Source organism: Oncorhynchus nerka, unplaced genomic scaffold (assembly GCF_034236695.1).
Source record: "Oncorhynchus nerka isolate Pitt River unplaced genomic scaffold, Oner_Uvic_2.0 unplaced_scaffold_1045, whole genome shotgun sequence".
Taxonomy (NCBI): domain Eukaryota; kingdom Metazoa; phylum Chordata; class Actinopteri; order Salmoniformes; family Salmonidae; genus Oncorhynchus; species Oncorhynchus nerka.
Window position 1 is genome coordinate 1 of NW_027040264.1, and position 62,339 is coordinate 62,339.

At 44.2% G+C, this 62,339-nt stretch overlaps 1 protein-coding gene across 1 annotated transcript; it reads right to left on the reverse strand.

The window, feature by feature from the left end:
- Positions 1 to 1,178: 1,178 nt before the first annotated feature.
- LOC135570194 (telomeric repeat-binding factor 2-like) lies at positions 1,179 to 50,384 on the reverse strand (the record flags this gene model as incomplete). The annotated part of the gene is made up of 6 exons (XM_065016300.1): positions 50,134 to 50,384; positions 47,575 to 47,670; positions 27,425 to 27,555; positions 22,052 to 22,138; positions 19,708 to 19,848; positions 1,179 to 1,312 (listed from the first exon to the last, which is right to left on the reverse strand). Coding segments are annotated over exons 1-6 (752 nt in total), but the record flags the coding sequence as incomplete, so codon positions are not given.
- Positions 50,385 to 62,339: the final 11,955 nt, after the last annotated feature.

Below are 62,339 nucleotides of genomic sequence, written 5' to 3' on the forward strand. Positions count from 1 at the left end.
TCCACACACTGTGGGGCCCCTGTATATCCACACACACACTGTGGGGCCCCCTGTCTATCCACACACTGTGGGGCCCCCTGTCTATCCACACACTGTGGGGCCCCCTGTCTATCCACACACTGTGGGGCCCCCTGTCTATCCACACACTGTGGGGCCCCCTGTCTATCCACACACTGTGGGGCCCCCTGTCTATCCACACACTGTGGGGCCCCCTGTATATCCACACACTGTGGGGCCCCCTGTATATCCACACACTGTGGGGCCCCCTGTATATCCACACACTGTGGGGCCCCCTGTCCATCCACACACTGTGGGGCCCCCTGTATATCCACACACTGTGGGGCCCCCTGTCCATCCACACACTGTGGGGCCCCCTGTCTATCCACACACTGTGGGGCCCCCTGTCTATCCACACACTGTGGGGCCCCTGTAACCACACACTGTGGGGCCCCCTGTCTATCACACTGTGGGGCCCCTGTCTATCCACACACTGTGGGGGGCCCCCTGTCTATCCACACACTGTGGGGCCCCTGTATATCCACACACTGTGGGGCCCCCTGTATATCCACACACTGTGGGGCCCCCTGTCTATCCACACACTGTGGGGCCCCCTGTCTATCCACACACTGTGGGGCCCCCTGTCTATCTACACACTGTGGGGCCCCCTGTCTATCCACACACTGTGGGGCCCCCTGTCTATCCACACACTGTGGGGCCCCCTGTATATCCACACACTGTGGGGCCCCCTGTATATCCACACACTGTGGGGCCCCCTGTATATCCACACACTGTGGGGCCCCCTGTATATCTACACACTGTGGAGGCCCCCTGTATATCCACACACTGTGGGGCCCCCTGTCTATCCACACACTGTGGGGCCCCCTGTCTATCCACACACTGTGGGGCCCCCTGTCTATCCACACACTGTAGGGCCCCCTGTATATCCACACACTGTGGGGCCCCCTGTCTATCCACACACTGTGGGGCCCCCTGTATATCTACACACTGTGGGGCCCCCCTGTCTATCCAAACACTGTGGGGCCCCCCTGTCTATCCAAACACTGTGGGGCCCAATGACCTTTAGGGTCTAGGCTCGGTAACTGGAAATCACATTGTCACAATAACTGAACTAAAAGTGCTTTCTAAAGTGATTGATTGACATCGGATCAATAAGCTACCTGGGTTTGTGTCTGGATGTCTTCTCCTCTGTTGCTGGTAGAAGCTGGTCCTCTGGCTGAGGGGCTGAGGGACAGTCTCCTTCCTCTGCATCCTGTCCTGCCTCCCGTCTCTTCACCACCAGCTGTCTGGCAGCCTGATATTCACACAGACAGATCTCAGTTCAGTTAGGAACAGTGGGTTATGGAGGCAGATCTCAGACCAGGTTAGGAACAGTGGGTTAGAGAGACAGATCTCAGACCAGGTCAGGGAGACAGATCTCAGTTCAGTTAGGAACAGTGGGTTAAAGAGACAGATCTCAGACCAGGTCAGGGAGACAGATCTCAGTTCAGTTAGTTACAGTGGGTTATGGAGGCAGATCTCAGACCAGGTTAGGAACAGTGGGTTAGAGAGACAGATCTCAGACCAGGTCAGGGAGACAGATCTCAGTTCAGTTAGGAACAGTGGGTTATGGAGGCAGATCTCAGACCAGGTTAGGAACAGGGGGTTATGGGAGACAGATCTCAGTTCAGTTAGGAACAGTGGGTTATGGAGACAGATCTCAGTTCAGTTACGAACAGGGGGTTATGGGAGACAGATCTCAGACCAGGTCAGGGAGACAGATCTCAGTTCAGTTAGGAACAGTGGGTTATGGGAGACAGATCTCAGTTCAGGTTAGGAACAGTGGGTTATGGGAGACAGATCTCAGTTCAGTTAGGAACAGTGGGTTAGAGAGACAGATCTCAGTTCAGTTAGGAACAGTGGGTTAGAGAGACAGATCTCAGTTCAGTTAGGAACAGTGGGTTATGGAGACAGATCTCAGTTCAGTTAGGAACAGTGGGTCAGAGAGACAGATCTCAGACCAGGTCAGGGAGACAGATCTCAGACCAGGTCAGGAACAGTGGGTTAGAGAGACAGATCTCAGACCAGGTTATGGAGACAGATCTCAGTTCAGGTTAGGAACAGTGGGTCAGGGAGACAGATCTCAGACCAGGTCAGGAACAGTGGGTTAGAGAGACAGATCTCAGACCAGGTCAGGGAGACAGATCTCAGTTCAGTTAGGAACAGTGGGTTAGAGAGACAGATCTCAGACCAGGTCAGGGAGACAGATCTCAGTTCAGTTAGGAACAGTGGGTTAGAGAGACAGATCTCAGACCAGGTCAGGGAGACAGATCTCAGTTCAGTTAGGAACAGTGGGTTAGAGAGACAGATCTCAGACCAGGTCAGGGAGACAGATCTCAGTTCAGTTAGGAACAGTGGGTTAGAGAGACAGATCTCAGACAAGGTCAGGGAGACAGATCTCAGTTCAGTTAGGAACAGTGGGTCAGGGAGACAGATCTCAGTTCAGTTAGGAACAGTGGGTTAGAGAGACAGATCTCAGACCAGGTCAGGGAGACAGATCTCAGTTCAGTTAGGAACAGTGGGTTAGAGAGACAGATCTCAGTTCAGTTAGGAACAGTGGGTTAGAGAGACAGATCTCAGTTCAGTTAGGAACAGTGGGTTATGGAGGCAGATCTCAGACCAGTTAGGAACAGTGGGTTAGAGAGACAGATCTCAGTTCAGTTAGGAACAGTGGGTTAGAGAGACAGATCTCAGTTCAGTTAGGAACAGTGGGTTAGAGAGACAGATCTCAGACCAGGTCAGGGAGACAGATCTCAGACCAGTTAGGAACAGTGGGTTAGAGAGACAGATCTCAGTTCAGTTAGGAACAGTGGGTTAGAGAGACAGATCTCAGTTCAGTTAGGAAACAGTGGGTTAGGGAGACAGATCTCAGACCAGGTCAGGGAGACAGATCTCAGTTCAGTTAGGAACAGTGGGTTAGAGAGACAGATCTCAGACCAGGTCAGGGAGACAGATCTCAGTTCAGTTAGGAACAGTGGGTTAAAGAGACAGATCTCAGTTCAGTTAGGAACAGTGGGTTAGGGAGACAGATCTCAGTTCAGTTAGGAACAGGGGGTTATGGGAGACAGATCTCAGACCAGGTCAGGGAGACAGATCTCAGTTCAGTTAGGAACAGTGGGTTAGAGAGACAGATCTCAGACCAGGTCAGGGAGACAGATCTCAGTTCAGTTAGGAACAGTGGGTTAGAGAGACAGATCTCAGACCAGGTCAGGGAGACAGATCTCAGTTCAGTTAGGAACAGTGGGTTAGAGAGACAGATCTCAGACCAGGTCAGGGAGACAGATCTCAGTTCAGTTAGGAACAGTGGGTTAGAGAGACAGATCTCAGTTCAGTTAGGAACAGTGGGTTAGAGAGACAGATCTCAGTTCAGTTAGGAACAGTGGGTTAGAGAGACAGATCTCAGTTCAGTTAGGAACAGTGGGTTAGAGAGACAGATCTCAGACCAGGTCAGAGAGACAGATCTCAGTTCAGTTAGGAACAGTGGGTTATGGAGACAGATCTCAGACCAGGTCAGGGAGACAGATCTCAGTTCAGTTAGGAACAGTGGGTTAGAGAGACAGATCTCAGACCAGTTAGGAACAGTGGGTTATGGAGACAGATCTCAGTTCAGTCAGGAACAGTGGGTCAGGCTAGTTAGTTACTAGTTAGTACCTATTCATTTGTACAGTAACTAACACATTAGCCCAAACTGTTAAAACTGAATCTACTTAGAGGTTGTGTCCCTAATGTCCCCTGATCAAAAACACTACACTATATCTGGAGAGGGGACACAGCCAGACTGATGCTGAGGTAATACACTATATCTGGAGAGGGGACACAGCCAGACTGATGCTGAGGTAATACACTATATCTGGAGAGGGGACACTGCCAGACTGATGCTGAGGTAATACACTTTATATGGAGAGGGGACACAGCCAGACTGATGCTGAGGTAATACACTACACTATATATGGAGAGGGGACACTGCCAGACTGATGCTGAGGTAATACACTATATATGGAGAGGGGACACAGCCAGACTGATGCTGAGGTAATACACTTTATATGGAGAGGGGACACAGCCAGACTGATGCTGAGGTAATACACTTTATATGGAGAGGGGACACAGCCAGACTGATGCTGAGGTAATACACTATATATGGAGAGGGGACACAGCCAGACTGATGCTGAGGTAATACACTATATATGGAGAGGGGACACAGCCAGACTGATGCTGAGGTAATACACTGCACTATATCTGGAGAGGGGACACAGCCAGACTGATGCTGAGGTAATACACTGCACTATATCTGGAGAGGACACAGTCAGACTGATGCTGAGGTAATACACTTTATATGGAGAGGGGACACAGCCAGACTGATGCTGAGGTAATACACTTTATATGGAGAGGGGACACAGCCAGACTGATGCTGAGGTAATACACTTTATATGGAGAGGGGACACAGCCAGACTGATGCTGAGGTAATACACTATATATGGAGAGGGGACACAGCCAGACTGATGCTGAGGTAATACACTATATATGGAGAGGGGACACAGCCCGACTGATGCTGAGGTAATACACTACACTATATCTGGAGAGGGGACACAGCCAGACTGATGCTGAGGTAATACACTGCACTATATCTGGAGAGGGGACACAGCCAGACTGATGCTGAGGTAATACACTTTATATGGAGAGGGGACACAGCCAGACTGATGCTGAGGTAATACACTATATATGGAGAGGGGACACAGCCAGACTGATGCTGAGGTAATACAATACACTATATATGGAGAGGGGACACAGCCAGACTGATGCTGAGGTAATACACTACACTATATATGGAGAGGGGACACAGCCAGACTGATGCTGAGGTAATACACTACACTATATATGGAGAGGGGACACAGCCAGACTGATGCTGAGGTAATACACTATATCTGGAGAGGGGACACTGCCAGACTGATGCTGAGGTAATACACTACACTATATATGGAGAGGGGACACAGCCAGACTGATGCTGAGGTAATACACTATATATGGAGAGGGGACACAGCCAGACTGATGCTGAGGTAATACACTATATATGGAGAGGGGACACAGCCAGACTGATGCTGAGGTAATACACTTTATATGGAGAGGGGACACAGCCAGACTGATGCTGAGGTAATACACTGCACTATATCTGGAGAGGGGACACAGCCAGACTGATGCTGAGGTAATACACTATATATGGAGAGGGGACACAGCCAGACTGATGCTGAGGTAATACACTATATCTGGAGAGGGGACACTGCCAGACTGATGCTGAGGTAATACACTTTATATGGAGAGGGGACACAGCCAGACTGATGCTGAGGTAATACACTACACTATATATGGAGAGGGGACACTGCCAGACTGATGCTGAGGTAATACACTATATATGGAGAGGGGACACAGCCAGACTGATGCTGAGGTAATACACTTTATATGGAGAGGGGACACAGCCAGACTGATGCTGAGGTAATACACTTTATATGGAGAGGGGACACAGCCAGACTGATGCTGAGGTAATACACTATATATGGAGAGGGGACACAGCCAGACTGATGCTGAGGTAATACACTATATATGGAGAGGGGACACAGCCAGACTGATGCTGAGGTAATACACTGCACTATATCTGGAGAGGGGACACAGCCAGACTGATGCTGAGGTAATACACTGCACTATATCTGGAGAGGACACAGCCAGACTGATGCTGAGGTAATACACTTTATATGGAGAGGGGACACAGCCAGACTGATGCTGAGGTAATACACTTTATATGGAGAGGGGACACAGCCAGACTGATGCTGAGGTAATACACTACACTATATATGGAGAGGGGACACAGCCAGACTGATGCTGAGGTAATACACTACACTATATATGGAGAGGGGACACAGCCAGACTGATGCTGAGGTAATACACTACACTATATATGGAGAGGGGACACAGCCAGACTGATGCTGAGGTAATACACTACACTATATATGGAGAGGGGACACAGCCAGACTGATGCTGAGGTAATACACTACACTATATATGGAGAGGGGACACAGCCAGACTGATGCTGAGGTAATACACTATATATGGAGAGGGGACACAGCCAGACTGATGCTGAGGTAATACACTATATATGGAGAGGGGACACAGCCAGACTGATGCTGAGGTAATACACTGCACTATATCTGGAGAGGGGACACAGCCAGACTGATGCTGAGGTAATACACTGCACTATATCTGGAGAGGACACAGCCAGACTGATGCTGAGGTAATACACTTTATATGGAGAGGGGACATACAGACTGATGCTGAGGTAATACACTTTATATGGAGAGGGACACAGCCAGACTGATGCTGAGGTAATACACTACACTATATATGGAGAGGGACACAGCCAGACTGATGCTGAGGTAATACACTACACTATATATGGAGAGGGGACACAGCCAGACTGATGCTGAGGTAATACACTACACTATATATGGAGAGGGGACACAGCCAGACTGATGCTGAGGTAATACACTACACTATATATGGAGAGGGACACAGCCAGACTGATGCTGAGGTAATACACTACACTATATATGGAGAGGGGACACAGCCAGACTGATGCTGAGGTAATACACTATATATGGAGAGGGGACACAGCCAGACTGATGCTGAGGTAATACAATACACTATATATGGAGAGGGGACACAGCCAGACTGATGCTGAGGTAATACACTATATATGGAGAGGGGACACAGCCAGACTGATGCTGAGGTAATACACTACACTATATATGGAGAGGGGACACAGCCAGACTGATGCTGAGGTAATACACTATATATGGAGAGGGGACACAGCCAGACTGATGCTGAGGTAATACACTATATATGGAGAGGGGACACAGCCAGACTGATGCTGAGGTAATACACTGCACTATATCTGGAGAGGGGACACAGCCAGACTGATGCTGAGGTAATACACTGCACTATATCTGGAGAGGACACAGCCAGACTGATGCTGAGGTAATACACTTTATATGGAGAGGGGACACAGCCAGACTGATGCTGAGGTAATACACTTTATATGGAGAGGGACACAGCCAGACTGATGCTGAGGTAATACACTACACTATATATGGAGAGGGGACACAGCCAGACTGATGCTGAGGTAATACACTACACTATATATGGAGAGGGGACACAGCCAGACTGATGCTGAGGTAATACACTACACTATATATGGAGAGGGGACACAGCCAGACTGATGCTGAGGTAATACACTACACTATATATGGAGAGGGGACACAGCCAGACTGATGCTGAGGTAATACACTACACTATATATGGAGAGGGGACACAGCCAGACTGATGCTGAGGTAATACACTATATATGGAGAGGGGACACAGCCAGACTGATGCTGAGGTAATACAATACACTATATATGGAGAGGGGACACAGCCAGACTGATGCTGAGGTAATACACTACACTATATATGGAGAGGGGACACAGCCAGACTGATGCTGAGGTAATACACTACACTATATATGGAGAGGGGACACAGCCAGACTGATGCTGAGGTAATACAATACACTATATATGGAGAGGGGACACAGCCAGACTGATGCTGAGGTAATACACTATATCTGGAGAGGGGACACAGCCAGACTGATGCTGAGGTAATACACTACACTATATATGGAGAGGGGACACAGCCAGACTGATGCTGAGGTAATACACTACACTATATATGGAGAGGGGACACAGCCAGACTGATGCTGAGGTAATACACTATATATGGAGAGGGGACACAGCCAGACTGATGCTGAGGTAATACACTATATATGGAGAGGGGACACAGCCAGACTGATGCTGAGGTAATACACTACACTATATATGGAGAGGGGACACAGCCAGACTGATGCTGAGGTAATACACTTTATATGGAGAGGGGACACAGCCAGACTGATGCTGAGGTAATACACTTTATATGGAGAGGGGACACAGCCAGACTGATGCTGAGGTAATACACTATATATGGAGAGGGGACACAGCCAGACTGATGCTGAGGTAATACACTACACTATATATGGAGAGGGGACACAGCCAGACTGATGCTGAGGTAATACACTACACTATATATGGAGAGGGGACACAGCCAGACTGATGCTGAGGTAATACACTACACTATATATGGAGAGGGGACACAGCCAGACTGATGCTGAGGTAATACACTACACTATATATGGAGAGGGGACACAGCCAGACTGATGCTGAGGTAATACACTACACTATATATGGAGAGGGGACACAGCCAGACTGATGCTGAGGTAATACACTATATATGGAGAGGGGACACAGCCAGACTGATGCTGAGGTAATACACTATATATGGAGAGGGGACACAGCCAGACTGATGCTGAGGTAATACACTGCACTATATCTGGAGAGGGGACACAGCCAGACTGATGCTGAGGTAATACACTGCACTATATCTGGAGAGGACACAGCCAGACTGATGCTGAGGTAATACACTTTATATGGAGAGGGGACACAGCCAGACTGATGCTGAGGTAATACACTTTATATGGAGAGGGGACACAGCCAGACTGATGCTGAGGTAATACACTACACTATATATGGAGAGGGGACACAGCCAGACTGATGCTGAGGTAATACACTACACTATATATGGAGAGGGGACACAGCCAGACTGATGCTGAGGTAATACACTACACTATATATGGAGAGGGGACACAGCCAGACTGATGCTGAGGTAATACACTACACTATATATGGAGAGGGACACAGCCAGACTGATGCTGAGGTAATACACTACACTATATATGGAGAGGGGACACAGCCAGACTGATGCTGAGGTAATACACTATATATGGAGAGGGACACAGCCAGACTGATGCTGAGGTAATACAATACACTATATATGGAGAGGGGACACAGCCAGACTGATGCTGAGGTAATACACTATATATGGAGAGGGGACACAGCCAGACTGATGCTGAGGTAATACACTACACTATATATGGAGAGGGGACACAGCCAGACTGATGCTGAGGTAATACACTATATATGGAGAGGGGACACAGCCAGACTGATGCTGAGGTAATACACTATATATGGAGAGGGGACACAGCCAGACTGATGCTGAGGTAATACACTGCACTATATCTGGAGAGGGGACACAGCCAGACTGATGCTGAGGTAATACACTGCACTATATCTGGAGAGGACACAGCCAGACTGATGCTGAGGTAATACACTTTATATGGAGAGGGGACACAGCCAGACTGATGCTGAGGTAATACACTTTATATGGAGAGGGGACACAGCCAGACTGATGCTGAGGTAATACACTACACTATATATGGAGAGGGGACACAGCCAGACTGATGCTGAGGTAATACACTACACTATATATGGAGAGGGGACACAGCCAGACTGATGCTGAGGTAATACACTACACTATATATGGAGAGGGGACACAGCCAGACTGATGCTGAGGTAATACACTACACTATATATGGAGAGGGGACACAGCCAGACTGATGCTGAGGTAATACACTATATATGGAGAGGGGACACAGCCAGACTGATGCTGAGGTAATACAATACACTATATATGGAGAGGGGACACAGCCAGACTGATGCTGAGGTAATACACTATATATGGAGAGGGGACACAGCCAGACTGATGCTGAGGTAATACACTACACTATATATGGAGAGGGGACACAGCCAGACTGATGCTGAGGTAATACAATACACTATATATGGAGAGGGGACACAGCCAGACTGATGCTGAGGTAATACACTATATCTGGAGAGGGGACACAGCCAGACTGATGCTGAGGTAATACACTACACTATATATGGAGAGGGGACACAGCCAGACTGATGCTGAGGTAATACACTACACTATATATGGAGAGGGGACACAGCCAGACTGATGCTGAGGTAATACACTATATATGGAGAGGGGACACAGCCAGACTGATGCTGAGGTAATACACTATATATGGAGAGGGGACACAGCCAGACTGATGCTGAGGTAATACACTACACTATATATGGAGAGGGGACACAGCCAGACTGATGCTGAGGTAATACACTTTATATGGAGAGGGGACACAGCCAGACTGATGCTGAGGTAATACACTTTATATGGAGAGGGGACACAGCCAGACTGATGCTGAGGTAATACACTATATATGGAGAGGGGACACAGCCAGACTGATGCTGAGGTAATACACTACACTATATATGGAGAGGGGACACAGCCAGACTGATGCTGAGGTAATACACTACACTATATATGGAGAGGGACACAGCCAGACTGATGCTGAGGTAATACACTACACTATATATGGAGAGGGGACACAGCCAGACTGATGCTGAGGTAATACACTACACTATATATGGAGAGGGGACACAGCCAGACTGATGCTGAGGTAATACACTATATTTGGAGAGGGGACACAGCCAGACTGATGCTGAGGTAATACAATACACTATATATGGAGAGGGGACACAGCCAGACTGATGCTGAGGTAATACACTATATATGGAGAGGGGACACAGCCAGACTGATGCTGAGGTAATACAATACACTATATATGGAGAGGGGACACAGCCAGACTGATGCTGAGGTAATACACTATATCTGGAGAGGGGACACAGCCAGACTGATGCTGAGGTAATACACTACACTATATATGGAGAGGGGACACAGCCAGACTGATGCTGAGGTAATACACTACACTATATATGGAGAGGGGACACAGCCAGACTGATGCTGAGGTAATACACTATATATGGAGAGGGGACACAGCCAGACTGATGCTGAGGTAATACACTATATATGGAGAGGGGACACAGCCAGACTGATGCTGAGGTAATACACTACACTATATATGGAGAGGGGACACAGCCAGACTGATACTGAGGTAATACACTACACTATATATGGAGAGGGGACACAGCCAGACTGATGCTGAGGTAATACACTTTATATGGAGAGGGGACACAGCCAGACTGATGCTGAGGTAATACACTTTATATGGAGAGGGGACACAGCCAGACTGATGCTGAGGTAATACACTATATCTGGAGAGGGGACACAGCCAGACTGATGCTGAGGTAATACCATACATTTGGAGAGGGGACACTGCCAGACTGATGCTGAGGTAATACCATACGTCTGGAGAGGGGACACTGCCAGACTGATGCTGAGGTAATACACTATATCTGGAGAGGGGACACAGCCAGACTGATGCTGAGGTAATACACTATATATGGAGAGGGGACACAGCCAGACTGATGCTGAGGTAATACACTATATATGGAGAGGGGACACAGCCAGATTGATGCTGAGGTAATACACTTTATATGGAGAGGGGACACAGCCAGACTGATGCTGAGGTAATACACTATATATGGAGAGGGGACACAGCCAGACTGATGCTGAGGTAATACCATACGTCTGGAGAGGGGACACAGCCAGACTAATGTCGAGGTAATACACTATATATGGAGAGGGGACACAGCCAGACTGATGCTGAGGTAATACACTACACTATATATGGAGAGGGGACACAGCCAGACTGATGCTGAGGTAATACACTTTATATGGAGAGGGGACACAGCCAGACTGATGCTGAGGTAATACACTACACTATATATGGAGAGGGGACACAGCCAGACTGATGTATTCACTACACTATATATGGAGAGGGGACACAGCCAGACTGATGCTGAGGTAATACACTACACTATATATGGAGAGGGGACACAGCCAGACTGATGCTGAGGTAATACACTACACTATATATGGAGAGGGGACACAGCCAGACTGATGCTGAGGTAATACACTACACTATATATGGAGAGGGGACACAGCCAGACTGATGCTGAGGTAATACACTACACTATATATGGAGAGGGGACACAGCCAGACTGATGCTGAGGTAATACACTACACTATATATGGAGAGGGGACACAGCCAGACTGATGCTGAGGTAATACACTACACTATATATGGAGAGGGGACACAGCCAGACTGATGCTGAGGTAATACACTATATATGGAGAGGGGACACAGCCAGACTGATGCTGAGGTAATACAATACACTATATATGGAGAGGGGACACAGCCAGACTGATGCTGAGGTAATACACTATATATGGAGAGGGGACACAGCCAGACTGATGCTGAGGTAATACACTACACTATATATGGAGAGGGGACACAGCCAGACTGATGCTGAGGTAATACACTATATATGGAGAGGGGACACAGCCAGACTGATGCTGAGGTAATACACTATATATGGAGAGGGGACACAGCCAGACTGATGCTGAGGTAATACACTACACTATATATGGAGAGGGGACACAGCCAGACTGATGCTGAGGTAATACACTTTATATGGAGAGGGACACAGCCAGACTGATGCTGAGGTAATACACTTTATATGGAGAGGGGACACAGCCAGACTGATGCTGAGGTAATACACTATATATGGAGAGGGGACACAGCCAGACTGATGCTGAGGTAATACACTACACTATATATGGAGAGGGGACACAGCCAGACTGATGCTGAGGTAATACACTACACTATATATGGAGAGGGGACACAGCCAGACTGATGCTGAGGTAATACACTACACTATATATGGAGAGGGGACACAGCCAGACTGATGCTGAGGTAATACACTACACTATATATGGAGAGGGGACACAGCCAGACTGATGCTGAGGTAATACACTACACTATATATGGAGAGGGGACACAGCCAGACTGATGCTGAGGTAATACACTACACTATATATGGAGAGGGGACACAGCCAGACTGATGCTGAGGTAATACACTATATTTGGAGAGGGGACACAGCCAGACTGATGCTGAGGTAATACAATACACTATATATGGAGAGGGGACACAGCCAGACTGATGCTGAGGTAATACACTATATATGGAGAGGGGACACAGCCAGACTGATGCTGAGGTAATACAATACACTATATATGGAGAGGGGACACAGCCAGACTGATGCTGAGGTAATACACTATATCTGGAGAGGGGACACAGCCAGACTGATGCTGAGGTAATACACTACACTATATATGGAGAGGGGACACAGCCAGACTGATGCTGAGGTAATACACTACACTATATATGGAGAGGGGACACAGCCAGACTGATGCTGAGGTAATACACTATATATGGAGAGGGGACACAGCCAGACTGATGCTGAGGTAATACACTATATATGGAGAGGGGACACAGCCAGACTGATGCTGAGGTAATACACTACACTATATATGGAGAGGGGACACAGCCAGACTGATGCTGAGGTAATACACTTTATATGGAGAGGGGACACAGCCAGACTGATGCTGAGGTAATACACTTTATATGGAGAGGGGACACAGCCAGACTGATGCTGAGGTAATACACTATATATGGAGAGGGGACACAGCCAGACTGATGCTGAGGTAATACACTATATATGGAGAGGGGACACAGCCAGACTGATGCTGAGGTAATACACTGCACTATATCTGGAGAGGGGACACAGCCAGACTGATGCTGAGGTAATACACTTTATATGGAGAGGGGACACAGCCAGACTGATGCTGAGGTAATACACTTTATATGGAGAGGGACACAGCCAGACTGATGCTGAGGTAATACACTACACTATATATGGAGAGGGGACACAGCCAGACTGATGCTGAGGTAATACACTACACTATATATGGAGAGGGGACACAGCCAGACTGATGCTGAGGTAATACACTACACTATATATGGAGAGGACACAGCCAGACTGATGCTGAGGTAATACACTATATCTGGAGAGGGGACACAGCCAGACTGATGCTGAGGTAATACACTATATATGGAGAGGGGACACAGCCAGACTGATGCTGAGGTAATACACTACACTATATATGGAGAGGGGACACAGCCAGACTGATGCTGAGGTAATACACTACACTATATATGGAGAGGGGACACAGCCAGACTGATGCTGAGGTAATACACTACACTATATATGGAGAGGGGACACAGCCAGACTGATGCTGAGGTAATACACTATATATGGAGAGGGGACACAGCCAGACTGATGCTGAGGTAATACAATACACTATATATGGAGAGGGGACACAGCCAGACTGATGCTGAGGTAATACACTATATATGGAGAGGGGACACAGCCAGACTGATGCTGAGGTAATACACTACACTATATATGGAGAGGGGACACAGCCAGACTGATGCTGAGGTAATACACTATATATGGAGAGGGGACACAGCCAGACTGATGCTGAGGTAATACACTATATATGGAGAGGGGACACAGCCAGACTGATGCTGAGGTAATACACTACACTATATATGGAGAGGGACACAGCCAGACTGATGCTGAGGTAATACACTTTATATGGAGAGGGGACACAGCCAGACTGATGCTGAGGTAATACACTTTATATGGAGAGGGGACACAGCCAGACTGATGCTGAGGTAATACACTATATATGGAGAGGGGACACAGCCAGACTGATGCTGAGGTAATACACTACACTATATATGGAGAGGGACACAGCCAGACTGATGCTGAGGTAATACACTACACTATATATGGAGAGGGACACAGCCAGACTGAAGCTGAGGTAATACACTACACTATATATGGAGAGGGGACACAGCCAGACTGATGCTGAGGTAATACACTACACTATATATGGAGAGGGGACACAGCCAGACTGATGCTGAGGTAATACACTACACTATATATGGAGAGGGGACACAGCCAGACTGATGCTGAGGTAATACACTACACTATATATGGAGAGGGGACACAGCCAGACTGATGCTGAGGTAATACACTATATTTGGAGAGGGGACACAGCCAGACTGATGCTGAGGTAATACAATACACTATATATGGAGAGGGGACACAGCCAGACTGATGCTGAGGTAATACACTATATATGGAGAGGGGACACAGCCAGACTGATGCTGAGGTAATACAATACACTATATATGGAGAGGGGACACAGCCAGACTGATGCTGAGGTAATACACTATATCTGGAGAGGGGACACAGCCAGACTGATGCTGAGGTAATACACTACACTATATATGGAGAGGGGACACAGCCAGACTGATGCTGAGGTAATACACTACACTATATATGGAGAGGGGACACAGCCAGACTGATGCTGAGGTAATACACTATATATGGAGAGGGGACACAGCCAGACTGATGCTGAGGTAATACACTACACTATATATGGAGAGGGGACACAGCCAGACTGATGCTGAGGTAATACACTACACTATATATGGAGAGGGGACACAGCCAGACTGATGCTGAGGTAATACACTTTATATGGAGAGGGGACACAGCCAGACTGATGCTGAGGTAATACACTTTATATGGAGAGGGGACACAGCCAGACTGATGCTGAGGTAATACACTATATATGGAGAGGGGACACAGCCAGACTGATGCTGAGGTAATACACTATATATGGAGAGGGGACACAGCCAGACTGATGCTGAGGTAATACACTGCACTATATCTGGAGAGGGGACACAGCCAGACTGATGCTGAGGTAATACACTTTATATGGAGAGGGGACACAGCCAGACTGATGCTGAGGTAATACACTTTATATGGAGAGGGACACAGCCAGACTGATGCTGAGGTAATACACTACACTATATATGGAGAGGGGACACAGCCAGACTGATGCTGAGGTAATACACTACACTATATATGGAGAGGGGACACAGCCAGACTGATGCTGAGGTAATACACTACACTATATATGGAGAGGACACAGCCAGACTGATGCTGAGGTAATACACTATATCTGGAGAGGGGACACAGCCAGACTGATGCTGAGGTAATACACTATATATGGAGAGGGGACACAGCCAGACTGATGCTGAGGTAATACAATACACTATATCTGGAGAGGGGACACAGCCAGACTGATGCTGAGGTAATACACTATATCTGGAGAGGGGACACAGCCAGACTGATGCTGAGGTAATACACTACACTATATATGGAGAGGGGACACAGCCAGACTGATGCTGAGGTAATACAACACACTATATATGGAGAGGGGACACAGCCAGACTGATGCTGAGGTAATACACTATATATGGAGAGGGGACACAGCCAGACTGATGCTGAGGTAATACAATACACTATATATGGAGAGGGGACACAGCCAGACTGATGCTGAGGTAATACACTACACTATATATGGAGAGGGGACACAGCCAGACTGATGCTGAGGTAATACAATACACTATATATGGAGAGGGGACACAGCCAGACTGATGCTGAGGTAATACACTATATATGGAGAGGGGACACAGCCAGACTGATGCTGAGGTAATACACTACACTATATATGGAGAGGGGACACAGCCAGACTGATGCTGAGGTAATACACTATATATGGAGAGGGGACACAGCCAGACTGATGCTGAGGTAATACACAATATATGGAGAGGGGACACAGCCAGACTGATGCTGAGGTAATACCATACGTCCGGAGAGGGGACACAGCCAGACTGATGCTGAGGTAATACCATACGTCTGGAGAGGGGACACAGCCAGACTAATGTCGAGGTAATACACTATATATGGAGAGGGGACACAGCCAGACTGATGCTGAGGTAATACACTACACTATATATGGAGAGGGGACACAGCCAGACTGATGCTGAGGTAATACACTTTATATGGAGAGGGGACACAGCCAGACTGATGCTGAGGTAATACACTATATATGGAGAGGGGACACAGCCAGACTGATGCTGAGGTAATACACTATATATGGAGAGGGGACACAGCCAGACTGATGCTGAGGTAATATATATGGAGAGGGGACACAGCCAGACTGATGCTGAGGTACTATATCTGGAGAGGGGACACAGCCAGACTGATGCTGAGGTAATACACTTTATATGGAGAGGGACACAGCCAGACTGATGCTGAGGTAATACACTTTATATGGAGAGGGACACAGCCAGACTGATGCTGAGGTAATACACTACACTATATATGGAGAGGGGACACAGCCAGACTGATGCTGAGGTAATACACTACACTATATATGGAGAGGGGACACAGCCAGACTGATGCTGAGGTAATACACTACACTATATATGGAGAGGACACAGCCAGACTGATGCTGAGGTAATACACTATATCTGGAGAGGGGACACAGCCAGACTGATGCTGAGGTAATACACTATATATGGAGAGGGGACACAGCCAGACTGATGCTGAGGTAATACAATACACTATATCTGGAGAGGGGACACAGCCAGACTGATGCTGAGGTAATACACTATATCTGGAGAGGGGACACAGCCAGACTGATGCTGAGGTAATACACTACACTATATATGGAGAGGGGACACAGCCAGACTGATGCTGAGGTAATACAACACACTATATATGGAGAGGGGACACAGCCAGACTGATGCTGAGGTAATACACTATATATGGAGAGGGGACACAGCCAGACTGATGCTGAGGTAATACAATACACTATATATGGAGAGGGGACACAGCCAGACTGATGCTGAGGTAATACACTACACTATATATGGAGAGGGGACACAGCCAGACTGATGCTGAGGTAATACAATACACTATATATGGAGAGGGGACACAGCCAGACTGATGCTGAGGTAATACACAATATATGGAGAGGGGACACAGCCAGACTGATGCTGAGGTAATACCATACGTCCGGAGAGGGGACACAGCCAGACTGATGCTGAGGTAATACCATACGTCTGGAGAGGGGACACAGCCAGACTAATGTCGAGGTAATACACTATATATGGAGAGGGGACACAGCCAGACTGATGCTGAGGTAATACACTACACTATATATGGAGAGGGGACACAGCCAGACTGATGCTGAGGTAATACACTTTATATGGAGAGGGGACACAGCCAGACTGATGCTGAGGTAATACACTATATATGGAGAGGGGACACAGCCAGACTGATGCTGAGGTAATACACTATATATGGAGAGGGGACACAGCCAGACTGATGCTGAGGTAATACACTGCACTATATCTGGAGAGGGGACACAGCCAGACTGATGCTGAGGTAATACACTTTATATGGAGAGGGGACACAGCCAGACTGATGCTGAGGTAATACACTTTATATGGAGAGGGACACAGCCAGACTGATGCTGAGGTAATACACTACACTATATATGGAGAGGGGACACAGCCAGACTGATGCTGAGGTAATACACTACACTATATATGGAGAGGGGACACAGCCAGACTGATGCTGAGGTAATACACTACACTATATATGGAGAGGACACAGCCAGACTGATGCTGAGGTAATACACTATATCTGGAGAGGGGACACAGCCAGACTGATGCTGAGGTAATACACTATATATGGAGAGGGGACACAGCCAGACTGATGCTGAGGTAATACAATACACTATATCTGGAGAGGGGACACAGCCAGACTGATGCTGAGGTAATACACTATATCTGGAGAGGGGACACAGCCAGACTGATGCTGAGGTAATACACTACACTATATATGGAGAGGGGACACAGCCAGACTGATGCTGAGGTAATACAACACACTATATATGGAGAGGGGACACAGCCAGACTGATGCTGAGGTAATACACTATATATGGAGAGGGGACACAGCCAGACTGATGCTGAGGTAATACAATACACTATATATGGAGAGGGGACACAGCCAGACTGATGCTGAGGTAATACACTACACTATATATGGAGAGGGGACACAGCCAGACTGATGCTGAGGTAATACAATACACTATATATGGAGAGGGGACACAGCCAGACTGATGCTGAGGTAATACACTATATATGGAGAGGGGACACAGCCAGACTGATGCTGAGGTAATACACTACACTATATATGGAGAGGGGACACAGCCAGACTGATGCTGAGGTAATACACTATATATGGAGAGGGGACACAGCCAGACTGATGCTGAGGTAATACACAATATATGGAGAGGGGACACAGCCAGACTGATGCTGAGGTAATACCATACGTCCGGAGAGGGGACACAGCCAGACTGATGCTGAGGTAATACCATACGTCTGGAGAGGGGACACAGCCAGACTAATGTCGAGGTAATACACTATATATGGAGAGGGGACACAGCCAGACTGATGCTGAGGTAATACACTACACTATATATGGAGAGGGGACACAGCCAGACTGATGCTGAGGTAATACCATACATCTGGAGAGGGGACACAGCCAGACTAATGCTGAGGTAATACCATACATCTGGAGAGGGGACACAGCCAGACTGATGCTGAGGTAATACCATACGTCTGGAGAGGGGACACAGCCAGACTGATGCTGAGGTAATACACTATATATGGAGAGGGGACACAGCCAGACTGATGCTGAGGTAATACACTATATCTGGAGAGGGGACACAGAGGTAATACCATACGTCTGGAGAGGGGACACTGCCAGACTGATGCTGAGGTAATACCATACATCTGGAGAGGGGACACTGCCAGACTGATGCTGAGGTAATACCATACGTACCCTGGACAGGAAAGGATGAGCGAAGGGAAACAGGCTCTGACAGAACTGCAGCATCTCCTGTTTAAACTGCTGGTAGGAGACCTGCTGCAGGACTGAATGATCACTGCTCCTCTTGTTGACCAGCCCCAGGAAGATGGCTTTCTGGAAGACACATAACCCCCCCCCCATCAGCCTCTGGAGACACATAACCCCCCCATCAGCCCCAGGAAGACACATAACCCCCCCATCAGCCTCTGGAGACACATAACCCCCATCAGTCCCAGGAAGACACATAACCCCCCCATCAGCCCCAGGAAGACACATAACCCCCATCAGCCTCTGGAGACACATAACCCCCATCAGCCTCTGGAGATGTTACCCCCATCAGCCCCAGGAAGACACATAACCCCCATCAGCCCCAGGAAGACACATAACCCCCCCCATCAGCCCCAGGAAGACACATAACCCCCCATCAGCCCCAGGAAGATCGCTTTCTGGAAGACACATAACCCCCATCAGCCTCTGGAGACACATAACCCCCATCAGCCTCTGGAGACACATAACCCCCCCCATCAGCCCCAGGAAGACACATAACCCCCCATCAGCCCCAGGAAGACACATAACCCCCATCAGCCCCAGGAAGACACATAACCCCCATCAGCCCCAGGAAGACACATAACCCCCATCAGCCTCTGGAGACACATAACCCCCCATCAGCCTCTGGAGACACATAACCCCCCATCAGCCTCTGGAGACACATAACCCCCATCAGCCTCTGGAGACACATAACCCCCCATCAGCCCCAGGAAGACACATAACCCCCATCAGCCCCAGGAAGATTGCTTTCTGGAAGACACATAACCCCCCATCAGCCTCTGGAGACACATAACCCACCCATCAGCCTCTGGAGACACATAACCCCCATCAGCCCCAGGAAGACACATAACCCCCCATCAGCCCCAGGAAGACACATAACCCCCATCAGCCCCAGGAAGATCGCTTTCTGGAAGACACATAACCCCCCATCAGCCCCAGGAAGACACATAACCCCCATCAGCCCCAGGAAGACACATAACCCCCCATCAGCCTCTGGAGACACATAACCCCCCATCAGCCTCTGGAGACACATAACCTCCCCATCAGCCTCTGGAGACACATAACCCCCCATCAGCCTCTGGAGACACATAACCCCCATCAGCCCCAGGAAGACACATAACCCCCCATCAGCCTCTGGAGACACATAACCCCCATCAGCCTCTGGAGACACATAACCCCCATCAGCCCCTGGAGACACATAACCCCCCCATCAGCCTCTGGAGACACATAACCCCCCATCAGCCCCAGGAAGACACATAACCCCCATCAGCCTCTGGAGACACATAACCCCCCATCAGCCTCTGGAGACACATAACCCCCCATCAGCCCCAGGAAGACACATAACCCCCCATCAGCCCCAGGAAGATCGCTTTCTGGAAGACACATAACCCCCCATCAGCCCCAGGAAGATCGCTTTCTGGAAGACACATAACCCCCCATCAGCCTCTGGAGACACATAACCCCCCATCAGCCTCTGGAGACACATAACCCCCCATCAGCCCCAGGAAGACACATAACCCCCCCCATCAGCCTCTGGAGACACATAACCCCCCATCAGCCCCAGGAAGACACATAATCCCCCCATCAGCCCCAGGAAGACACATAACCCCCCATCAGCCCCAGGAAGACACATAACCCCCCATCAGCCTCTGGAGACACATAACCCCCATCAGCCTCTGGAGACATTACACCCCCCCATCAGCCTCTGGAGACATTCCCCCCCCATCAGCCTCTGGAGACATTCCCCCCATCAGCCTCTGGAGACATTCCCCCCCCATCAGCCTCTGGAGACATTACCCCCCCCCATCAGCCTCTGGAGACATTACCCCCCATCAGCCTCTGGAGACATTACCACCCCCCCATCAGCCTCTGGAGACATTACCCCCCACCCCCATCAGCCTCTGGAGACATTACCCCCCCCATCAGCCTCTGGAGACATTACCCCCCCATCAGCATCTGGAGACATTACCCCCCCCATCAGCCTCTGGAGACATTACCACCCCCCATCAGCCTCTGGAGACATTACCACCCCCCCCATCAGCCTCTGGAGACATTACCCCCCCCATCAGCCTCTGGAGACATTACCACCCCCCATCAGCCTTCGGAGACATTACCACCCCCCCCATCAGCCCCTGGAGACATTACCACCCCCCCCATCAGCCCCTGGAGACACCCGTTCCTCAGGTTAACAGACAGACAGGTCTAAATGTCTCTCTGTACTGTTCGTATTGTTGCCATCGTCTCTCTAGGAGTTTAGGAGTTAGCTCACCTTTCCAACCTTGCTTTTGGGGAAGTATTTCATCAAAACCTCCTTGGCTTTGTCAAAGGCCTGGTTCTTAATGCACACAATCACCAGCTACAGAGAAAAACACAACAGGGTTCACCGTTATAATGATGGACAACAGGGTTCACCGTTATAATGATGTACAACAGGGTTCACCGTTATAATGATGCACAACAGGGTTCACCGTTATAATGATGGACAACAGGGTTCACCGTTATAATGATGTACAACAGGGTTCACCGTTATAATGATGTCAGGATGGACAACAGGGTTCACCGTTATAATGATGCACAACAGGGTTCACCGTTATAATGATGTACAACAGGGTTCATTATAATGATGTACAACAGGGTTCACCGTTATAATGATGTACAACAGGGTTCACCGTTATAATGATGTACAACAGGGTTCACAAAGGGTTCAGGGTTCACCGTTATAATGATGGACAACAGGGTTCACCGTTATAATGATGGACAACAGGGTTCACCGTTATAATGATGGACAACAGGGTTCACCGTTATAATGATGGACAACAGGGTTCACCGTTATAATGATGGACAACAGGGTTCACCGTTATAATGATGGACAACAGGGTTCACCGTTATAATGATGGACAACAGGGTTCACCGTTATAATGATGGACAACAGGGTTCACCGTTATAATGATGGACAACAGGGTTCACCGTTATAATGATGTCAGGATGTACAACAGGGTTCACCGTTATAATGATGGACAACAGGGTTCACCGTTATAATGATGGACAACAGGGTTCACCGTTATAATGATGGACAACAGGGTTCACCGTTATAATGATGGACAACAGGGTTCACCGTTATAATGATGGACAACAGGGTTCACCAACAGGGTTCATATAATGATGTACAACAGGGTTCACCGTTATAATGATGGACAACAGGGTTCACCGTTATAATGATGGACAACAGGGTTCACCGTTATAATGATGGACAACAGGGTTCACCGTTATAATGATGGACAACAGGGTTCACCGTTATAATGATGGACAACAGGGTTCACCGTTATAATGATGGACAACAGGGTTCACCGTTATAATGATGTACAACAGGGTTCACCGTTATAATGATGCACAACAGGGTTCACCGTTATAATGATGTACAACAGGGTTCACCGTTATAATGATGTACAACAGGGTTCACCGTTATAATGATGTACAACAGGGTTCACCGTTATAATGATGTACAACAGGGTTCACCGTTATAATGATGGACAACAGGGTTCACCGTTATAATGATGGACAACAGGGTTCACCGTTATAATGATGCACAACAGGGTTCACCGTTATAATGATGTACAACAGGGTTCACCGTTATAATGATGGACAACAGGGTTCACCGTTATAATGATGGACAACAGGGTTCACCGTTATAATGATGTACAACAGGGTTCACCGTTATAATGATGTACAACAGGGTTCACCGTTATAATGATGGACAACAGGGTTCACCGTTATAATGATGGACAACAGGGTTCACCGTTATAATGATGTCAGGATGTACAACAGGGTTCACCGTTATAATGATGGACAACAGGGTTCACCGTTATAATGATGGACAACAGGGTTCACCGTTATAATGATGGACAACAGGGTTCACCGTTATAATGATGTACAACAGGGTTCACCGTTATAATGATGGACAACAGGGTTCACCGTTATAATGATGGACAACAGGGTTCACCGTTATAATGATGTACAACAGGGTTCACCGTTATAATGATGGACATAATGATGGACAACAGGTTCACCGTTATAATGATGGACAACAGGGTTCACCGTTATAATGATGGACAACAGGGTTCACCGTTATAATGATGGACAACAGGGTTCACCGTTATAATGATGGACAACAGGGTTCACCGTTATAATGATGTACAACAGGGTTCACCGTTATAATGATGTACAACAGGGTTCACCGTTATAATGATGTACAACAGGGTTCACCGAATGATGGACAACAGGGTTCAGGGTTCGTTATAATGATGTACAACAGGGTTCACCGTTATAATGATGCACAACAGGGTTCACCGTTATAATGATGCACAACAGGGTTCACCGTTATAATGATCACAACAGGGTTCACCGTTATAATGATGTCAGGATGGACAACAGGGTTCACCGTTATAATGATGTACAACAGGGTTCATGATGTACAACAGGGTTCACCGTTATAATGATGGACAACAGGGTTCACCGTTATAATGATGGACAACAGGGTTCACCGTTATAATGATGGACAACAGGGTTCACCGTTATAATGATGGACAACAGGGTTCACCGTTATAATGATGGACAACAGGGTTCACCGTTATAATGATGGACAACAGGGTTCACCGTTATAATGATGTACAACAGGGTTCACCGTTATAATGATGGACAACAGGGTTCACCGTTATAATGATGCACAACAGGGTTCACCGTTATAATGATGGACAACAGGGTTCACCGTTATAATGATGTCAGGATGTACAACAGGGTTCACCGTTATAATGATGTACAACAGGGTTCACCGTTATAATGATGTCAGGATGGACAACAGGGTTCACCGTTATAATGATGCACAACAGGGTTCACCGTTATAATGATGCACAACAGGGTTCACCGTTATAATGATGTACAACAGGGTTCACCGTTATAATGATGTACAACAGGGTTCACATAATGATGTACAACAGGGTTCACCGTTATAATGATGTACAACAGGGTTCACCGTTATAATGATGTACAACAGGGTTCACCGTTATAATGATGTACAACAGGGTTCACCGTTATAATGATGTACAACAGGGTTCATTATAATGATGCACAACAGGGTTCACCGTTATAATGATGGACAACAGGGTTCACCGTTATAATGATGGACAACAGGGTTCACCGTTATAATGATGGACAACAGGGTTCACCGTTATAATGATGTCAGGATGTACAACAGGGTTCACCGTTATAATGATGCACAACAGGGTTCACATAATGATGCACAACAGGGTTCACCGTTATAATGATGGACAACAGGGTTCACCGTTATAATGATGCACAACAGGGTTCACCGTTATAATGATGTACAACAGGGTTCACCGTTATAATGATGTACAACAGGGTTCACCGTTATAATGATGGAAGGGTTCACCGTTATAATGATGCACAACAGGGTTCACCGTTATAATGATGTACAACAGGGTTCACCGTTATAATGATGTCAGGATGTACAACAGGGTTCACCGTTATAATGATGCACAACAGGGTTCACAACATGGCAGAATACAACTACACCAGAATGAGAAGACATGAACGGACAACTACACCAGAACGAGAAGACATGAACGGACAATTACACCAGAATGAGAAGACATGAAACGGACAATTACACCAGAATGAGAAGACATGAACGGACAATTACACCAGAATGAGAAGACATGAACGGACAATTACACCAGAATGAGAAGACATGAACGGACAATTACACCAGAATGAGAAGACATGAACGGACAATTACACCAGAATGAGAAGACATGAACGGACAATTACACCAGAATGAGAAGACATGAACGGACAATTACACCAGAATGAGAAGACATGAACGGACAATTACACCAGAACGAGAAGACATGAACGGACAATTACACCAGAACGAGAAGACATGAACCGACAATTACACCAGAACGAGAAGACATGAGACAATTACACCAGAATGAGAAGACATGAACGGACAATTACACCAGAATGAGAAGACATGAACGGACAATTACACCAGAATGAGAAGACATGAACGGACAATTACACCAGAACGAGAAGACATGACACCAGAATGAGAAGACATGAACGGACAATTACACCAGAATGAGAAGACATGAACAATTACACCAGAACGAGAAGACATGAGCGGACAATTACACCAGAACGAGAAGACATGAACGGACAATTACACCAGAATGAGAAGACATGAACGGACAATTACACCAGAATGAGAAGACATGAACGGACAATTACACCAGAATGAGAAGACATGAACGGACAATTTACACCAGAATGAGAAGACATGAACGGACAATTCAAACCAGAATGAGAAGATATGAACGGACAATGACACCAGAATGAGAAGACATGAACGGACAATTACACCAGAATGAGAAGAAGACATGACACCAGAATGAGAAGACATGGACAATTACACCAGAATGAGAAGACATGAACGGACAATTTACACCAGAATGAAGACATGAACGGACAATTAAACCAGAATGAGAAGATATGAACGGACAATGACACCAGAATGAGAAGACATGAACGGACAATTACACCAGAATGAGAAGACATGAACGGAAAATTACACCAGAATGAGAAGACATGAACGGACAATTACACCAGAATGAGAAGACATGAACGGACAACTACACCAGAATGAGAAGACATGAACGGACAATTACACCAGAATGAGAAGACATGAACAATTACACCAGACGAAAGACATGAACGGACAATTACACCAGAACGAGAAGACGTGAACGGACAATTACACCAGAATGAGAAGACGTGAACGGACAATTACACCAGAATGAGAAGACGTGAACGGACAATTACACCAGAATGAGAAGACATGAACCGACAATTACACCAGAACGACATGAATGGACAACTACACCAGAATGAGAAGACATGAACGGACAACTACACCAGAATGAGAAGACATGAACGGACAATTACACCAGAATGAGAAGACATGAACGGAATTACACCAGAACGAGAAGACATGAACGGACAATTACACCAGAACGAGAAGACGTGAACGGACAATTACACCAGAATGAGAAGACGTGAGACAATTACACCAGAATGAGAAGACATGAACCGACAATTACACCAGAACGAGAAGACATGAATGGACAACTACACCAGAACGAGAAGACATGAACGGACAACTACACAAGAACGAGAAGACATGAAAGGACAAATAGTTGTGCAATTCACTACAGTGCACAATAGTGTTGACCACAGTACACGGTGTCATCTTATAATGTTGGACAGGGCTGACACGAAAATCAGAACAGTGTATTGGGTTTCAACGGGGGACCAATCAATGACTACACAAAGTGTATCTGGTTTCAACAGGGGGACCAATCAATGACGACACACAGTGTATCTGGTTTCAACAGGGGGACCAATCAATGACTACACACAGTGTATCGGGTTTCAACAGGGGGACCAATCAATGACTACAAACAGTGTATCTGGTTTCAACAGGGGGACCAATCAATGACTACACACAGTGTATCGGGTCTTTCTGGGGAACCAATCATTGACTACACACAGTGTGGCCAGATCTCACCATCTCTCTGACAGACTTCTGTACTCTCTCCAAGTCTTTCTGGGGAACCGGCAACTCGTCGCGGATGCTGTCCAATACGCTCAGAGCCGACTCCAGTGGCGTGAGGTCCTCCTGAGAGTCAAACGAGAAGTCTGTGGACGGCAAAGAGAACAACTGTGTCAGTGATCTCAGACTTGATTTCCAAAAGACACGGCTAGCTAGCTATAAGGAACAGCAGATTCTGGGACTTGGGGTCATTTCAGATGTCTCTGATTTTCAACAGGGAATGAATATTAGTTCGTACTGTTACATAGATAGTGTTGTTATGTAGCTAGCTAGGAACAGCTGTTACATAGATAGTGTTGTTATGTAGCTAGCTAGGAACAGCTGTTACATAGATAGTGTTGTTATGTAGCTAGCTAGGAACAGCTGTTACATAGATAGTGTTGTTATGTAGCTAGCTAGGAACAGCAGATTCTGGGACAACAGGGAATGAGTATTAGTTCGTACTGTTACATAGATAGTGTTGTTATGTAGCTAGCTAGGAACAGCTGTTACATAGATAGTGTTGTTATGTAGCTAGCTAGGAACAGCTGTTACATAGATAGTGTTGTTATGTAGCTATAAGGAACAGCTGTTACATAGATAGTGTTGTTATGTAGCTAGCTAGTGTTGTTATGTAGCTATAAGGAACAGCTGTTACATAGATACTGTTGTTATGTAGCTAGCTAGAACAGCTGTTACATAGATAGTGTTGTTATGTAGCTAGCTAGGAACAGCTGTTACATAGATAGTGTTGTTATGTAGCTATCTAGGAACAGCTGTTACATAGATAGTGTTGTTATGTAGCTATCTAGGAACAGCTGTTACATAGATAGTGTTGTTATGTAGCTAGCTAGGAACAGCTGTTACATAGATAGTGTTGTTATGTAGCTAGCTAGGAACAGCAGATTGTTATTAGTTCGTACTGTTATAGATAGTGTTGTTATGTAGCTAGCTAGGAACAGCAGATTCTGGGACAACAGGGAATGAATATTAGTTCGTAACTGTTACATAGATAGTGTTGTTATGTAGCTAGCTAGGAACAGCTGTTACATAGATAGTGTTGTTATGTAGCTAGCTAGGAACAGCTGTTACATAGATAGTGTTGTTATGTAGCTAGCTAGGAACAGCTGTTACATAGATAGTGTTGTTATGTAGCTAGCTAGGAACAGCTGTTACATAGATAGTGTTGTTATGTAGCTAGCTAGTGTTGTTATGTAGCTAGGAACAGCTGTTACATAGATACTGTTGTTATGTAGCTAGCTAGTGAACAGCAGCTGTTACATAGATACTGTTGTTATGTTAACAGCTGTTACATAGATAGTGTTGTTATGTAGCTAGCTAGGAACAGCTGTTACATAGATAGTGTTGTTATGTAGCTAGCTAGAACAGCTGTTACATAGATAGTGTTGTTATGTAGCTATAGGAACAGCTGTTACATAGATAGTGTTGTTATGTAGCTAGCTAGGAACAGCTGTTACATAGATAGTGTTGTTATGTAGCTAGCTAGAACAGCTGTTACATAGATAGTGTTGTTATGTAGCTAGCTAGGAACAGCTGTTACATAGATAGTGTTGTTATGTAGCTAGCTAGGAACAGCTGTTACATAGATAGTGTTGTTATGTAGCTATAAGGAACAGCTGTTACATAGATAGTGTTGTTATGTAGCTAGCTAGGAACAGATGTTACATAGATAGTGTTGTTATGTAGCTATAAGGAACAGCTGTTACATAGATAGTGTTGTTATGTAGCTATAGGAACAGCTGTTACATAGATAGTGTTGTTGTGTAGCTATAAGGAACAGCTGTTACATAGATAGTGTTGTTATGTAGCTAGCTAGGAACAGCTGTTACATAGATAGTGTTGTTATGTAGCTAGCTAGGAACAGCTGTTACATAGATAGTGTTGTTATGTAGCTAGCTAGGAACAGCTGTTACATAGATAGTGTTGTTATGTAGCTAGCTAGGAACAGCTGTTACATAGATAGTGTTGTTATGTAGCTATAAGGAACAGCTGTTACATAGATAGTGTTGTTATGTAGCTAGCTAGGAACAGCTGTTACATAGATAGTGTTGTTATGTAGCTAGCTAGGAACAGCAGATTCTGGGACAACAGGGAATGAGTATTAGTTCGTACTGTTACATAGATAGTGTTGTTATGTAGCTAGCTAGGAACAGCTGTTACATAGATAGTGTTGTTATGTAGCTAGCTAGGAACAGCTGTTACATAGATAGTGTTGTTATGTAGCTATAAGGAACAGCTGTTACATAGATAGTGTTGTTATGTAGCTAGCTAGGAACAGCAGATTCTGGGACAACAGGGAATGAGTATTAGTTCGTACTGTTACATAGATAGTGTTGTTATGTAGCTAGCTAGGAACAGCTGTTACATAGATAGTGTTGTTATGTAGCTAGCTAGGAACAGCTGTTACATAGATAGTGTTGTTATGTAGCTATAAGGAACAGCTGTTACATAGATAGTGTTGTTATGTAGCTAGCTAGGTTGTTAAGCTATAAGGAACAGCTGTTACATAGATACTGTTGTTATGTAGCTAGGTAGGAACAGCTGTTACATAGATAGTTTTGTTATGTAGCTAGCTAGGAACAGCTGTTACATAGATAGTGTTGTTATGTAGCTAGCTAGGAACAGCTGTTACATAGATAGTGTTGTTATGTAGCTAGCTAGGAACAGCTGTTACATAGATAGTGTTGTTATGTAGCTAGCTAGGAACAGCTGTTACATAGATAGTGTTGTTATGTAGCTAGCTAGGAACAGCTGTTACATAGATAGTGTTGTTATGTAGCTATAAGGAACAGCTGTTACATAGATAGTGTTGTTATGTAGCTAGCTAGTGTTATGTAGCTATAAGGAACAGCTGTTACATAGATAGTGTTGTTATGTAGCTATAAGGAACAGCTGTTACATAGATATTGTTGTTATGTAGCTATAAGGAACAGCTGTTACATAGATAGTGTTGTTATGTAGCTATAAGGAACAGCTGTTACATAGATAGTGTTGTTATGTAGCTATAAGGAACAGCTGTTACATAGATAGTGTTGTTATGTAGCTATAAGGAACAGCTGTTACATAGATAGTGTTGTTATGTAGCTATAAGGAAGAGCTGTTACATAGATAGTGTTGTTATGTAGCTAGCTAGGAACAGCTGTTACATAGATAGTGTTATGTAGCTAGCTAGGAACAGCTGTTACATAGATAGTGTTGTTATGTAGCTAGCTAGGAACAGCTGTTACATAGATAGTATTGTTATGTAGCTAGCTAGGAACAGCTGTTACATAGATAGTGTTGTTATGTAGCTATAAGGAACAGCTGTTACATAGATAGTGTTGTTATGTAGCTAGCTAGGAACAGCTGTTACATAGATAGTGTTGTTATGTAGCTAGCTAGGAACAGCAGATTCTGGGACAACAGGGAATGAGTATTAGTTTGTACTGTTACATAGATAGTGTTGTTATGTAGCTAGCTAGGAACAGCTGTTACATAGATAGTGTTGTTATGTAGCTAGCTAGGAACAGCTGTTACATAGATAGTGTTGTTATGTAGCTATAAGGAACAGCTGTTACATAGATAGTGTTGTTATGTAGCTAGCTAGTGTTGTTATGTAGCTATAAGGAACAGCTGTTACATAGATAGTGTTGTTATGTAGCTAGCTAGGAACAGCTGTTACATAGATAGTGTTTTTATGTAGCTAGCTAGGAACAGCTGTTACATAGATAGTGTTGTTATGTAGCTAGCTAGGAACAGCTGTTACATAGATAGTGTTGTTATGTAGCTAGCTAGGAACAGCAGATTGTGGGACAACAGGGAATGAATATTAGTTCCTACTGTTACATAGATAGTGTTGTTATGTAGCTAGCTAGGAACAGCTGTTACATAGATAGTGTTGTTATGTAGCTAGCTAGGAACAGCTGTTACATAGATAGTGTTGTTATGTAGCTATAAGGAACAGCTGTTACATAGATAGTGTTGTTATGTAGCTAGCTAGTGTTGTTATGTAGCTATAAGGAACAGCTGTTACATAGATACTGTTGTTATGTAGCTAGCTAGGAACAGCTGTTACATAGATAGTTTTGTTATGTAGCTAGCTAGGAACAGCTGTTACATAGATAGTTTTGTTATGTAGCTAGCTAGGAACAGCTGTTACATAGATAGTTTTGTTATGTAGCTAGCTAGGAACAGCTGTTACATAGATAGTGTTGTTATGTAGCTAGCTAGGAACAGCTGTTACATAGATAGTGTTGTTATGTAGCTAGCTAGGAACAGCTGTTACATAGATAGTGTTGTTATGTAGCTAGCTAGGAACAGCTGTTACATAGATAGTGTTGTTATGAAGCTATAAGGAACAGCTGTTACATAGATAGTGTTGTTATGTAGCTAGCTAGTGTTGTTATGTAGCTATAAGGAACAGCTGTTACATAGATAGTGTTGTTATGTAGCTATAAGGAACAGCTGTTACATAGATAGTGTTGTTATGTAGCTATAGGAACAGCTGTTACATAGATAGTGTTGTTATGTAGCTATAAGGAACAGCTGTTACATAGATAGTGTTGTTATGTAGCTATAAGGAACAGCTGTTACATAGATAGTGTTGTTATGTAGCTAGCTAGGAACAGCTGTTACATAGATAGTGTTGTTATGTAGCTATAAGGAACAGCTGTTACATAGATAGTGTTGTTATGTAGCTATAAGGAACAGCTGTTACATAGATAGTGTTGTTATGTAGCTATAGGAACAGCTGTTACATAGATAGTGTTGTTATGTAGCTAGCTAGGAACAGCTGTTACATAGATAGTGTTGTTATGTAGCTAGCTAGGAACAGCTGTTACATAGATAGTATTGTTATGTAGCTAGCTAGGAACAGCTGTTACATAGATAGTGTTGTTATGTAGCTATAAGGAACAGCTGTTACATAGATAGTGTTGTTATGTAGCTAGTGTTGTTATGTAGCTAGGAACAGCTGTTACATAGATAGTGTTGTTATGTAGCTATAAGGAACAGCTGTTACATAGATAGTGTTGTTATGTAGCTAGCTAGTGTTGTTATGTAGCTATAAGGAACAGCTGTTACATAGATACTGTTGTTATGTAGCTAGCTAGGAACAGCTGTTACATAGATAGTGTTGTTATGTAGCTAGCTAGGAACAGCTGTTACATAGATAGTTTTGTTATGTAGCTAGCTAGGAACAGCTGTTACATAGATAGTTTTGTTATGTAGCTAGCTAGGAACAGCTGTTACATAGATAGTGTTGTTATGTAGCTAGCTAGGAACAGCTGTTACATAGATAGTGTTGTTATGTAGCTAGCTAGGAACAGCTGTTACATAGATAGTGTTGTTATGTAGCTATAAGGAACAGCTGTTACATAGATAGTGTTGTTATGTAGCTAGCTAGGAACAGCTGTTACATAGATAGTGTTGTTATGTAGCTAGCTAGGAACAGCAGATTCTGGGACAACAGGGAATGAGTGTTGTTACTGTTACATAGATAGTGTTGTTATGTAGCTAGCTAGGAACAGCTGTTACATAGATAGTGTTGTTATGTAGCTAGCTAGGAACAGCTGTTACATAGATAGTGTTGTTATGTAGCTATAAGGAACAGCTGTTACATAGATAGTGTTGTTATGTAGCTAGCTAGTGTTGTTATGTAGCTATAAGGAACAGCTGTTACATAGATAGTGTTGTTATGTAGCTAGCTAGGAACAGCTGTTACATAGATAGTGTTGTTATGTAGCTAGCTAGGAACAGCTGTTGTTATGTAGCTATAAGGAACAGCTGTTACATAGATAGTGTTGTTATGTAGCTAGCTGGGACAACAGGAACAGCTGTTACATAGATAGTGTTGTTATGTAGCTAGCTAGGAACAGCTGTTACATAGATAGTGTTGTTATGTAGCTAGCTAGGAACAGCTGTTACATAGATAGTGTTGTTATGTAGCTATAAGGAACAGCTGTTACATAGATAGTGTTGTTATGTAGCTAGCTAGTGTTGTTATGTAGCTATTCAGCTGTTACATAGATAGTGTTGTTATGTAGCTATAGGAACAGCTGTTACATAGATAGTGTTGTTATGTAGCTATAGGAACAGCTGTTACATAGATAGTGTTGTTATGTAGCTATAGGAACAGCTGTTACATAGATAGTGTTGTTATGTAGCTAGCTAGGAACAGCTGTTACATAGATAGTGTTGTTATGTAGCTATAAGGAACAGCTGTTACATAGATAGTGTTGTTATGTAGCTAGCTAGTGTTGTTATGTAGCTATAAGGAACAGCTGTTACATAGATAGTGTTGTTATGTAGCTAGCTAGGAACAGCTGTTACATAGATAGTGTTGTTATGTAGCTAGCTAGTGTTGTTATGTAGCTATAAGGAACAGCTGTTACATAGATAGTGTTTTTATGTAGCTAGCTAGGAACAGCTGTTACATAGATAGTGTTGTTATGTAGCTAGCTAGGAACAGCTGTTACATAGATAGTGTTGTTATGTAGCTAGCTAGGAACAGCTGTTACATAGATAGTGTTGTTATGTAGCTATAAGGAACAGCTGTTACATAGATAGTGTTGTTATGTAGCTAGCTAGGAACAGCTGTTACATAGATAGTGTTGTTATGTAGCTAGCTAGGAACAGCAGATTCTGGGAACAGCTGTTACATAGATAGTGTTGTTATGTAGCTAGCTAGGAACAGCTGTTACATAGATAGTGTTGTTATGTAGCTATAGGAACAGCTGTTACATAGATAGCTATAAGGAACAGCTGTTACATAGATAGTGTTGTTATGTAGCTAGCTAGTGTTGTTATGTAGCTATAAGGAACAGCTGTTACATAGATAGTGTTTTTATGTAGCTAGCTAGGAACAGCTGTTACATAGTGTTGTTATGTAGCTAGCTAGGAACAGCTGTTACATAGTGTTGTTATGTAGCTAGCTAGGAACAGCTGTTACATAGATAGTGTTGTTATGTAGCTAGCTAGGAACAGCAGATTCTGGGACAACAGGGAATGAATATTAGTTCTGTTACATAGATAGTGTTGTTATGTAGCTAGCTAGGAACAGCTGTTACATAGATAGTGTTGTGGGGTAGCTAGCTAGGAACAGCTGTTACATAGATAGTGTTGTTATGTAGCTATAAGGAACAGCTGTTACATAGATAGTGTTGTTGTGTAGCTATAAGGAACAGCTGTTACATAGATAGTGTTGTTATGTAGCTAGCTAGGAACAGCTGTTACATAGATAGTGTTGTTATGTAGCTATAGGAACAGCTGTTACATAGATAGTGTTGTTATGTAGCTAGCAGCTGTTACATAGATAGTGTTGTTATGTAGCTAGCTAGGAACAGCTGTTACATAGATAGTGTTGTTATGTAGCTATAGAGGTAGCTAGCTAGGAACAGCTGTTACATAGATAGTGTTGTTATGTAGCTAGCTAGGAACAGCTGTTACATAGATAGTGTTGTTATGTAGCTATAAGGAACAGCTGTTACATAGATAGTGTTGTTATGTAGCTATAGGAACAGCTGTTACATAGATAGTGTTGTTATGTAGCTATAAGGAACAGCTGTTACATAGATAGTGTTGTTATGTAGCTAGCTAGGAACAGCTGTTACATAGATAGTGTTGTTATGTAGCTAGCTAGGAACAGCTGTTACATAGATAGTGTTGTTATGTAGCTAGCTAGGAACAGCTGTTACATAGATAGTGTTGTTATGTAGCTAGCTAGGAACAGCTGTTACATAGATAGTGTTGTTATAGCTATAAGGAACAGCTGTTACATAGATAGTGTTGTTATGTAGCTATAAGGAACAGCTGTTACATAGATGTGTTGTTATGTAGCTAGCTAGGAACAGCTGTTACATAGATAGTGTTGTTATGTAGCTAGCTAGGAACAGCTGTTACATAGATAGTGTTGTTATGTAGCTAGCTAGGAACAGCTGTTACATAGATAGTGTTGTTATGTAGCTATAAGGAACAGCTGTTACATAGATAGTGTTGTTATGTAGCTAGCTAGGAACAGCTGTTACATAGATAGTGTTGTTATGTAGCTATAAGGAACAGCTGTTACATAGATAGTGTTGTTATGTAGCTAGCTAGGAACAGCTGTTACATAGATAGTGTTGTTATGTAGCTATAAGGAACAGCTGTTACATAGATAGTGTTGTTATGTAGCTATAAGGAACAGCTGTTAGATAGTGTTGTTATGTAGCTAGCTAGGAACAGCTGTTACATAGATAGTGTTGTTATGTAGCTATAGGAACAGCTGTTACATAGATAGTGTTGTTATGTAGCTAGCTAGGAACAGAACAGCTGTTACATAGATAGTGTTGTTATGTAGCTATAAGGAACAGCTGTTACATAGATAGTGTTGTTATGTAGCTATAAGGAACAGCTGTTACATAGATAGTGTTATGTAGCTATAAGGAACAGCTGTTACATAGATAGTGTTGTTATGTAGCTATAGGAACAGCTGTTACATAGTTATGTAGCTAGCTAGGAACAGCTGTTATAGATAGTGTTGTTATGTAGCTATAAGGAACAGCTGTTACATAGATAGTGTTGTTATGTAGCTATAAGGAACAGCTGTTACATAGATAGTGTTGTTATGTAGCTATAAGGAACAGCTGTTACATAGATAGTGTTGTTATGTAGCTAGCTAGGAACAGCTGTTACATAGATAGTGTTGTTATGTAGCTAGCTAGGAACAGCTGTTACATAGATAGTGTTGTTATGTAGCTAGCTAGCTGTTACATAGATGTGTTGTTATGTAGCTATAGGAACAGCTGTTACATAGATAGTGTTGTTATGTAGCTATAAGGAACAGCTGTTACATAGATAGTGTTGTTATGTAGCTAGCTAGTGTTGTTATGTAGCTATAAGGAACAGCTGTTACATAGATACTGTTGTTATGTAGCTAGCTAGGAACAGCTGTTACATAGATAGTGTTGTTATGTAGCTAGCTAGGAACAGCTGTTACATAGATAGTGTTGTTATGTAGCTAGCTAGGAACAGCTGTTACATAGATAGTGTTGTTATGTAGCTAGCTAGGAACAGCTGTTACATAGATAGTGTTGTTATGTAGCTAGCTAGGAACAGCTGTTACATAGATAGTGTTGTTATGTAGCTAGCTAGGAACAGCTGTTACATAGATAGTGTTGTTATGTAGCTATAAGGAACAGCTGTTACATAGATAGTGTTGTTATGTAGCTAGCTAGGAACAGCTGTTACATAGATAGTGTTGTTATGTAGCTAGCTAGGAACAGCAGATTCTGGGACAACAGGGAATGAGTATTAGTTCGTACTGTTACATAGATAGTGTTGTTATGTAGCTAGCTAGGAACAGCTGTTACATAGATAGTGTTGTTATGTAGCTAGCTAGGAACAGCTGTTACATAGATAGTGTTGTTATGTAGCTATAAGGAACAGCTGTTACATAGATAGTGTTGTTATGTAGCTAGCTAGTGTTGTTATGTAGCTATAAGGAACAGCTGTTACATAGATAGTGTTGTTATGTAGCTAGCTAGGAACAGCTGTTACATAGATAGTGTTTTTATGTAGCTAGCTAGGAACAGCTGTTACATAGTGTTGTTATGTAGCTAGCTAGGAACAGCTGTTACATAGATAGTGTTGTTATGTAGCTAGCTAGGAACAGCAGATTGTGGGACAACAGGGAATGAATATTAGTTCCTACTGTTACATAGATAGTGTTGTTATGTAGCTAGCTAGGAACAGCTGTTACATAGATAGTGTTGTTATGTAGCTAGCTAGGAACAGCTGTTACATAGATAGTGTTGTTATGTAGCTATAAGGAACAGCTGTTACATAGATAGTGTTGTTATGTAGCTAGCTAGTGTTGTTATGTAGCTATAAGGAACAGCTGTTACATAGATACTGTTGTTATGTAGCTAGCTAGGAACAGCTGTTACATAGATAGTTTTGTTATGTAGCTAGCTAGGAACAGCTGTTACATAGATAGTTTTGTTATGTAGCTAGCTAGGAACAGCTGTTACATAGATAGTTTTGTTATGTAGCTAGCTAGGAACAGCTGTTACATAGATAGTGTTGTTATGTAGCTAGCTAGGAACAGCTGTTACATAGATAGTGTTGTTATGTAGCTAGCTAGGAACAGCTGTTACATAGTGTTGTTATGTAGCTAGCTAGGAACAGCTGTTACATAGATAGTGTTGTTATGTAGCTATAAGGAACAGCTGTTACATAGATAGTGTTGTTATGTAGCTAGCTAGTGTTGTTATGTAGCTATAAGGAACAGCTGTTACATAGATAGTGTTGTTATGTAGCTATAAGGAACAGCTGTTACATAGATAGTGTTGTTATGTAGCTATAAGGAACAGCTGTTACATAGATAGTGTTGTTATGTAGCTATAAGGAACAGCTGTTACATAGATAGTGTTGTTATGTAGCTATAAGGAACAGCTGTTACATAGATAGTGTTGTTATGTAGCTAGCTAGGAACAGCTGTTACATAGATAGTGTTGTTATGTAGCTATAAGGAACAGCTGTTACATAGATAGTGTTGTTATATAGCTATAAGGAACAGCTGTTACATAGATAGTGTTGTTATGTAGCTATAAGGAACAGCTGTTACATAGATAGTGTTGTTATGTAGCTAGCTAGGAACAGCTGTTACATAGATAGTGTTGTTATGTAGCTAGCTAGGAACAGCTGTTACATAGATAGTATTGTTATGTAGCTAGCTAGGAACAGCTGTTACATAGATAGTATTGTTATGTAGCTATAAGGAACAGCTGTTACATAGATAGTGTTGTTATGTAGCTAGCTAGGAACAGCTGTTACATAGATAGTGTTGTTATGTAGCTAGCTAGGAACAGCTGTTACATAGATAGTGTTGTTATGTAGCTAGCTAGGAACAGCTGTTACATAGATAGTGTTGTTATGTAGCTATAAGGAACAGCTGTTACATAGATAGTGTTGTTATGTAGCTAGCTAGTGTTGTTATGTAGCTATAAGGAACAGCTGTTACATAGATACTGTTGTTATGTAGCTAGCTAGGAACAGCTGTTACATAGATAGTTTTGTTATGTAGCTAGCTAGGAACAGCTGTTACATAGAGTTTTGTTATGTAGCTAGCTAGGAACAGCTGTTACATAGATAGTGTTGTTATGTAGCTAGCTAGGAACAGCTGTTACATAGATAGTGTTGTTATGTAGCTATAAGAACAGCTGTTACATAGATAGTGTTGTTATGTAGCTAGCTAGTGTTGTTATGTAGCTATAAGGAACAGCTGTTACATAGATAGTGTTGTTATGTAGCTATAAGGAACAGCTGTTACATAGATATTGTTGTTATGTAGCTATAAGGAACAGCTGTTACATAGATAGTGTTGTTATGTAGCTATAAGGAACAGCTGTTACATAGATAGTGTTGTTATGTAGCTATAAGGAACAGCTGTTACATAGATAGTGTTGTTATGTAGCTATAAGGAACAGATGTTACATAGATAGTGTTGTTATGTAGCTATAAGGAACAGCTGTTACATAGATAGTGTTGTTATGTAGCTAGCTAGGAACAGCTGTTACATAGATAGTGTTATGTAGCTAGCTAGGAACAGTTGTTACATAGATAGTGTTGTTATGTAGCTAGCTAGGAACAGCTGTTACATAGATAGTATTGTTATGTAGCTAGCTAGGAACAGCTGTTACATAGATAGTGTTGTTATGTAGCTATAAGGAACAGCTGTTACATAGATAGTGTTGTTATGTAGCTAGCTAGGAACAGCTGTTACATAGATAGTGTTGTTATGTAGCTAGCTAGGAACAGCAGATTCTGGGACAACAGGGAATGAGTATTAGTTTGTACTGTTACATAGATAGTGTTGTTATGTAGCTAGCTAGGAACAGCTGTTACATAGATAGTGTTGTTGTGTAGCTAGCTAGGAACAGCTGTTACATAGATAGTGTTGTTATGTAGCTATAAGGAACAGCTGTTACATAGATAGTGTTGTTATGTAGCTAGCTAGTGTTGTTATGTAGCTATAAGGAACAGCTGTTACATAGATAGTGTTGTTATGTAGCTAGCTAGGAACAGCTGTTACATAGATAGTGTTTTTATGTAGCTAGCTAGGAACAGCTGTTACATAGTGTTGTTATGTAGCTAGCTAGGAACAGCTGTTACATAGATAGTGTTGTTATGTAGCTAGCTAGGAACAGCAGATTGTGGGACAACAGGGAATGAATATTAGTTCCTACTGTTACATAGATAGTGTTGTTATGTAGCTAGCTAGGAACAGCTGTTACATAGATAGTGTTGTTATGTAGCTAGCTAGGAACAGCTGTTACATAGATAGTGTTGTTATGTAGCTATAAGGAACAGCTGTTACATAGATAGTGTTGTTATGTAGCTAGCTAGTGTTGTTATGTAGCTATAAGGAACAGCTGTTACATAGATACTGTTGTTATGTAGCTAGCTAGGAACAGCTGTTACATAGATAGTTTTGTTATGTAGCTAGCTAGGAACAGCTGTTACATAGATAGTTTTGTTATGTAGCTAGCTAGGAACAGCTGTTACATAGATAGTTTTGTTATGTAGCTAGCTAGGAACAGCTGTTACATAGATAGTGTTGTTATGTAGCTAGCTAGGAACAGCTGTTACATAGATAGTGTTGTTATGTAGCTAGCTAGGAACAGCTGTTACATAGATAGTGTTGTTATGTAGCTAGCTAGGAACAGCTGTTACATAGATAGTGTTGTTATGAAGCTATAAGGAACAGCTGTTACATAGATAGTGTTGTTATGTAGCTAGCTAGTGTTGTTATGTAGCTATAAGGAACAGCTGTTACATAGATAGTGTTGTTATGTAGCTAGCTAGGAACAGCTGTTACATAGATAGTGTTGTTATGTAGCTATAAGGAACAGCTGTTACATAGATAGTGTTGTTATGTAGCTATAAGGAACAGCTGTTACATAGATAGTGTTGTTATGTAGCTATAAGGAACAGCTGTTACATAGATAGTGTTGTTATGTAGCTAGCTAGGAACAGCTGTTACATAGATAGTGTTGTTATGTAGCTATAAGGAACAGCTGTTACATAGATAGTGTTGTTATGTAGCTATAAGGAACAGCTGTTACATAGATAGTGTTGTTATGTAGCTATAAGGAACAGCTGTTACATAGATAGTGTTGTTATGTAGCTAGCTAGGAACAGCTGTTACATAGATAGTGTTGTTATGTAGCTAGCTAGGAACAGCTGTTACATAGATAGTATTGTTATGTAGCTAGCTAGGAACAGCTGTTACATAGATAGTATTGTTATGTAGCTATAAGGAACAGCTGTTACATAGATAGTGTTGTTATGTAGCTAGCTAGTGTTGTTATGTAGCTATAAGGAACAGCTGTTACATAGATAGTGTTGTTATGTAGCTATAAGGAACAGCTGTTACATAGATAGTGTTGTTATGTAGCTAGCTAGTGTTGTTATGTAGCTATAAGGAACAGCTGTTACATAGATACTGTTGTTATGTAGCTAGCTAGGAACAGCTGTTACATAGATACTGTTGTTATGTAGCTAGCTAGGAACAGCTGTTACATAGATAGTTTTGTTATGTAGCTAGCTAGGAACAGCTGTTACATAGATAGTTTTGTTATGTAGCTAGCTAGGAACAGCTGTTACATAGATAGTGTTGTTATGTAGCTAGCTAGGAACAGCTGTTACATAGATAGTATTGTTATGTAGCTAGCTAGGAACAGCTGTTACATAGATAGTGTTGTTATGTAGCTATAAGGAACAGCTGTTACATAGATAGTGTTGTTATGTAGCTAGCTAGGAACAGCTGTTACATAGATAGTGTTGTTATGTAGCTAGCTAGGAACAGCAGATTCTGGGACAACAGGGAATGAGTATTAGTTCACTGTTACATAGATAGTGTTGTTATGTAGCTAGCTAGGAACAGCTGTTACATAGATAGTGTTGTTATGTAGCTAGCTAGGAACAGCTGTTACATAGATAGTGTTGTTATGTAGCTATAAGGAACAGCTGTTACATAGATAGTGTTGTTATGTAGCTAGCTAGTGTTGTTATGTAGCTATAAGGAACAGCTGTTACATAGATAGTGTTGTTATGTAGCTAGCTAGGAACAGCTGTTACATAGATAGTGTTTTTATGTAGCTAGCTAGGAACAGCTGTTACATAGTGTTGTTATGTAGCTAGCTAGGAACAGCTGTTACATAGATAGTGTTGTTATGTAGCTAGCTAGGAACAGCAGATTGTGGGACAACAGGGAATGAATATTAGTTCCTACTGTTACATAGATAGTGTTGTTATGTAGCTAGCTAGGAACAGCTGTTACATAGATAGTGTTGTTATGTAGCTAGCTAGGAACAGCTGTTACATAGATAGTGTTGTTATGTAGCTATAAGGAACAGCTGTTACATAGATAGTGTTGTTATGTAGCTAGCTAGTGTTGTTATGTAGCTATAAGGAACAGCTGTTACATAGATACTGTTGTTATGTAGCTAGCTAGGAACAGCTGTTACATAGATAGTTTTGTTATGTAGCTAGCTAGGAACAGCTGTTACATAGATAGTTTTGTTATGTAGCTAGCTAGGAACAGCTGTTACATAGATAGTTTTGTTATGTAGCTAGCTAGGAACAGCTGTTACATAGATAGTGTTGTTATGTAGCTAGCTAGGAACAGCTGTTACATAGATAGTGTTGTTATGTAGCTAGCTAGGAACAGCTGTTACATAGTGTTGTTATGTAGCTAGCTAGGAACAGCTGTTACATAGATAGTGTTGTTATGTAGCTATAAGGAACAGCTGTTACATAGATAGTGTTGTTATGTAGCTAGCTAGTGTTGTTATGTAGCTATAAGGAACAGCTGTTACATAGATAGTGTTGTTATGTAGCTATAAGGAACAGCTGTTACATAGATAGTGTTGTTATGTAGCTATAAGGAACAGCTGTTACATAGATAGTGTTGTTATGTAGCTAGCTAGTGTTGTTATGTAGCTATAAGGAACAGCTGTTACATAGATAGTGTTGTTATGTAGCTATAAGGAACAGCTGTTACATAGATAGTGTTGTTATGTAGCTATAAGGAACAGCTGTTACATAGATAGTGTTGTTATGTAGCTATAAGGAACAGCTGTTACATAGATAGTGTTGTTATGTAGCTATAAGGAACAGCTGTTACATAGATAGTGTTGTTATGTAGCTAGCTAGGAACAGCTGTTACATAGATAGTGTTGTTATGTAGCTATAAGGAACAGCTGTTACATAGATAGTGTTGTTATATAGCTATAAGGAACAGCTGTTACATAGATAGTGTTGTTATGTAGCTATAAGGAACAGCTGTTACATAGATAGTGTTGTTATGTAGCTAGCTAGGAACAGCTGTTACATAGATAGTGTTGTTATGTAGCTAGCTAGGAACAGCTGTTACATAGATAGTATTGTTATGTAGCTAGCTAGGAACAGCTGTTACATAGATAGTATTGTTATGTAGCTATAAGGAACAGCTGTTACATAGATAGTGTTGTTATGTAGCTAGCTAGGAACAGCTGTTACATAGATAGTGTTGTTATGTAGCTAGCTAGGAACAGCTGTTACATAGATAGTGTTGTTATGTAGCTAGCTAGGAACAGCTGTTACATAGATAGTGTTGTTATGTAGCTATAAGGAACAGCTGTTACATAGATAGTGTTGTTATGTAGCTAGCTAGTGTTGTTATGTAGCTATAAGGAACAGCTGTTACATAGATACTGTTGTTATGTAGCTAGCTAGGAACAGCTGTTACATAGATAGTTTTGTTATGTAGCTAGCTAGGAACAGCTGTTACATAGAGTTTTTGTTATGTAGCTAGCTAGGAACAGCTGTTACATAGATAGTGTTGTTATGTAGCTAGCTAGGAACAGCTGTTACATAGATAGTGTTGTTATGTAGCTATAAGGAACAGCTGTTACATAGATAGTGTTGTTATGTAGCTAGCTAGTGTTGTTATGTAGCTATAAGGAACAGCTGTTACATAGATAGTGTTGTTATGTAGCTATAAGGAACAGCTGTTACATAGATATTGTTGTTATGTAGCTATAAGGAACAGCTGTTACATAGATAGTGTTGTTATGTAGCTATAAGGAACAGCTGTTACATAGATAGTGTTGTTATGTAGCTATAAGGAACAGCTGTTACATAGATAGTGTTGTTATGTAGCTATAAGGAACAGCTGTTACATAGATAGTGTTGTTATGTAGCTATAAGGAACAGCTGTTACATAGATAGTGTTGTTATGTAGCTAGCTAGGAACAGCTGTTACATAGATAGTGTTATGTAGCTAGCTAGGAACAGCTGTTACATAGATAGTGTTGTTATGTAGCTAGCTAGGAACAGCTGTTACATAGATAGTATTGTTATGTAGCTAGCTAGGAACAGCTGTTACATAGATAGTGTTGTTATGTAGCTATAAGGAACAGCTGTTACATAGATAGTGTTGTTATGTAGCTAGCTAGGAACAGCTGTTACATAGATAGTGTTGTTATGTAGCTAGCTAGGAACAGCAGATTCTGGGACAACAGGGAATGAGTATTAGTTTGTACTGTTACATAGATAGTGTTGTTATGTAGCTAGCTAGGAACAGCTGTTACATAGATAGTGTTGTTATGTAGCTAGCTAGGAACAGCTGTTACATAGATAGTGTTGTTATGTAGCTATAAGGAACAGCTGTTACATAGATAGTGTTGTTATGTAGCTAGCTAGTGTTGTTATGTAGCTATAAGGAACAGCTGTTACATAGATAGTGTTGTTATGTAGCTAGCTAGGAACAGCTGTTACATAGATAGTGTTTTTATGTAGCTAGCTAGGAACAGCTGTTACATAGTGTTGTTATGTAGCTAGCTAGGAACAGCTGTTACATAGATAGTGTTGTTATGTAGCTAGCTAGGAACAGCAGATTGTGGGACAACAGGGAATGAATATTAGTTCCTACTGTTACATAGATAGTGTTGTTATGTAGCTAGCTAGGAACAGCTGTTACATAGATAGTGTTGTTATGTAGCTAGCTAGGAACAGCTGTTACATAGATAGTGTTGTTATGTAGCTATAAGGAACAGCTGTTACATAGATAGTGTTGTTATGTAGCTAGCTAGTGTTGTTATGTAGCTATAAGGAACAGCTGTTACATAGATACTGTTGTTATGTAGCTAGCTAGGAACAGCTGTTACATAGATAGTTTTGTTATGTAGCTAGCTAGGAACAGCTGTTACATAGATAGTTTTGTTATGTAGCTAGCTAGGAACAGCTGTTACATAGATAGTTTTGTTATGTAGCTAGCTAGGAACAGCTGTTACATAGATAGTGTTGTTATGTAGCTAGCTAGGAACAGCTGTTACATAGATAGTGTTGTTATGTAGCTAGCTAGGAACAGCTGTTACATAGATAGTGTTGTTATGTAGCTAGCTAGGAACAGCTGTTACATAGATAGTGTTGTTATGAAGCTATAAGAACAGCTGTTACATAGATAGTGTTGTTATGTAGCTAGCTAGTGTTGTTATGTAGCTATAAGGAACAGCTGTTACATAGATAGTGTTGTTATGTAGCTATAAGGAACAGCTGTTACATAGATAGTGTTGTTATGTAGCTATAAGGAACAGCTGTTACATAGATAGTGTTGTTATGTAGCTATAAGGAACAGCTGTTACATAGATAGTGTTGTTATGTAGCTATAAGGAACAGCTGTTACATAGATAGTGTTGTTATGTAGCTATAAGGAACAGCTGTTACATAGATAGTGTTGTTATGTAGCTAGCTAGGAACAGCTGTTACATAGATAGTGTTGTTATGTAGCTATAAGGAACAGCTGTTACATAGATAGTGTTGTTATGTAGCTATAAGGAACAGCTGTTACATAGATAGTGTTGTTATGTAGCTATAAGGAACAGCTGTTACATAGATAGTGTTGTTATGTAGCTAGCTAGGAACAGCTGTTACATAGATAGTGTTGTTATGTAGCTAGCTAGGAACAGCTGTTACATAGATAGTATTGTTATGTAGCTAGCTAGGAACAGCTGTTACATAGATAGTATTGTTATGTAGCTATAAGGAACAGCTGTTACATAGATAGTGTTGTTATGTAGCTAGCTAGTGTTGTTATGTAGCTATAAGGAACAGCTGTTACATAGATAGTGTTGTTATGTAGCTATAAGGAACAGCTGTTACATAGATAGTGTTGTTATGTAGCTAGCTAGTGTTGTTATGTAGCTATAAGGAACAGCTGTTACATAGATACTGTTGTTATGTAGCTAGCTAGGAACAGCTGTTACATAGATACTGTTGTTATGTAGCTAGCTAGGAACAGCTGTTACATAGATAGTTTTGTTATGTAGCTAGCTAGGAACAGCTGTTACATAGATAGTTTTGTTATGTAGCTAGCTAGGAACAGCTGTTACATAGATAGTGTTGTTATGTAGCTAGCTAGGAACAGCTGTTACATAGATAGTATTGTTATGTAGCTAGCTAGGAACAGCTGTTACATAGATAGTGTTGTTATGTAGCTATAAGGAACAGCTGTTACATAGATAGTGTTGTTATGTAGCTAGCTAGGAACAGCTGTTACATAGATAGTGTTGTTATGTAGCTAGCTAGGAACAGCAGATTCTGGGACAACAGGGAATGAGTATTAGTTCGTACTGTTACATAGATAGTGTTGTTATGTAGCTAGCTAGGAACAGCTGTTACATAGATAGTGTTGTTATGTAGCTAGCTAGGAACAGCTGTTACATAGATAGTGTTGTTATGTAGCTATAAGGAACAGCTGTTACATAGATAGTGTTGTTATGTAGCTAGCTAGTGTTGTTATGTAGCTACAAGGAACAGCTGTTACATAGATAGTGTTGTTATGTAGCTAGCTAGGAACAGCTGTTACATAGATAGTGTTTTTATGTAGCTAGCTAGGAACAGCTGTTACATAGTGTTGTTATGTAGCTAGCTAGGAACAGCTGTTACATAGATAGTGTTGTTATGTAGCTAGCTAGGAACAGCAGATTGTGGGACAACAGGGAATGAATATTAGTTCCTACTGTTACATAGATAGTGTTGTTATGTAGCTAGCTAGGAACAGCTGTTACATAGATAGTGTTGTTATGTAGCTAGCTAGGAACAGCTGTTACATAGATAGTGTTGTTATGTAGCTATAAGGAACAGCTGTTACATAGATAGTGTTGTTATGTAGCTAGCTAGTGTTGTTATGTAGCTATAAGGAACAGCTGTTACATAGATACTGTTGTTATGTAGCTAGCTAGGAACAGCTGTTACATAGATAGTTTTGTTATGTAGCTAGCTAGGAACAGCTGTTACATAGATAGTTTTGTTATGTAGCTAGCTAGGAACAGCTGTTACATAGATAGTTTTGTTATGTAGCTAGCTAGGAACAGCTGTTACATAGATAGTGTTGTTATGTAGCTAGCTAGGAACAGCTGTTACATAGATAGTGTTGTTATGTAGCTAGCTAGGAACAGCTGTTACATAGTGTTGTTATGTAGCTAGCTAGGAACAGCTGTTACATAGATAGTGTTGTTATGTAGCTATAAGGAACAGCTGTTACATAGATAGTGTTGTTATGTAGCTATAAGGAACAGCTGTTACATAGATAGTGTTGTTATGTAGCTATAAGGAACAGCTGTTACATAGATAGTGTTGTTATGTAGCTATAAGGAACAGCTGTTACATAGATAGTGTTGTTATGTAGCTAGCTAGGAACAGCTGTTACATAGATAGTGTTGTTATGTAGCTATAAGGAACAGCTGTTACATAGATAGTGTTGTTATGTAGCTATAAGGAACAGCTGTTACATAGATAGTGTTGTTATGTAGCTATAAGGAACAGCTGTTACATAGATAGTGTTGTTATGTAGCTAGCTAGGAACAGCTGTTACATAGATAGTGTTGTTATGTAGCTAGCTAGGAACAGCTGTTACATAGATAGTATTGTTATGTAGCTAGCTAGGAACAGCTGTTACATAGATAGTATTGTTATGTAGCTATAAGGAACAGCTGTTACATAGATAGTGTTGTTATGTAGCTAGCTAGGAACAGCTGTTACATAGATAGTGTTGTTATGTAGCTAGCTAGGAAGTCACTTCATGTTGAACTCAAAACTCTCACCGAGTTTGTCACCGTCATATATCCTGGTGAGGAACTGTATTGCTCGAATCTTCTTGGGTGTGGCGTCGTAGGCTTCCAACGGCCGAACCAGATGACCTGAAAGAGGACGTTGTTGGATAATGTGTTAGCTAGCGTCTATTAAATGGGGCTAACTGCTTATTAAGCGCCTGTTGACGATAGGCTCCTCTGACCGGGGACGTTTTGTTAAGAGACCGAGCCCCCTGACTAAGAGACCGAGCCCCCTGACTAAGAGACCGAGCCCCCTGACTAAGAGACCGAGCCCCCTGACTAAGAGACAGAGCCCCCTGACTAAGAGACCGAGCCCCCTGACTAAGAGACCGAGCCCCCTGACTAAGAGACCGAGCCCCCTGACTAAGAGACCGAGCCCCCTGACTAAGAGACAGAGCCCCCTGACTAAGAGACCGAGCCCCCTGACTAAGGGCCGAGCCCCCTGACTAAGAGCCGAGCCCCCTGACTAAGGGCCGAGCCCCTGACTAAGGGCCGAGGCCCCTGACTAAGAGACCGAGGCCCCCTTGCTCTGAACAGTAACATCATTGCTCACCGTGCAGTTCTGGAAACATCTACGGAACGGTACTTTCAGATCAGCGAGAAATAATTTTCAAAAAACAAAAGGTTCAATTGCTACACACATTTATAGGGTTAGTGTTCCCACACGGTCATACCTCCATGTTCCAGCTTCTACCCCCAAGCCATCACACTGCTGAACAGCTTCTACCCCCAAGCCATCAGACTGCTGAACAGCTTCTCCCCCCCACACACACACAGTTAATTATCTATCCTGATTGCCTGGTCACTTTTATCCCTCCCTGCCTCCCTACACATTGTTTTATTGTGTTACTATTTCCTTGTTTTTTTCTCAACATATTTTTCTTACTTTTTTACTTCTGCATTGGTCTCCTAAGTAAAAATGTCACATTAAAGTCTACACCAGTTGTATTCTGTATGTTTATTTAACTGGGCAAGTCAGTTAAGAACAAATTCTTATTTACAATGACGGCCTACCCCGGCCAAACCCAGACGACGCTGGGCCCAATCGTTCGCCACCCTATGGCACTCCCAATCACAGCCAGTTGTCATACAGGTTGTGACCAATACAATTGGATTTAGACTTGACGAGCCATCTACCTTCCTTCCCTCCCCCCTTCCTTCCCCTACACCCTTCCTTCCCTCCCTTCTTCCTTCCCCTACACCCTTCCTTCCCTCCCCTCTTCATTCCCCTCCCTCCTCCTTCCCTGTCCTCCCCCTTACTTCCCCTACACCTTACTTCCTCCCTTCCCCTCCCCTTACCTCCCTCCCTTCCCCTACACCCTTCCTTCCTCCGATCTTCCCCAACACCTGTGGTTGTGACCAATACAATTGCGTAAAAGCCCATTTAAACGTGGTCGGACCTTCGTATGGAGGGTGTGACGCAACAGCGGTACCTCTGGGGCACGCAGAGGCCAAATCAAGCCCCGTACCGCGCCGCCGCGAACCTCTCAAATGTTGTAACAACGCAGAGGGCTCTGTATAGTTCTGCATGTTCGGAAACACGCTAGATGGCTCATCAAATCTAAATCCAATTGTATTGGTCACAGCCTGTATGACGGTAGGTGGGGGGTGGTACAGTCCTGTGTAAACACAAAACTCACTTCCTTCACAATATCTCTGCACCGCTAAGTGCTAGAAGTATGAAAGCCCTGACTGAGCGGCAGCGCAGCCTAGTGGTTAGAGCGTTGAACTTGTAACCAAAAGGTTGTAAGTTCGAATCCCCGAGCTGACAAGGTAAAAATCTGTCCTTCTGCCCCTGAACAAGGCAGTTAACCCACCGTTCCCCGGTAGGCAGTAATTGTAAATAAGAATTTGTTCTTAACTGACTTGCTTAGTTAAATAAATATCAAATAAATGAGTGTAGTTAACTCAGCATTTCCCAAACTCGGTCCTGGAAGTCCTTTAGTACATAAAAACGCAACAGAACGTTAAATTAACTAAAACTGTGCTGTACTGAACGACCAATTGAAAAACGGTGAGGGGTTGTATAGCTTCAAAAAGCACCGCTTGTCTTTAACAACGAGTCACTGCTTCACACCGAACGGACCAAACTAGTCTGTTCACGACACGTTTTGGGGAAAAACCGCTCAGCACCGTAGCAAACGTTGAAACGAAATGAACGCACCCCCGCAGGTTTAGTTTATGTCCTTGCGCTACACAGCTGATTCAGAGAATACATAATGAGTTGATTTAAGGTTATTTAAATCAGCTGTGTGGTGCTAAAGTAAGGACCAAAAACGAACCTGTTCACCGGGGGATCTAGTCCAACCAACTGGTCCAGCTCACAGTCAACGTTACCACACAGTTAGCTAACATATCTAACTAGCTGGGTATCACGTGGTCTAAAACTAAAAGTTTATAAACATAGCTAGCTAAACAAACTGTTAACACGGGAGTTAATTATTAACTATTTTAGGCAGAGACGTTATTAGAAACCTGTATTGGGTTCGCGTAGATGCTAACGTTAGTTAGCTAGTTAGCTAACTGCATCTGTGAGAAAACGTTACTAACATTGAAGGATGTCTCTGATCTCACAGAAATCACTGTCCTGTTCATTCCTGAACGCCTCAAACGCCACAGATATATAATAATCCACTATCCACCGATTAACAACACATTCCACATCTAGTCCGCGGTCCGCACTCGACTCCATGTTGTCGTGTTGCCGCCACATCTACGATGTAAATAAACTGATGTGTATTTCATCTGCCGCGCTGGTTTAGTGTTCAGTCAAACTTCCGTCTGGCCGCATTTCGCTCACCTTACGCCCACCTACGCTCACATTACGCACCACGTCAAAGACGTCATCGCGGCAAACCGATTACCATTAATTGTGTTTTTTTATATATATATATATATATATAATATTGGATTTTAATTTTAAAAATGTTGCATTTGGGGACAGATTTTTTTTTTTAAGTGTTTGTGTATATAACATTTACCAGACAGAATGAAGAAATGGAAGGACTTAATTCAATGGTTTTGTTTTCCTTTTAGTAACATCTTTCATTGTAAATACATGGGTCTTATTAATGAAATAAAACATTTAAATACTTAACTCGCTCCAAAATAACTTCACAGAGTCACACTCGTAAAAAAAAAAAATGTGTATAATAGTTTACCCTTCATTATCACAGAAAAGGCATAATTATGTCCTCGAAGTCCATGAATTTAGACAAGTTATAGCAAAGGTATATTTTGTGCTTGATTTAAAAGGGAGCAAACAAGCGTTCTTCCATTTAATTTCAGTAATATAGGAATTCCAGAAGAATTTCCCTCTGGGAGGGATCTTGTTCGAGTTAGTGATCTTAAGAATGTATTACATTTCTTATCCAGCAGGGGGCAACCTCTTAACATACACTGTGCATCTATCCTGACATGTTCTCCAAAGCAAAAATGCGATTTAATTAAGTCCTGAAGGTATTGGTTTGAATACAGAATTACATTCTTACTGTATTCTTACAACTATTGTAGGTTTATACAATTGTAACCCCTGACCTTAGTTTAGGTACTTACATTTTTGAAACTCAATTAATATGTTTCTTCAGATAAAATATACGTGTAGTGATGTCCTATGTATTTTTGTTGTTGTATTATAATAGAGTATATACAAATATATACCATTGATTTAGTGTAGGCGGAAGCAGTTGGTCACGGCTAGAAGGGATCCAGCATCTGTCAAATTAACGTCAGATTTGATTTATTTTAGGAGGTTAGGAAGACGCTGCTGGTTGCCGCGTTTGTTTGCCGCGCTCGATTTAAAGGCACAATCTGTAGATTTCTTGGTGTCCGTCATTGATTCTTGAATAATCTGATTTATATGAATCTAATATTATCTTATCAGATTCAAATTCAGTGCATATTGGTTCACATCCACACGGCAATAAATGGAACAGCCAAATAGCCATCATTATTTTAGTCGAATCAGGTTTATCATGCAAAACAACACATTATAAAGACAATTTAAGACACATTTAAAAACATCTTTCAATAATTGGTAGTAGATACCAGGCACACCGGTTTGAGTGTCACGAACTGCAACTCTGTTAAGTTTGTCAACAGTTTCCTGTTTATCAAAGAAAGGTCTTGATAAAGAAAGGAGAAAGGAGCTCCGATGCAAAAATGTAATATCCAAAGTTTGGACAGACAAGCTGTCTTCATCAGGGTATAATCACAAACACTGCGGGATGACTAGTTTATGTAGTGTCAAATGACACAGGTGTATGTAATCATGGCCAAGAGTGGCCTAATATCATTGGTTCGTTCTCAAATATTAAAATGTCATACAAAGAACAGCATACAAACAACAAATGGATAGCATACATTATAGATTAATTTTAGACCGCACGAGCTTACAAACAATGACAATGGCAAAAGTCACAATAATCACAAGATTATGATCATTATTATGCCCTATGGCACCCTATTCCCTATATAGTGCACTACTTTGGACCAGAGCCCTCAGCGTCATGTTCTAAAGCAGTGGACACTATCTTTCAGGTTTCCTCCGTCCCAATAAGTGTTCCATCTTTCAGTGTTCCCTCCGACCCTCCGTCTTTCAGATCCGTTGTCTTTCAGTGTTTCCTCCGTCCCAACTTCCCTCCGTCTTTCAGTGTTCCCTCCGTCTTTCAGTGTTCCCTCCGTCTTTCAGTGTTCCCTCCGTCTATCAGTGTTCCCTCCGTCCCAACTTCCCTCCGTCTATCAGTGTTCCCTCCGTCCCAACTTCCCTCCGTCTTTCAGTGTTCCCTCCGTCCCAACTTCCCTCCGTCTATCAGTGTGCCCTCCGTCTTTCAGTGTTCCCTCCGTCCCAACTTCCCGCCGTCTTTTAGTGTTCCCTCCGTCCCAACTTCCCTCCGTCTTTTAGTGTTCCCTCCGTCTTTCAGTGTTCCCTCCGTCCCAACTTCCCTCCGTCTTTCAGTGTGCCCTCCGTCTTTCAGTGTTCCCTCCGTCTTTCAGTGTTCCCTCCGTCCCAACTTCCCTCCGTCTTTCAGTGTTCCCTCCGTCCCAACTTCCCTCCGTCTTTTAGTGTTCCCTCCGACCCAACTTCCCTCCGTCTTTCAGTGTTCCCTCCATCTTTCAGTGTTCCCTCCGTCCCAACTTCCCTCCGTCCCAACTTCCCTCCGTCTTTCAGTGTTCCCTCCGTCTTTCAGTGTTCCCTCTCCGTCTTTCAGTGTTCCCTCCGTCTTTCACTCATCTCTGCTCTCCTGCACCTGATTCCGTGCACCAGTTACCCACAGCCTGACAGAAACACGCACCACAAATGGAGTCAGCAGGAGCAGTTAACCCGGTACTAGGGGTTGAGGAGCGCGTTCAGCAGCAATACGTCCTCGATCCATGGTGATCACTACCGTTGTAGTTTGCAAGAGGACGTCCGTCGGGAGTTGGCCTGTAGGGACACAACTCTGACCTTCGACCAGCTGGTGGACATGTCCATAAGGTTGGATAACCTGCTGGCTACCCGCAGGCGTCCAGATCGGGGTCTGTCGATCCATCCCCCAGCACCACCGCTCCGACGCCCATGGAGCTGGGAGGTGCTGCACTTAGGGAGACCGGAGGAGGGTCGATTCCATCCCTCAGCACCACCGCTCCGACGCCCATGGAGCTGGGAGGTGCTGCACTTAGGGAGACCGGAGGAGGGTCGATTCCATCCCCCAGCACCACCGCTCCGACGCCCATGGAGCTGGGAGGTGCTGCACTTAGGGAGACCGGAGGAGGGTCGAATTCCATCCCCAGCACCACCGCTCCGTGCGCCCATGGAGCTGGGAGGGCTGCTGCACCGCTTAGGGAGACCGGAGGAGGGTCTTCCTTCATTGATTCTCCTGCACCATCTGTGGCTGCAGAGGGCACACTGCCGGTCGGTGCTGGAGAGGTTCCTCTAGGGGAGTCGCATTGGCTGTGTCACCCCAGGTGAGTCGGTGCAAGGCTCACCCAGAGCCCCCTGTTGCTCACAGGTTTTTGTTTAATAATTTTCCTGAGATTTACCCGCATAAGGCGCTCGTAGATTCAGGCACAGCTAGGAATTTTATTGACAGATCATTTACCCATAGTTTAGGGATCCCCATTGTTCCTGTGGATATGCCTTTCCCTGTTACCCGCCCCTGAGATAGTCGACCATTAGGGTCAGGGCTGATTAGGGAGGCCACCCCACAGCTCCACTGGGCATGGTTACCCCCAGGATGGTCACAAGGAGAGAATTAGTATCTTCCTTATTGATTCTCCTGCGTTTCCCGTGGAGCTGGGCCTACCCTGGTTGGCCTGTCATGACAGAAACACACACTGGAGTTTCGTGGCAACAGAGGCTCTCCCAGGGTGGTCAAGAAAGTGCTTGGAGAGGTGTGTAGGGGTTTCCGTCGGTGCTACTACAGTGGGAAGTCCACACTTGCATTGCTTGCTGTTTGGGGTTTTAGGCTGGGTTTCTGTACAGCACTTTGAGATATCAGCTGATGGAGTACAGGAAGGGCTATATAAATAAATTTTGATTTGATCTCACACCACAAATGGAGTCGCATCCCCTTGAATATGCTGATTTGTCACTCTCCTTCTGTAAAAAGAAACAAACTCAAATGGACTACCACCCCATCAGAGGGGGACTGTGACAGATAAATCTGGAGTCTGTTAGATGACAGCACCAGTGACCCCCCACAGCCTGACAGAAACACACACCACAAATGGAGTCAGCAGGACCAGTTACCCCCACAGCCTGACAGAAACACACACCACAAATGGAGTCAGCAGGACCAGTTACCCCCACAGCCTGACAGAAACACACACCACAAATGGAGTCAGCAGGACCAGTTACCCCCACAGCCTGACAGAAACACACAAACAAATGGAGTCAGCAGGACCAGTTAACAGCCTGACAGAAACACACACCACAAATGGAGTCAGCAGGACCAGTTACCCCCACAGCCTGACAGAAACACACACCACAAATGGAGTCAGCAGGACCAGTTACCCCCACAGCCTGACAGAAACACACACCACAAATGGAGTCAGCAGGACTGAACCCCCACAGCCTGACAGAAACACACACCACAAATGGAGTCAGCAGGACCAGTTACCCCCACAGCCTGACAGAAACACACCACAAATGGAGTCAGGACCAGTTACCCCCACAGCCTGACACAGTGACCCCCATAGCCTGACAGAAACACACACCACAAATGGAGTCAGGGACAGTTACCCCCAGCCTGACAGAAACTCTGGACAGCAGGACAAACCCCCACATCTGACAACAGGAGGTCAGGAGACACAGAGAGTAAAATAAATGACATCCTTTTCACATCAGGTTTTTACATATTGGACATGTTGTTCACAGACTAAAATCTCTTTATTTTAAAACAAATTATATCTACAATCATAAATCAAAATGGATACAGTTTAAAGATACAGCATTAATCAATGGCGGATATTTGCAAAATTGATTAATTGTATTGATTAGGGTAACGCATATCTCATAAAACAAACAGGGTGAGTTGACGATCATCATGATACCCTGTGTCAAATGGCTCTGTTGTTAGACAACTAAATCAGCAGAGAGATGAGGTCAGGAGGGCTGAGGGGAAACAAAATGGTGGACTGAATTAGCCTTCATCATGAGGGAGGTCAGGAGGGCTGAGGGGAAACAAAATGGTGGACTGAATTAGCCTTCATCATGAGGGAGGTCAGGAGGGCTGAGGGGAAACAAAATGGTGGACTGAATTAGCCTTCATCATGAGGGAGGTCAGGAGGGCTGAGGGGGAAACAAAATGGTGGACTGAATTAGCCTTCATCATGAGGGAGGTCAGGAGGGCTGAGGGGGAAACAAAATGGTGGACTGAATTGGACTGCCTTCATCATGAGGGAGGTCAGGAGGGCTGAGGGGGAAACAAAATGGTGGACTGAATTAGCCTTCATCATGAGGGAGGTCAGGAGGGCTGAGGGGGAAACAAAATGGTGGACTGAATTAGCCTTCATCATGAGGGAGGTCAGGAGGGCTGAGGGGGAAACAAAATGGTGGACTGAATTAGCCTTCATCATGAGGGAGGTCAGGAGGGCTGAGGGGGAAACAAAATGGTGGACTGAATTAGCCTTCATCATGAGGGGGGAGGTCAGGAGGGCTGAGGGGGAAACAAAATGGTGGACTGAATTAGCCTTCATCATGAGGGAGGTCAGGAGGGCTGAGGGGGAAACAAAATGGTGGACTGAATTAGCCTTCATCATGAGGGAGGTCAGGAGGGCTGAGGGGAAACAAAATGGTGGACTGAATTAGCCTTCATCATGAGGGAGGTCAGGAGGGCTGAGGGGGAAACAAAATGGTGGACTGAATTAGCCTTCATCATGAGGGAGGTCAGGAGGGCTGAGGGAGGAAACAAAATGGTGGACTGAATTAGCCTTCATCATGAGGGAGGTCAGGAGGGCTGAGGGGGAAACAAAATGGTGGACTGAATTAGCCTTCATCATGAGGGAGGTCAGGAGGGCTGAGGGGGAAACAAAATGGTGGACTGAATTAGCCTTCATCATGAGGGAGGAGGTCAGGAGGGCTGAGGGAGGTCAAACAAAATGGTGGACTGAATTAGCCTTCATCATGAGGGAGGTCAGGAGGGCTGAGGGGAAACAAAATGGTGGACTGAATTAGCCTTCATCATGAGGGAGGTCAGGAGGGCTGAGGGGGAAACAAAATGGTGGACTGAATTAGCCTTCATCATGAGGGAGGTCAGGAGGGCTGAGGGGGAAACAAAATGGTGGACTGAATTAGCCTTCATCATGAGGGGGGTCAGGAGGGCTGAGGGGGAAACAAAATGGTGGACTGAATTAGCCTTCATCATGAGGGAGGTCAGGAGGGCTGAGGGGGAAACAAAATGGTGGACTGAATTAGCCTTCATCATGAGGGAGGTCAGGAGGGCTGAGGGGAAACAAAATGGTGGACTGAATTAGCCTTCATCATGAGGCCTTCATCATGAGGTCAGGAGGGCTGAGGGGGAAACAAAATGGTGGACTGAATTAGCCTTCATCATGAGGGAGGTCAGGAGGGCTGAGGGGGAAACAAAATGGTGGACTGAATTAGCCTTCATCATGAGGGAGGTCAGGAGGGCTGAGGGGAAACAAAATGGTGGACTGAATTAGCCTTCATCATGAGGGAGGTCAGGAGGGCTGAGGGGGTGGACTGAACAAAATGGTGGACTGAATTAGCCTTCATCATGAGGGAGGTCAGGAGGGCTGAGGGGGAAACAAAATGGTGGACTGAATTAGCCTTCATCATGAGGGAGGTCAGGAGGGCTGAGGGGGAAACAAAATGGTGGACTGAATTAGCCTTCATCATGAGGGAGGTCAGGAGGGCTGAGGGGAAACAAAATGGTGGACTGAATTAGCCTTCATCATGAGGGGAGGTCAGGAGGGCTGAGGGGGAAACAAAATGGTGGACTGAATTAGCCTTCATCATGAGGGAGGTGGACAGGAGGTCAGGAGGAGGGGAAACAAAATGGTGGACTGAATTAGCCTTCATCATGAGGGAGGTCAGGAGGGCTGAGGGGAAACAAAATGGTGGACTGAATTAGCCTTCATCATGAGGGAGGTCAGGAGGGCTGAGGGGGAAACAAAATGGTGGACTGAATTAGCCTTCATCATGAGGGAGGTCAGGAGGGGACTGAGGGGGAAACAAAATGGTGGACTGAATTAGCCTTCATCATGAGGGGAGGTCAGGAGGGCTGAGGGGAAACAAAATGGTGGACTGAATTAGCCTTCATCATGAGGGAGGTCAGGAGGGCTGAGGGGGAAACAAAATGGTGGACTGAATTAGCCTTCATCATGAGGGAGGTCAGGAGGGCTGAGGGGGAAACAAAATGGTGGACTGAATTAGCCTTCATCATGAGGGAGGTCAGGAGGGCTGAGGGGGAAACAAAATGGTGGACTGAATTAGCCTTCATCATGAGGGAGGTCAGGAGGGCTGAGGGGAAACAAAATGGTGGACTGAATTAGCCTTCATCATGAGGGAGGTCAGGAGGGCTGAGGGGGAAACAAAATGGTGGACTGAATTAGCCTTCATCATGAGGGAGGTCAGGAGGGCTGAGGGGGAAACAAAATGGTGGACTGAATTAGCCTTCATCATGAGGGAGGTCAGGAGGGCTGAGGGGAAACAAAATGGTGGACTGAATTAGCCTTCATCATGAGGGAGGTCAGGAGGGGGAAACAAAATGGTGGACTGAATTAGCCTTCATCATGAGGGAGGTCAGGAGGGCTGAGGGGGAAACAAAATGGTGGACTGAATTAGCCTTCATCATGAGGGAGGTCAGGAGGGCTGAGGGGGAAACAAAATGGTGGACTGAATTAGCCTTCATCATGAGGGAGGTCAGGAGGGCTGAGGGGGAAACAAAATGGTGGACTGAATTAGCCTTCATCATGAGGGAGGTCAGAGGGCTGTTGGGAAACAAAATGGTGGACTGAATTAGCCTTCATCAGGGAGGGAGGTCAGGAGGGTTGGTTGAGGGGGAAAAACAAAATGGTGGACTGAATTAGCCTTCATCATGAGGGAGGTCAGGAGGGCTGAGGGGGAAACAAAATGGTGGACTGAATTAGCCTTCATCATGAGGGAGGTCAGGAGGGCTGAGGGGGAAACAAAATGGTGGACTGAATTAGCTTCATCTGAGGAGGTCAGGAGGGCTGAGGGGAAACAAAATGGTGGACTGAATTAGCCTTCATCATGAGGTTGAGGTCAGCTTCCTGTTGGTTGAGGGGGAAACAAAATGGTGGACTGAATTAGCCTTCATCATGAGGGAGGTCAGGAGGGCTGAGGGAAAACAAAATGGTGGACTGAATTAGCCTTCATCATTCCTGAGGAGGTCAGGAGGGCTGTTGGGGAAACAAAATGGTCACTAAAGCTTCCTGTTGGTTGAGACCCAGGACTGAAGGGGAAACAAAAAGCTTCCTGTTGGTTAGCCTTCATCATGAGGGAGGTCAGGAGGGCCTGTTGGTTGAAACAAAATGGTGGACTGAAAGCTTCCTGTTGGTTGAGACCCATTGTCAGGGTTGGGACAGACCCAATGTCACTACAAGCTTCCTGTTGGTTGAGGAGGCAAGCTTCCTGTTGGGACAACAAAATGGTGGACTGAATTAGCCTTCATCTGTTGGTTGTCAGACCCAATGCCAACAAAATCCTGTTGGTTGACAGACCCAGCCACTACATCATGAGGGAGGTTCCTGTTGGTTGACAGACCCAAACAAAATGGTTCCTGAATTAGACCCACTTCATGTTGGGGACAGACCCAATGTCACTACAAGGGCTGTTGGTTGAAGACCCAATGGTTGGACTGAATTAGCCTTCAAGCTTCCTGAGGGAGGTCAGGAGGGCTTCCTGTTGGTGGACTGAAGCCTTCACACCAGGGAGGTCAGGAGGGGCTGAGGGGAAACAAAATGGTTGGACTGACAGACCCAATGTCACTACAAGCTTCCTGTTGGTTGAGGGAAACAAATGGTTGGTTGAATTAGACCCAATGTCACTAAAGGGCTGGTTGGTTGACAGACCCTTCGTCACTACAAGCTTCCTGTTGGTTGACAGACCCAATGTCATAGGGAGCTTCCTGTTGGTTGAAACAAAATGGTCACTGAAAGCTTCCTGTTGGTTGAGGGGGAAACCCATGGTGGACTGAATTAGCTTCCTGTTGGTTGGTCATTGTCAGGAGGGCTGAGGGAAACAAAATGTCACTGAAGCTTCCTGTTGGTTGACAGACCCAATGTCACTACAAGCTGAGGGGTTGAAAGACAAAATGGTGGACTGAAAGCCTGTTGGTCATGAGGGAGGTCAGGAGCTTCCTGTTGGTTGAAACAAAATTCCTGTTGGTGGACTGAATGCCTTCAAGCTTCCTGTTGGTTGAGGACCCATTGAGGGCTGAAGGGGGTTGACAGACCCATCAACAAGCTTCCTGTTGGTGGACTGAATTAGCCTTCATCACTACAGGTCAGGAGGGCTGATTGGGGACTACAAAATGGTTGGACAGAATTAGCCTTCATCCTGTTGGTTGTCAGGAGGGCTGAGGGGAAAACAAAATGGTGGACTGACCCATCACGTGTCAGGAGGGCTGACAAGCTTCCTGTTGGTTGACAGACCCATTGTCACTACAAGCTTCCTGTTGGTTGTCACTACAAGCTTCCTGTTGGTTGAGACCCATTGTCACTACAAGCTTCCTGTTGGTTGACAGACCCATTGTCACTACAAGCTTCCTGTTGGTTGACAGACATTGTCACTACAAGCTTCCTGTTGGTTGACAGACCCATTGTCAGCCAAGCTTCCTGTTGGTTGACAGACCCATTGTCACTACAAGCTTCCTGTTGGTTGACAGACCCATGTCACTACAAGCTTCCTGTTGGTTGACAGACCCATTGTCACTACAAGCTTCCTGTTGGTTGACAGACCCAATGTCACTACAAGCTTCCTGTTGGTTGACAGACCCATTGTCACTACAAGCTTCCTGTTGGTTGACAGACCCATTGTCACTACAAGCTTCCTGTTGGTTGACAGACCCATTGTCACTACAAGCTTCCTGTTGGTTGACAGACCCATTGTCACTACAAGCTTCCTGTTTCCTGGTGTCACTACAAGCTGACAGACCCATTGTCACTACAAGCTTCCTGTTGGTTGACAGACCCAATGTCCACTACAAGCTTCCTGTTGGTTGACAGACCCAATGTCACTACAAGCTTCCTGTTGGTTGACAGACCCATCACTACAAGCTTCACCAATGAAGATTCCTGTTAAAGGCTGTGTGTGTCCAACTGGCTCCACTACAAGCTTCCTGTTGGTTGAATGCACTTCCTGTTGGTTGAGGCCACTACAAGCTTCCTGTTGGTTGACAGACCCAATGTCACTAAAGCTACAGACCCAATGTCACTATATGTCACTACAAGGGAATTTGACCCCAGTTACAAGGTTGACAGACCCACTGTCACTACAAGCTTCCTGTTGGTTGACAGACCCATACTACAAGCTTCCTGTTGGTTGACAGACCCATTGCCACTACAAGCTTCCTGTTGGTTGGGACAGTCACTACAAGCTTCCTGTTGGTTGACAGACCCAATGTCACTACAAGGTAAGACCCAATGTCACTACAAGCTTCCTGGAGGACTTGTTGGTTGACAGACCCATTGTCACTACAAGGGGGGCCTGTTGGTTGACAGACCCAATGTCACTACAAGGGTTGGTTGACTTGTCACTACAAGCTTCCTGTTGGTTGAAGACCCATTGTCACTAAAGCTTCCTGTTGGTTGACAGACCCAATGTCACTACAAGCTTCCTGTTGGTTGACAGACCCATTGCCACTACAAGGGGGACAGACCCATTGTCACTACAAGGGGTCTGACAGAAACATTTCCTGTTGTAAAGGGGGACAGGACTTGGGGTCTGACAGACCCATTGGTAAAGGGAGGACTTTCCTGTTGGTTGAAGACATTGCCACTAAAGGGGGCTTGGGGTCTGGTTGAAACATTGTCACTAAAGCTTCCTGTTGGTTGACAGACCCAATGTCACTACAAGCTGGGGTCTGGGAAGACATTGACAGACCCAATGTCACTACAAGCTTCCTGTTGGACCCAATGTCACAGGACTTGGGAAACATTGGTAAAGGGGGGACAGACCCATTGCCACTTTCCTGTTGGGTCTGAAGACATTGTCACTAAAGGCTGGGACACCCAATGTCACTTGGGGTCTGGTTGAAACAATGTCACTTCCATAGGGCTCTGGACTTGGTACTATGAAGATTTGATTAAAGGCTGGGTTCCATAGGGCTCTGGTCTAAAGGTGGGAATAGGGTGCCAGTTGGGACAACAAAGCTCAAGTATGGGAAACATTGGTAAAGGGGGGACAGGACTTGGGGTCTGGGAAACATTGGTAAAGGGGGGGACTTGGGAAACATTGTAAAGGGGGCTTGGGGAAACATTGGTAAAGGGGGAGGACTTGGGAAACATTGGTAAAGGGGGACTTGGGGTCTGGGAAACATTGGTAAAGGGGGGACTTGGGGTCTGGGAAACATTGGTAAAGGGGGGACAGGACATTTGGGGTCTTGGGAAACACTGGTAAAGGGGGACTTGGGAAACTTGGGGTCTGGGAAACATTGGTAAAGGGGGGACTTGGGGTCTGGGAAACATTGGTAAAGGGGGACTTGGGAAACACTGGTAAAGGGGGACTTGGGAAACACTGGTAAAGGGGGACAGGACTTGGGGTCTGGGAAACATTGGTAAAGGGGGACTTGGGAAACATTGGTAAAGGGGGACTTGGAAACATTGGTAAAGGGGGGCTGGTAAAGGGGGGACTTGGGAAACACTGGTAAAGGGGGGACTTGGGGTCTGGGAAACACTTGGGAAACACTAAAGGGGGGACTTGGGAAACACTGGTAAAGGGGGGGACTTGGGAAACACTGGTAAAGGGGGGACTTGGGAAACACTGGTAAAGGAGGGGGACTTGGGAAACACTGGTAAAGGGGGACTTGGGAAACACTGGTAAAGGGGGACTTGGGAAACACTGGTAAAGGGGGACTTGGGAAACACTGGTAAAGGGGGACTTGGGAAACACTGGTAAAGGGGGGACTTGACACTGGTAAAGGGGGACTTGGGAAACACTGGTAAAGGGGGACTTGGGAAACACTGGTAAAGGGGGGGGGACAACACTGGTAAAGGGGGGGACACTGGTAAAGGGGGGACTAACACTGGTAAAGGGGGGACTTAGACACTGGTAAGGGGGAAAACACTGT